Consider the following 72,089-nt stretch of genomic DNA (forward strand, 5'->3'; position numbering starts at 1 on the left):
ACACCAGCCGGTGCTGATACAGTCAGACAACATCACGGCGGTCGCCCATGTAAATCGTCAGGGCGGCACAAGAAGCAGGATGGCGATGGCAGAAGCCACAAGGATTCTCCGATGGGCGGAAAATCATGTGTTAGCACTGTCAGCAGTGTTCATTCCGGGAGTGGACAACTGGGAAGCAGACTTCCTCAGCAGGCACGACCTCCACCCGGGAGAGTGGGGACTTCATCCAGAAGTCTTCCAAATGATTGTACACCATTGGGAAAGGCCACAGGTGGACATGATGGCGTCCCGCCTCAACAAAAAGCTAAAAAGATATTGCGCCAGGTCAAGGGACCCTCAGGCGATAGCTGTGGACGCTCTAGTGACACCGTGGGTGTACCAGTCGGTTTATGTGTTCCCTCCTCTGCCTCTCATACCCAAGGTACTGAGAATAATAAGAAGGAGAGGAGTAAGAACTATACTTGTGGTTCCGGATTGGCCAAGAAGAGCTTGGTACCCAGAACTTCAAGAAATGATCTCAGAGGACCCATGGCCTCTGCCGCTCAGACAGGACCTGCTGCAGCAGGGACCCTGTCTGTTCCAAGACTTACCGCGACTGCGTTTGACGGCATGGTGGTTGAACGCCGGATCCTGAAGGAAAAGGGCATTCCGGAGGAAGTCATCCCTACGCTGATTAAAGCTAGGAAGGAGGTGATCGCAAACCATTATCACCGCATATGGCGAAAATATTTTGTGTGGTGTGAGGCCAGAAGGGCCCCAATGGATGAATTTCAGCTGGGTCGATTTCTGCACTTCCTACAGTCAGGGGTGACTATGGGCCTCAAATTAGGTTCCATTAAGGTCCAGATTTCGGCTCTGTCGAATTTTCTTCCAAAAAGAACTGGCTTCACTGCCTGAAGTTCAGACGTTTGTTAAAGGAGTGCTGCATATTCAGCCCCCTTTTGTGCCTCCAGTGGCACCTTGGGATCTCAACGTGGTGTTGGATTTCCTTAAGTCACATTGGTTTGAGCCACTTAAAACCGTGGAACTAAAATATCTCACGTGGAAAGTGGTCATGCTGTTGGCCTTGGCTTCGGCCAGGCGTGTGTCAGAATTGGTGGCTTTGTCATGTAAAAGCCCTTATCTGATTTTCCATATGGATAGGGCAGAATTGAGGACTCGTCCCCAATTTCTTCCTAAGGTGGTATCTGCTTTTCATTTGAACCAACCTATTGTGGTGCCTGCGGCTACTAAGGACTGGGAGGATTCCAAGTTGCTGGACGTAGTCAGGGCCCTGAAAATCTATGTTTCCAGGACGGCTGGAGTCAGGAAAACTGACTCGCTATTTATCCTGTATGCGCCCAACAAGCTGGGTGCTCCTGCTTCAAAGCAGTCTATTGCTCGCTGGATCTGTAGTACGATTCAACTTGCACATTCTGCGGCTGGACTGCCGCATCCTAAATCTGTAAAAGCCCATTCCACGAGGAAAGTGGGCTCTTCTTGGGCGGCTGCCCGAGGGGTCTCGGCTTTACAACTTTGCCGAGCTGCTACTTGGTCGGGTTCAAACACGTTTGCTAAGTTCTACAAGTTTGATACCCTGGCTGAGGAGGACCTTGCTTTTGCTCATTCGGTGCTGCAGAGTCATCCGCACTCTCCCGCCCGTTTGGGAGCTTTGGTATAATCCCCATGGTCCTTACGGAGTTCCCAGCATCCACTAGGACGTCAGAGAAAATAAGAATTTACTCACCGGTAATTCTATTTCTCGTAGTCCGTAGTGGATGCTGGGCGCCCATCCCAAGTGCGGATTGTCTGCAATACTTGTATATAGTTATTGCCTAACTAAAGGGTTATTGTTTAGAGCCATCTGTTGAGAGGCTCAGTTATTTTTCATACTGTTAACTGGGTATAGTATCACGAGTTATACGGTGTGATTGGTGTGGCTGGTATGAGTCTTACCCGGGATTCCAAAATCCTTTCCTTATTGTGTCAGCTCTTCCGGGCACAGTATCCTAACTGAGGTCTGGAGGAGGGGCATAGAGGGAGGAGCCAGTGCTCACCAGGTAGTCCTAAATCTTTCTTAGTTGCGCCCAGTCTCCTGCGGAGCCGCTATTTCCCATGGTCCTTACGGAGTTCCCAGCATCCACTACGGACTACGAGAAATAGAATTACCGGTGAGTAAATTCTTATTTATTGCAAGCATAACGGTTTCTATTAACACTGTATACTTGAAGAGAATCTAAAAAAACTGCTGTCGTGTGTGCTGGAAGGGGATCCGGTCAGGATGCCGACGGTCGAGGTCCCAGCAGTTGAAATACCAATTCCCTATGCTGTTCGGAATGCCAACGAAAGAATATGAGGAGGGGTAGCAATGTATGTGAAAAAAAAGCATAAATGCTACTTTAATGCAAAATATTGAAGACAAAACTGAGGCCCTTTGGGTAACCACAGAAACCGGGGAGAAGGACATTATTCGCATAGGGGTGATCTATAGACCACCAGGTCAGGGGCAGGATTTGGACAGGAACCTATTGTTGGACATCACTAAAATGGCTTTAAAGATAGAAGTCCTAATCATGGGAGACTAATTAACCTGATGTCAATTGGGAGGGGTCTTTTGGAAATTCAGCTACAAGTGGCAAATTTCTAAATTCCTTACAGGGAGCATCTCTCAAGCAATTGGTGAGGGAGCCCACTCGCAAAGACTCAATATTAGATTTAATTCTCACAAATGGTGACAGGCTATCAGACATATACAGTTGTGCTCATAAGTTTACATACCCTAGCAGAATTTGTGATTTTCTGGCCATTTGTCAGAGAATATGAATGATAACTCACAAACTTTCCTTTCACTCATGGTTAGTGGTTGGGTGAAGCCATTTATTGTCAAACAAATGTGTTTACTCTTTTTAAATCATAATGACAACAGAAACTACCCAAATGACCCTAATCAAAAGTTTACATACCCCAGTTCTTAATATCGTGTATTGACCCCTTTAACATCAATGACAGCTTGAAGTCTTTTGTGGTAGTTGTGGATGAGGCTCTTTATTTTCTCAGATGGTAAAGCTGCCCATTCTTCTTGGCAAAAAGCCTCCAGTTCCTGTAAATTCTTGGGTTGTCTTGCATGAACTGCACTTTTGAGATCTCCCCAGAGTGGCTCAATGATATTGAGGTCAGGAGACTGAGATGGCCACTCCAGAACCTTCACTTTATTCTGCTGTAGCCAATGACAGGTCGACTTGGCCTTGTGTTTTGGATCATTGTCATGTTGGAACGTCCAAGTACGTCCCATGCGCAGCTTCCAGGCTGATGAGTGCAAATTTTCCTCCAGTATTTTCTGATAACATGCTGCAGTCATCTTGCCATCAATTTTTACCAAGTTTCCAGTGCTTTTGTAGCTCACACATCCCCAAAACATCAGCGATCCACCTCCGTGTTTCACAGTAGGAATGGTGTACCTTTCATCATAGGCCTTGTTGACTCCTCTCCAAATGTAACGTTTATGGTTGTGGCCAAAAAGTTCAATTTTGGTCTCATCACTCCAAATGAATTTGTTCCAGAAGTTTTTAGGCTTGTCTCTGTGCTGTTTGGAGTATTTAAAGCGGGATGCTTTGTGGCACTTGCGTAGTAATGGCTTTCTTCTGGCGACTCGACCATGCAGCCCATTTTTCTTCAAATGCCTCCTTATTGTGCATCTTGAAACAACCACACCACTTTTTTTCAGGGAGTCCTGTATTTCAGCTGAAGTTATTTGTGGATTTTTCTTTGCATCCCGAACAATTTTCCTGGCAGTTGTGGCTGAAATGTTTGTTGGTCTACCTGACCGTGATTTGGTTTCCACAGAATCCCTCATTTTCCACTTCTTAATTAGAGTTTGAACACTGCTGATTGGCATTCTCAATTGCTTGAATATCTTTTTATATCCCTTTCCTGTTTTATACAGTTCAATTACCTTTTCCTGCAGATCCTTTGACAATTCTTTTGCTTTCCCCATGTCTCAGAATCCAGACACGTCAGTGCAGCACTGGATGAAAGATGCAAGGGTCTTTCAGGAGTCCAGAAACTCACTGACCTTTTATATACACACACTGATTACAAGCAAACAGATAACAGGTGAGGATGGTTACCTTTAGTAGCCATTCAAACCCGTTTGTGTCAACTTGTGTGCATGTTATCAGGCCAAAATCTCCAGGGTATGTAAACTTTTGATCAGGGTCATTTGGGTAGTTTCTGTTGTCATTATGATTTAAAAAGAGTAAACACAGTTGTTTGACAATAAATGGCTTCACCCAACAACTAACCATGAGTGAAAGAAAAGTTTGTGAGTTATCATTCATATTCTCTGACAAATGGCCAGAAAATCACAAATTCTGCTAGGGTATGTAAACTTATGAGCACAACTGTATGTGGGTGAGCACCTGGGATCCAGTGATCATCAAGCAGTATGGTTTAGTATAAAGACAGGATCCAACTCCTGTCAAACAAAAACAAAGGTGTTGGATTTTAGAAATGCTGACTTTGCAAAAATGGTGAGATGTTTAAGTGATTAATTGGAGGACTGGAGGGACTTGGAAGGGGTGCAGGAGAGGTGGGAAAACCTAAAAAGGGCAGTACTAAGGGCAACAGATCTTTGTATCAAAAGGCTTAGGAAAAACACCAGGAAAAGGAAGCCAGTGTGGTTCACAAAAGAAGTATCAACTAGTGTGAAAGCAAAAAAGATGGCTTTTAGGAAATACAAACAGACTCAAAATAATAACGACAAAGAGGTGTATCTTGACAGACGGAAGGATGTTAAGAAAGTGATCAGACATGCAAAGGCAGAAGCTGAGGAGAAAATGGCCCAGTCAGTAGATAAAGGGGGCAAAACTTTTTTTTAAATATATAAATGAAAGGAGAAAATCAAATGGAGGAATAATAAGACTTAAGACAGAGAGTGAGAATTTGGTGGAGGGAGACAAGGCAATAGCAGATCACCTAAATAAATATTTTTGCTCAGTATTTACTATAGAAGGAGAAGGGAAGGGGCCACAGTTAAGTTGTAAGGACATTCATAAAAAATAAGGTAGATGAAACTACATTTACAGAGGAGAAGGTCCTAACAGAACTTTCAAAACTAAAAGTGGATTAATCAACGGGGCCAGATGGAATACACCCAAGCAGGGGTGTATCTACCCATTGGCCAGGATGGCACTCGCCAGGGGCGCCAGGCAAAGAGGGGGTGCCGCCTGGCGGTTCCACCCGCAGCCAAAGGGTAGAAAAGTTGTACTGTCAGACAGTGACTGTACCTGGTGAGAGTCTGTTACTGGTGGAGCGGCAGCACCGCAGTTGTAATCAGACTCAAAATAAACTACAGCTCCCAGCAGCCGTTGTTTCTGGGAGCTCCCGACAGCAAGGGAGCCGCACCGGCAGTAACAGACTCTCACCAGGTACACAGCAATTGTTATATAGCACAGTGCTATAGATCTATTTGTTGTTGAAGATAATAAAAAAGTGTAAGTGTTTGGGAGAAGGGACTGTAGTACCTGGAACACTACACGATTTTCATGCACGTTAGATGTAAGTAGTAAGTAAGCGAAAACTTTAATTTGTTGAGTGTAATAAAGAAAATACAAATCTTACCTATTTCAAGGCCAGGTTCAAGGAAATGTATATCAGTTAATTGTATAATTGATCATTTTATCTTGGAAGTGATGGCACCCTGATGTTTTTTCTAACAGGAAGTACTTCTACCATCCAACTAATGGTGTTTGGTTAATGGCTGGGTCCATTTGAGGCTCATCTCACAGCATCTCATTAGCTTATTAGTTTGGCATCCCGGCAGTCGGAAAGCTGACGCCAGCCTCCCCGAAACTGCTCGGAATGCTGATGCTGGCATCCCAACATAGATAGCGATGCAGAATGCCAAATCCGAATCGAGTTGGTGCCAAATTCTCCACTGGCAAGCCGCGTGGGAGGGTTAGGGTTAGGCTGCGAGGGTGGGAGGGCTAGGGTTAGGCTGCAGGGAGGGAGATTAGGATGGGTGGGTTAGGGTTAGGCACCACTGAAGAGGCTGGGGGGGTGGGTTAGGGTCAGGCCAGGGTCGGACTGGCCCACAGGGGTACCAGGGAAACCACCGGTAGGCCCCACTGCCTGAGGGCCCACTCCTTCCTCTAGGGATCAGGTTCCAGACTGTGCACTTGTATTATACATGGTAGATATGTTGCATTACACTGCACTAAACTATTGTGTATTTCAAGCCTCTGTGGAGGCTGGTCACACCCCCTTTTTAGGCTGGCCACACCCCTAAGTATGGGCCCCTATTACTGCTTCACCCCGGTGGGCCCTTCATGCCCCAGTCCGACCCTGGGTCAGGCTGTGGGAAAGGTGGGTTAGGGGTAGGGGGGAGGGATGGTGTAACGTGAATGAGACATTACTGTGCGGTGTAATGTGAATGAGGAACACTATTGTATGGCATAATTTGAATTTGGGTACTATTGTGTCCACACCCTTCCCCCACAAGACCATGCCCCATTTCCAATACTCACAAGTTATTTCAAATGTGTGTAGGGGGTGGGGGGGTGCCAGCCCCTTACTTTGCCAGGGGCGCTTGGACCCCTAGATACACCCCTGCACCCAAGGATACTAAAAGAGCTAAAAGATGTGCTGGTGGCACCATTAACATAATTATTTAACCAGTCACTAAATACAGGTGCCATTCCAGAGGACTGGATAGGAGCAAATGTAGTTCCACTGTACAAAAGTTGAAGCAAGTAACTACAGAGCAGTAAGCCTTACATCAGTAGTAGGAAAAGTAATGGAAAAACTATTAAAAGAAAGAGTTGTGGAATATCTTAAATCAAACCATTTACACGATCCAAAACAGCATGGATTTACTGGTGGGAGATCATGCCAAACAAATCTAATTTACTTTTTTGACTCTGCGATGAAAATAATAGATCAAGGGGGAGCTGTAGATGTAGCATATCTAGACTTTAGTAAGGTATTTGACACTGTCCCACATCGCAGACTACTAAATAAACTTGAACGCGTGGGGGTGGATTATAAAACAGTTAAATGGATAAGAACCTGGTTGCAGGATAGAAAGCAGACAGTTGTAGTAAATGAAGTGCAATCTATGGAAAGAAATGTTACCAGTGGAGTACCCCAGGGATCTGTACTTGGACCAGTTCTCTTTAATATCTTAGGTGGTGACATTGCAAATGGTATTGAAGGGAAAGTATGCCTTTTGCAGATAACACAAAGATCTGCAACAGGGTAGACACACCGGGAGGGGTAAAACAAATGATTGATGACCTAGCTAGGCTTGAGAAATGGTCAAGAATGTGGCAACTACAGTTTAATGCAAAAAAATGCAAAATCATGCACTTGGGTCTCAAAAACCAAAGGCTAAATATAGTATCAAAGGCAGTATAATGGAAACTACTGAGGAGGAAAGGATTTAAGAGTCACTATTTCAAGTGACTTAAAGGCAGTAAAGAAATGCAATAAAGCAATGAGAAAGGCAAGTCAGATGCTTGGTTGCATAGCGAGAGGAATCAGTAGCAGGAAAAAAAGAAGTAATAATGCCACTGTATAGGTCATTGGTTCGGCCTCATCTGGAATACTGTGTCCAGTTCTGGAGACCATGTCTCCAGAAGGATATAAATAAATACATTAGAGAGTGTACAAAGAAGGGCAACTAAAATGGTGCATCACAAAACTTACCTGGAAAGGCTAAAAGATCTTAACATGTATAGTTTGGAGGAGAGAAGGGAAAGAGGGGACATGATAGAAACTTTCAAATATACCAAGTGTCTTAACAAAGTTCAGGAGGGAAACATTCTTCAAAGGAAGAGGAGCATTAGAACTCGAGGACATACACTGAGCGGTAGATGTATTAACCTGTAGAAGGCATAAGGAAGTTATAAACCAGTGATAAAGCAGTGTTAAGTGCAAGGTGATAATGCACCAGCCAATCAGCTCCTAACAGCTGATTGGCTGGTATGTTTATCACCTTGCATTTATCACTGGTTTATCACTTCCTTATGCCTTCTCCAGGTTAATACATCTGCCCCTGAAACTGGAGGGAGGCAGGTTCAGGGGAAATTTAAGGAAAAATTACTTCACAGAAAGGGTAGTGGAGTAGTGGAATAATCCCATCAGAGGTGGTAGAGGCTAAGACTGTAGAGCAATTTAAACATGCTTGGGGTAGGCATATGAATATCCTTACAAATAATTAATGTTCAAAAATGGTTGAGATTACTTAAAGGATATAAAAAGGGGCAGACTAGATGGGCCAAGTGGTTCTTATTTGCCGTCAAATTCTATGTTTCTATAACAGGAAGAGGCCATTTGTGGGTGGCAACTGACCGTTTCCAAGGTGTGACCGGGAAAAACGCAGACGGGACCCAGCGTTTTGAAGGAGGGTTTCTGACGTCAGCTCCGGCCCCAATCATCGCAGCGGCTGAGTAAGTCCTGGGCAGTGCAGAGACTGCACAAACTTATGTTTGTGCAGCTCAGCCAATGAATGCGATCGCACTACTGCAAAAAGGTAATACCCTCCCCCTGTAGGTGTCGACTACCTGATCGCAGGGATGCATAAAACGCACCCTAGCGATCAGGTCTGAATTAGGCTCTAAGGTTATAGCATCATCACCCACCAGGTGCTGGCGGGTTTGTTAAATTGAAACAAAGGGTCCTATGTGAGGTTGTATTTAGGTATAGTGGGGGTTATTCAGTATGAATTGCAGAGTCTACTAAAAAGCAGAATTTGCAATCCGTTCTTTCCCATGCCGGGGGCTGCCCAGCATGCAGAATGGCCCACCCAGCGGTTTCGATCGCAATTTAATTGTGGCCGCAGCAATTGTGAATGACCTCCTGCAGCCACAGCTATGCTGTGTATGCAAGTGGTCCGCCGCCATTTTCTTGATCAAAGCGACTGTGTGTGACATCACGCAGCCACCCCGAAAATGCAGCCAACCTGCCCCCGTTTTCGACGCACCGCCCCGTCATCGTTCCACGCCGCAAGTGCCTCTGCCTGTCAATCAGGCAGAGGCGTCCCCAGCTAATGCGATCAGATCACATTGGCTGCTAGCGCACGCTCAGGACGGAACCTGCATGTGCGCACTGCAACCACATCCAGGGTTACTGCGGTCGCATCAATTAGTGATGCAACTTGAATAACCCCCAGTGTTATTCAATAAGGCCATCAAGGATAGCTAGCGCCTAGATCAATGACACCATCTATTTGGAATAGTAACCTGTGGAGCGAGACACCAGACCCGAAGTGTACCAACAAGAATATTCAAAATTACGTTACTTGAAGCTTAAACTTAACATAATGGGCCCATTCAGTATTAGGGGCCCGGTGTAGCTGCCCCATTATCATCAAACTCTGAAAAACTGAGTTTGCCTACGGAAACCTATATCATCTTCAGATGGCATTGGTTCTCTGAGCCCCGCTCCTTCCTATCGGCCCACCGATAATTACTTTTTCCTTATTATACAATTTTTCCTCTAAAATAATTTTACCCGCTTCCTTGAAAGTCATGAAATGGGGGTTTGACTGTAATTTAGGGAATCTTAAGCAATAATGGTGATGAGTGTTGTCTCATATCATATTTATCATGCTTGCCGACATCCTAGAAGAGAGCAGCCAGACCGGGTCAGAAAGGGGGCGGGGTGGGGTTATGACATGTGGAGGGGGCGGAGCGGAGGTGGAGTGGGGGTGTGGTTACCACAATTGTGTAATTGTAGCCACTCTTCCTGCTCTGTAATTCCAATATTACCTGCATTATACTACAGGGGGCGTGGCTATGATTATGCGATTCAGTGAGAATCGCATCATTGACTGCCCAGACCATCACTTTATTCACTAAGTTGGCGGCCAGGAAGGGGGGTACCTTCAAAATTGGGAGACTTGCGTGATCTTTAAGGGGGCCGGGAGGGCAACCCTATTTTCGGGGAGCCTCCCGGCCATTCCGGGAAAGTAGGCAAGTATGATATTTATATCTCCCAACTGACCTGATTTTGGCGGGAGAGTCCTGTATTTCAGGCACTGTCCTGTCATCTCATCCACAGGCCGTAGTGTCTCATGGTGGTGGGGAATTTGGAGCCCCCCCCCTCACTCACTGCTCTACTTAGCAGAGCAGCAGTGAATATATGCTGTTGCCCTATAGAAGCCTATAGGCTTCTTTCCATGATCCCCCTTGAGAGGGATTCAATCGGATTCCTCCCAGCACCCCATGCGTTATCACTCGACGCTTATGCAGAAGGACTCACGGGTTCTAAACCTGGAAGTCCTTCTATCGCAAATAACAGCTCTTACTGGGAGAGCTGTCATTTGTGATTTTTTTTTCAAGCATATAGTGTTAATAAACGCTATTCACCAAGATCTTCAACAAATCGCTGGAGCTACAGAAAGTCCCTTCCTGCCTCAAAAGGTCTACTATCATCCCGGTCCCCAAGAAACCCTCTATCACGAACCTGAACGACTACAGGCCGATAGCACTGACGTCTGTGGTCATGAAAACGTTCGAGCGTCTGGTTTTGAATCACCTGAAAACTGTGACTGGCCCCCAACTGGACCCCCTGCAGTTCGCCTATCGATCGAATCGGTGTGTCGAGGATGCAGTCAACCTGGGCCTGCACTACATTCTACAGCACCTAGACATTCCCGGTACCGACGCGAGGGTCCTGTTTGTCGATTTCAGCTCGGCCTTCAATACAATCGTCCCCAGCATCCTCCACCCCAAATTACTTTGCCTAGGGGTCCCAGAAGCTACCTGTTCCTGGATAGTAGACTTCCTGACAGATAGGACACAGGTGGTGAAAGCGGGGGGAATTCACCTCTCAAGCGCGGTCCATTAGTACAGGGGCCCCTCAGGGCTGTGTCCTCTCACCCCTGCTCTTCTCCCTGTACACAAATGACTGTACCTCGGAGGGCAATCAGTAAAGATCATCAAATTTGCCGATGACACCACCGTCATCAGCCTCATCAAGGACAGGGACGAATCGGCCTATAGACGGGAAGTAGACCGGTTGGCCCAGTGATGCATCCACAACAACCTTGACCTCAACCCCCTCAAAACTGTCGAGATGATAGTGGACTTTAGGAAGAAGTCATCTAGTGCACCTCCTCTAACGATTGCTGGCGGTGTGGTATCGCTAGTGGACTCCTTCAAGTTTCTAGGGACCACAATCTCCCGGGGACCTTAAATGGGGGTCCAACGCTGATGCCACTGTTGGGAAAGCGCAGCAGAGGCTGTCCTTCCTCAGGCAACTAAGGAAGTTCAACATCCCACCGAAGCTTCTGCTCCTCTTCTACTCCGCGATTGTGGAGTCGGTACTGTGCTCCTCAATACTCGTATGGTACAGCTCTGGACAGATGCAGGCTCCAAAAGGTGGTCAGAACCGCAGAGAAGATCATCGTGGCCGACCTTCCCTCAGTCCATGACCTGTACCTGTCCAGAGCTAAAAAGCGGGCAATGAAGATAGTAAAAGACCAGCTACACCCTGGCCACAGCATGTTTAACTTGCTTCCTTCAGGCAGGCGCTACAGGGCCGTCCCTGCCAGGTCCACCAGAAGCCTCAAAAGTTTCTTTCCCCAAGCAGTCCGCCTGCTGAACTCCTGAACATTGACTGACTAGACGTACATGTAACTAACTTGTGTCCCTACGGTATACCTATCTGTGTGACTTTTTCATTGGTCCCCCCTTCCCCCCCACCTCCTTATCTGTTACCTACTTGGCTGTTGTATAGCAAACCGAAGACAAATTCCTAGTATACGCAAGTATACGTGGCCAATAAAGCTGATTCTGATTCTGTTATGCTTTCGAAGAATAGCAGGATGCATTGCATCAAGCATCCCGTCTTAGGTGAGATACACAATCCTTACAAAAATAGACAGAACCATGTACAAATAAAGGACCTGATTCAGCTTCAGTTGCAGAATGTGTTTACGTGTAGTCAAAGAGCGACTACAAAAAATGAATATAGAAACGATTGTGGTCCGCGCTGTGTCTAATTTAGCAGCTCAAATTAGAAGAGATACTTAGATAAAAAATGAATGAGCACTTGTGATTAAATAAAAATAAATGTGCATGGCACCTGTGAAAGAAATTTGGTTAATAACAATGTTTACAGCTCCTTTTGGAGCCGTTTTTTCTTGGACAGTCAGGAGTGGATCAGATGTAACTCTCCCTATCTTACCCTATTTCCACGGAGATGATGTTACTTCGTCCCTCCCGTGGCTCCACGTGTGTGTTTCCGTCACGCTTCCGCTGCGGGGAGCGGGGAACACTAGTTGGCGTGGAGTCTCCGATGTTGTAGCGCCGTTTACTGCTGCGTCCAGAGTAAGTTCTTGATGGCGTGATCGAGCAGGGGGTGCAGGTCTCCGGGATGGTTGATGTTCTGCCTGGCTGTCCAGGTCACGTCTCCAACGCGTTTCGTACACATTCAGTGCACTTTTTCAAGGATGAAGTGACTGTTCTCTTTGGTCCTGTTTTATAGTTAAAAAAAAACCTTTATTGTTCTGATTAGAAAACGTAAGTTCCAGTCCGGAAGTGTTAAAAACAGCAGGACTCACATGTTTTTATACACGTGTTGTCATTTGGTTTCTATAGGTGCCATATTTACTAAAAAAAAAATACAAAAAATATATAAAATAGTTAAGATTAATGAGTATGATGGTAAATTTTATAAAAATGCATTCAGCTCAATATCGATGTTCAAACCTCTCGGTTGAAGAGTTTTTAGTTCAAAGATCCATTTGCTTTCAGTCTTTTTGATTTCTGAAACAATGTCTCCTCCTCTCCAACTTCTTTTTACTTTTTGGATGACAATAAATTTTATTCCAGTTGGGTTTTTCTGATGTTTTTCCAAGAAATGGTTCGACAGACTGTGTGTGGTTAAGCCTCTCTTTAACCTAAAAACCTCAGTGCATATGCATGCAATATAACAGAGATATTCCTTTACTGCCTGCGGCTAGTAATTCAATAACAACCCTCCATATATGTTGTAATGTTAAGGAAACATCGTGTTTCATCAATTGTCAGTTAATTGTTTCAAACACATTGTAACAGTTTCTAATCTAAAGCATGTCGGCCATTACTGTCTGCAACAGTTGTGAGCCGCCCAAATTGTAACGGTCCCTGTGTGCTCTCTATATTAACAATTATTGTGTAATTAATTCTAGCACACTTGACCATTAAACGTTGTTAAATTCCTGCATAATAGTACCCTAACAGTGACAGTATTCTTATAACATATATTCATTGTACGAGCATGTTAGGCACAGTGATCAGTGAGCGGGCTTTGCGGCCCCGCTCTGAAACGCCGACGTGCACGTTTCGCAAATGCTTTAACGAGGCAAACCCGATTGCCTAATCCGGGATGCTTTTAACAAGGCATCCCTCCTATCACATTAAGACTTCCTGTCATGCGTTTCACGGGACCGCTGCGCGGACTCCGGTGAGCCGCATGACGTTTGCAGACTCATTCCCGTGGAGCGCATATCTGTTTCTTTGATCCTTTGGTAATCCTGTCGGGACATGAATTCAAATTGTGAATGACACTGCAATCTGTGATTCGGTAATCACAGTCCCTGTTAATATTCCCGGACCGAACTGTGGTTACTATTGCTCTGGGACAGTACCCATATTTATAGTTCAAATGGACACATATTTTGTGCATTCAGAATTATAACTATTAAGTGATTTATTCTGGACTGTGGTGGGTATTACTGGTGAACAAATGTGTAATACGACTGAACGTCTTGTGATTGCAAAAACTGTTTTGAAAAAAACTATTTTTTATTTCATTATTAATAAAAAATATTAATAAAAAATATTAAAAAATAATAATAAAGTGAAAAATAATAAATGATAGACTCCTCAGAGACCTAATTTAGTGACAAAAAATGATTAACATGAGATAGTGAATATTGTGACTGTGGTGTTAAAGTATATTGAGCAGAGGGGCTCATTTAATAGCCATTGGGAAGTGAAAGTGACGTGTTTTAAAACCAATCTGTGATGAATAAAAAGAATGAGTGAAAAAAAAAAATTGTGAAAAACAATGTGAAAAACAAGGGGGGGGTGGAAAAAGGGGGGGGGGGAGAGGAAAGTGTTGATGGAGAAAAGCAGTTTGGTGATCCCGGTTATATTAATAATTAATTAGGTGCAATGATACTCTATTCTTTATGACTCATTGATAAATTTGCTAATGGTGGGGATCTTCAGATCGTCGAATTCTTCACTGATGTATCAGGGAACTTAATTGATGATCCTTGACCTTATAAGGGGTTACATATTTAGTTCCATATAGCATTATCATCTTGAAGAAACTATATTGATAATCGGACTATTCAGAAAAGGGGAAAGGGATGTTCATCCACCTCAAAAACTCATTGGAGGAATTATAGATGCGGCCATGTTAATACCATCTTAATTATCCCCCTATGGATGTAAGCAGAATTGTGTATACATTAATACAATTTGGGGATTTCCTTAACAAATACATTTATATAATAAAAAATGTTGTCTGGTGCAGAAGACATCCCTTTCCCATATGTACTGGGATCAAAAACGAACATGCAATCTATATATTAAATGGGGTAATTCTTGGCAAATCAGTAATGGAGAAGGATTTTGGGGTGATCATTGATAGTAGACTTCGCAGTAGTGCCCAATGTCAAGATGCAGCAGTAAAGTCCAATAAGGTATTAGTGTAATCCTGCCACTGTATAAATCATTGGTGCGGCCGCATCTAGAATACTGTGTACAGTTCGGGGTACCTCGCTATAAAAAAGACATAGTAGAACTAAAAAAGGTTCAGAGAAGAGCTACAAAATTGATTAAAGGCTTAGAGTAATTGGATTATGAGGAAACGCTATTTAGGTTAGATATGTTTACACTAGAAAAAAGTAGAGATGAGCGGGTTCGGTTTTACTCGGTTTTACTCGGTTCTCAAAACGGCATCTAATTGGCTCACGGATGTCACGTGTTTTGGATAGCCAATAAGATTCGGTTTTGAGAACCGAGTAAAACCGAGTAAAACCGAATCCGCTCATCTCTAGAAAAAAGGCGTCAAAGAGGAGACATGATTAATATCTACAAATACATGCAGGGACAATATAAGGAACTTTCAGGCGATTTACTTATCGAGAGATCTGTACACAGGACACGTGGTCACCCTCTAAGGTTAGAGGAGAGGAAGTTTAACACCAACCATATGAAGGGTTTCTTCACAGTGCGGGCAGTAAAATTATGGAATTCACTGCCAGTGAAAGTTGTAATGCCTGAGTCAATTGAGGTGTTTAAGAAAGGGGTAGACACATTGTTAGCCGACAATAGCATCCAAGAATATAATCTGTAAAAAAGATGTAATACGGCTCTATAGGTTGCACTCGATGAACAATTGTTTTTTTTTCAACCTCAACAACTATGTTACTATGGGAACTATTTACTTGGATGGAGATAAATCCGACGGAGATAAAGTCCCAGCCAATCGGCTCCTAACTGCCATGTCACAGGCTGTGTCTGATAAATGACAGGAGCTGATTGGCTGGGACTTTACCTCTGTCGGATTTATCTCCATCCAAGGCTTAGTTAATAGACCCCTATGTTACTATGCAGACAAACAGTGGCAGTTGCTCAATCATTCCTGGAGATAACTTAGCTAACTTAGCTGGGAGCCACCCCTAGGATCTCCCATTAGCACCACAAGGAACAGCATGCCCTCCAAATGCTGCTTCCATTCAATGCCTTCTCACACATGCAGACAAACAGTGGCAGTTGCTCAATCATTCCTGGAGATAATTATATATAAGGTGCTAGAAAGGGGGAGGGGTCACAGACAAACAGCAGAAAGAGAGGGTGGGGGTGCTCCCCCCCCCACCCTGGTATCCCACCCAGCACACTAAAAGTTACCTGTAACCATATCTGAACTTACCTGGTAATAGAATTTCAGAGTAATTGGTCGCATGCATTTGCAAAGACATGTTTAGCTGCTGGCCACATCAAGGCTTCTCCGATATCCGCAGTTCTAACACTACATAATGGCAGTGCCCACATAGGGCCATGTGATTTGTCTACAGTAAGGTCTCATGATAAAGGCTCATACTAAAACGCATCCAGACAGAGGGCTAACTTACCTGGAAGCCACCCCTGGGTAAATTAGCCCTCTGTCTGGATGCATTTTAGTATGAGCCTTTATCATGAGGCCTTACTGTAGACAAATCACATGGCCTTATGTGGGCATGACCATTATGTAGTGTTAGGACTGCTGATATCAGAGCGGCCAGCAATTAAACATGTCTTAGCAAATGCATGCGATCAAGTTCTCTGAAATTCCATTACCAGATAGGTTCAGATATGGTTACAGGTCAATTTTAGTGTGCTGGGGGGATTGGGGGCGGAGGTGGGGGGAGGGGGTTGCACCCCCCTCCCTGTTTGCTGTTTGTTTGTGACCCATCCCCCTTTCTAGCACCTGATATATAATTAACTCCAGGAATGATTGAGCAACTGCCACTGTTTGTCTGCATGTGTGAGAAGGCATTAAATGGGAGCAGCATTTGGAAGGCATGCTGTTCCTTCTTGTGCTAATGGGAGATCCTGGGGGTGGCTCCCAGCCTTCTGTCTGGATGCGTTTTAGTATGAGCCTTTATCATGAGACCTTACTGTAGACAAATCACATGGCCCTATGTGGGCACTGCCATTATGTAGTGTTAGGACTGCTGATATCGAAGAAGCCTTGACGCGACCAGCAGCTAAACATGTCTTTGCAAACGCATGCAACCAATTTCTCTGAAATTCTATTACCAGATAGGTTCAGATATGGTTACAGGTAATTTCTAGTGTGCTGGAGGATACCAGGGTGAGGGGTGGGGGGGGGGAGTACCCTGCCCCCTGCCCCCCCCCCTCTCTGTCTGCTGTTTAGTATGTTACTATACTGGGGGTCGCCCAGAACAGGACATGGCCGCCCAGCATGCTAGTGGCGGCCAGCAATGCGATCGCAATTCAATTGTAATTGCATTGCTGAATAAAGGAAGCCCTCCTGCCTCCGCGGCCAGGCTGCGAAGACAGTCGACCCGCCCCTGTTTTCACCGCAACACTGCATCACCACCCCTGACCGATGTCAATCAGGCAAAGGCAGTTGCATTTCTGCATGCGTACTCGCACTGCGGCCCCTGTGTATGGGCACTTGATGGAAAATCATCACTATGCGATCACATTGTTGAAGAAAGGCCAAAATGAGTATAGAAAATGAAAAAGAAAATAAGACACAAGAACATAATTGTTTCCCCTTTACACGCTGACAAGGATATACACTCTACTGCATACCGATTGCTTATTTCATTTCATAGTGCTACAAAAATATACTAAGTCACGCTTAAAACTGTTGTTAATGAGCTAAGCGGTATTTCACAATAGATTTTCTTTATACTTCTTCAGCTCTATATAGCACAATGTGTACAACAGTACTCATGAGGTAATAGGTACTGAGGACAAGGCTCAGATGTTTGTGCACAATTAGTCACGGCACAGAATATAGAACCCTCTAGAAAATGACCACCACATATTACACAATGCGGAGGGGGGACCAGCTGTACTCAAATGTCATGAGCGTTTCCACAGCTGACACCAGTTGCTGAAAACAGACCATGGTCATAAATTCCCTATCAAGCCCTTGCACAGCTTAATATAGCTCTGGCCTCAGCTGGAGTGACTGTCGGCTGAATCCTAGGTGCTGTAGGGGCCTCTCAGAGCACAGGACACTTGTCCATAGCCGCCTGCTTCTCTGCTGCTCTGTGAGGACAGCACTAACCACCATGTCCCAACACAGCCAAGACTCAGATTCGGAGGAACTGTTTGCAGATATTGATGAAGATGAGATTTTGGCCAATCTGTCTCCGGAAGAGCTAAAAGAGCTCCAGAGTGAAATGGAGGTGCTGGCACCGGATCCCAAAGTACCTGTGGGAATGATACAAAAGGACCAGACAGAGAAACCTCCAACAGGACAGTTTGACCACAGATCCCTCATTGGATATCTACATTGGGAAAAGGAATCCAAGCGTATGTTGGAGGAAGAGAGGGTTCCTGTTACCCTTCTACCATCTGCGGTAAAGCTAAGATAAAACTGGTTTATGTACTATGGGGTTTATGTACTAAGGCAAATATAAAGGCTAGAGTGGCGCATTTTCATGATGTGCTCCCTATCTCTGTCACTCTGCGCATCCACCCAATGGTGGGAGTGGCCACATGAAGAGTTAGGGTGGAGCTAACGCACACATGCATGGTAATGGGACCTATGGCTACCATGTGGGCTGAGTGGGGCAGATTTACCAAACTTTCCAAAGAGGACAAATTGAGGTGTTGCCTAGCAACCAGATTCTAGTTATCGTTGTATAGAATGTACTAGATAAATGATAGCTATACTTAGGCTTACCATAATATCCCTTTAATTCGGGACACCTATGACCACACCTATGATTTACACAGGTCCTGTGGCTGATTAAAGACTGGTGAAATGCAGACTTGAATTTAGGGATATTGGTGGTCATTCCGAGTTGATCGCTCGCTAGCTGTTTTTAGCAGCCGTGCAAACGCTATGCCGCCTCCCACTGGGAGTGTATTTTAGCTTAGCAGAAGTGCAAACGAAAGGATCGCAGAGTGGCTACAAAATAATTTTGTGCAGTTTCAGAGTAACTTCAGACCTACTCAGCGCTTGCGATCACTTCAGACTGTTCAGTTCCTGTTTTGACGTCACGAACACGCCCTGCGTTCGCCCAACCACGCCTGCGTTTTTCCTGGCACGCCTGCGTTTTTTCAAACACTCCCTGAAAACGGTCAAGTTGACACCCAGAAACGCCCACTTCATGTCAATCACTCTGCGGCCAGTAGTGCGACTGAAAAGCTTTGCTAGACCTTGTGTGAAACTACATCGTTCGTTGTAATAGTATGATGCGCGTGCGCATTGCGCCACGTACGCATGCGCAAAAGTGCAGATTTTTTTGCCTGATCGCTGCGCAGCGAACGAAATCTGCTAGCGATCAACTCGGAATGACCCCCATTGTTTCCGGATTAAAGGGATATTATGGCAAACCTATAATCTGATTGATTTAGAATGATTGATAAATCTGCGTACTAAAGTACATACATACAGGGCCTGATTCTGAGGTTGGAGTAAGGCAAAAAAGAGCAAGAAACTTTGCACTCGGACACACCAGGGGGGTAATTCAGAGTTGATCGCAGCAGCAAGTTTGTTAGCAGTTGGGCAAAACCATGTGCACTGCAGGGGAGTGGGGGAGATATAACATGTGCAGAGAGAGTTAGATTTGGGTGGGTTATATTGTTTCTGTGCAGGGTAAATACTGGCTGCTTTATTTTTACACTGCAATTTAGATTTCAGTTTGAACACACCCCACCCAAATCTAACTCTCTCTGCACATGTTATATCTGCTCCCCTCCTGCAGTGCACATGGGGGGTCATTCCGAGTTGTTCGCTCGTTGCCAATTTTCGCTATATTGCGATTAGTCGCTTACTGCGCATGCGCAAGGTTCGCAGAGCGCATGCGCTTAGTTATTTTACACAAAAGTTAGGTATTTTACTCACGGCATAACAAGGTTTTTTCATTGTTCTGGTGATCGGAGTGTGATTGACAGGAAGTGGGTGTTTCTGGGCGGAAACTGGACGTTTTCTGGGAATGTGCGAAAAAACGCTGGTGTTTCTGGGAACAACGCGGGAGTGTCTGAAGAAACGGGGGAGTGTTTGGGCGAACGCTGGGTGTGTTTGTGACGTCAAACCAGGAACGAATCTGACTGAACTGGTCGCAATGGCTGAGTAAGTCTGGAGCTACTCAGAAACTGCTAAGAATTTTCTATTCGCAATTCTGCTAATCTTTTGTTCGCAATTTTGCTAAGCTAAGATTCACTCCCAGAGGGCGGTGGCCTAGCGTGTGCAAAGCTGCTAAAAGCAGCTAGCGAGCGAACAACTCGGAATGAGGGCCATGGTTTTGCCCAACTGCTTACAAATTTGCTGCTACGATTAACTCTGAAGTACCCCCCTGGTGTGCTGACTGATACCTTCAAAGTAACTTGCTATTTTTGGTTTTACTCCCCTATAGCAAAGCTGCATCATATGTAAGAAATGGCTCTTATTATAGCGTCAGTGATGGAGAACTGCAGTAGATCCCACAATATGGTACATATAGGGCCTAATTCAAGGTTAATTGCAAAAGCAAAATCTTCCTCTAATGGGCAAAACCATGTGTGCTGCAGGTGGTGAACATGTAACATGTGCAGAGAGAGTTAGATTTGGGTGGGTTATGTTGTTTATTTATTACCAGTTATTTATATAGCGCACACATATTCCGCAGCGCTTTACAGATAATATTTGGCCATTCACATCAGTCCCTGCCCCAGTGGAGCTTACAATCTATATTCCCTACCACATGTACACGCACACACATTCATGCTAGGGTTAATTTTGTTGGGAGCCAATTAACCTACCAGCATATATTTGGATTGGGGGAGGAAACCGGAGTACCCAGAGGAAACCCACGCAAGTACGGAAGAATATAACTCCACACAGTTAGGGCCATGGTGGTAATCAAACCCATACTGTGAGGCAGTATTACACCATACATATTATTTCTGTGCAGAGTAAATACTGGCTGCTTTATGTTTACACTGCAATTTACAGATGGCACCCCGTTCATTTGAATGGAGAGCATCTCCGTCCGCTCGCCCTGACAGGGACGCTCTGAATGGGAGCGGATCGCCTAGTCACGCCGGGAGTGCTCGTTTGCGATGGAGCCGCCTCAGATGAGCGCGGATCCATCTGTAGATTTCAGTTTGAACACACCCCACCCAAATCTAACTCTCTTTGCACATGTTATAGCTGCCCAAACCCCCCCCCCCCTCCCCTCTCCCCTGTACTGCACATGGTTTTGCCCATTAGAGGAAGATTCTGCTTTTGCAATCAACCTTGAATTAGGCCTATAATGGGAACGGGTTTATTGGGTTGACCCTATTTAGGTCGACACTCATTAGGTCGATCACTATTGGTCGACAGGCAGTAGGTTGACAACTGGAAAAGGCAGACATGGTTGGCAGGTTGACATGGAAAAAGGTCGACGTGCAGTTTTTTTTGTGTGTCGTTTTCTTCCTAAAGTGACCGGGAACTCCAATTAGTGCATGGTTCGAATGGCTCGCCATGCTTCAAGCAAGGCGAACAAGTTTACTATTCCCAATTGTAGTCCACGTAGATTGCAAAGTATGAAAAAGTAAAAAAAATGTAGAAATAATTCGTGAAAAACTTATATCGACTTTTTTCAGGTGTCGATCTATTGCATGTCAACCAATAGTGGTCGACCTAAGTGAGGACGACCTAAGGACCGTATCCCCTATAATGAAGAAACTTCTGCTGACACCAATTTGATACTTTTTGTGTGGGGAGAGATGCTTATGAACGTTGGAATTTGTATCCAGCAAAAACATGGATAGAATTTAGATGAAAAACTGACCCATGTCCTGGCGTTTTCTTTTACACATATGATGTCCCACTTGTATAAACGTCACTCAATAGGGCATATTTATTATGATTTGTGATCTGACCCCCAAATATTAAGAATCCTTAATATTGTATTTTGAAGTGTATCAATTTAAATTGCTGTAACATGTGCTCCGATAAGAGTCCGTCTCAGTGAGCAGGAAAAAGTAAAGTGATCGCGTACAGATGTAGCCACGCTCATCGCAGCTACATCTTACCACAATCGTGCTTTGTTAGGCACGACCACATCCACGTCTGGGGTGTGCGCCCCATTCGCATGAAGTGCAAGTAGCGCCATTTGTGCCCATATAGCACAGTTGTAGCCACGATGAGTGTGGCTACATCTGTATGTGATCACTTTATTTCCACCTATAGGCCCCCATGTAGCCACTGCGCGGCTTTCCAGTTGCGCATGCATAATGCAGAAAAAGCCACAATGCACAGTGGGACCTCCTGCAGCCACTGAAGAGGGATTGTAAGATCCCTCTCCGGCAGGGAAGCTCCATTGCAGTCAAAGGGCTAACACCATCTGTTAATTTGTTAATTGCCTTCTCCATAGGCACATGCAGGGGGGGGGGGGGGGTGTTTCTGGTTGCCCGGAACCCCCCCCCCCCTCCCCCCTTCTCTTGGCATTTGGCTCAAATTTTGACAATAGCAACGGTATATAATACGATTACAAGAGCTGCTGCCACATCATGCAAGTTAAGAGACAGAGCAGAACTGCTGCACGTGCCCAGTGGTAGCAGCTTCTTCTACCAAGTTTGCTGTGTGTGGATCTGAGCACTCAATCAGTGCACTGGACCAGAGAGTAGCTACCAGGAAGAAGAGACAGGAGCCCTATCATGAGGTGGAAGAATGTGTGCTTAGAAAGTGTAGTACTGGTTCCATTGTGTTGGCGTATTTATTTATTACAGTATGTTTAACCTTTTTCATGGCCACTTATCTTATTTATATTATTTCAATGTTTGATACAGTCTATAGACCGTCTATAGTGTTACATATTAATAGTGTATTCCATGTTCTGCAGAGTGGTAGATTGTGGATTACATCTGGAAACCCCCCCTCTAGAAATCCTGCGTTTGCCACTGCTGTGGGGACAGCTGCTGCAGGGGCTTTCTGTATTGTTACATTTAAGGGATACTTCATTTGCCCTTACACATGTGGAAACGGTTGTTCAGGTAAATTGGTTAAATCCAACAGATTTAATCAATGTGTCTGAACGACCATTTTTGTCTATTTTCCAGTGTTTGGGAGCAAATGATGACTGTGGGGCAGATTTATTAATCCTGGAGAAGTGATAAAGTGAAGGTGATAATGCACCAGCCAATCAGCTCCTAACTGTCATGTTACAAGCTGAGTTTGAAAAATGACAGCTAGGAGCTGCTTGGCTGATGTGTTATCACCTTCCACTTTATCTCTTCACCAGGCTTCATGAATCTCCCCCTGTATAATCATTCATGCAAACAGTAACACTCAGTGATGTGTCTGGTTCTCAGCAAATTGATGCCAATTTCTGATTTTCTATTTGTCAAATTGTCCAATTCCAAAGTGTTTTACATGTCACATAGCGAGAAACCATCCAACACATTGGCCCTCATTCCGAGTCGTTCGCTCTGTAAATTTCTTCGCATCGCAGCGTTTTTCTGCTTAGTACGCATGCGCAATGTTCGCACTGCGACTGCGCCAAGTAAATTTGCTATGAAGATAGGATTTTTACTCACGGCTTTTTCTTCGTTCTGGCGATCGTAATGTGATTGACAGGAAATGGGTGTTACTGGGCGGAAACACGGCGTTTTAGGGGCGTGTGGATAAAAACGCTACCGTTTCCGGAAAAAACGCAGGAGTGGCCGGAGAAACGGGGGAGTGTCTGGGCGAACGCTGGGTGTGTTTGTGACGTCAAACCAGGAACGACAAGCACTGAACTGATCGCAGATGCCGAGTAAGTCTGAAGCTACTCAGAAACTGCTACGAGGTGTGTAATCGCAATATTGCGAATACGTCGTTCGCAATTTTAAGATGCTAAGATTCACTCCCAGTAGGCGGCGGCTTAGCGTGAGCAAATCTGCTAAAATCGGCTTGCGAGCGAACAACTCGGAATGACCTCCATTGTTTTCTTGTATGGTGACTACTATGTATTTATGTGAGGGTTTTGGAGTACCCGCTTACACCCTAGCAGCAAATTCACCTACATTGCCCATATACAGTATACGCAACACACAGTAAAAATGTGCGATTCTCTGAATGTGTCAAATTAATAATTAATAAATAAACTAAGGGGTCTATTTACTAATCCTTGGATGGAGATAAAGTGGCTGGAGATAAAGTACCAGCCGATCGGCTCCTAACTGTCATTTTTCAAACACAGCCTGCGGCATGTCAGTTAGGAGCCGATTGGCTGGTACTTTACCTCCAGCGACTTTATCTCCATCCAAGGATTAGTAAATAGACCCCTAAAGGAGAATACAATAATTATTGATGTACCTAATGGATTACGCCCACCTCCAATGTTTGTCGATATGCGCCGTATATGTACTACACATGTACAGATATGGATCTGGGGGCGGGAAAGGTGCAGCGACAGCCAGAGTTCCAGGAAACGGAGCGCCAATCTTTGATCTGTGTAAGTTTGATTCGATTCTCATCATTAATTCTTATGTCATTTATCACCATTAGAGAACAACTGCCAGAGCGGAGAACGAGAAGTCAGATTGTCCGGCCGATAACGTAGCTGAACAAGCAACAGTAGAAGAGAGTAAGAAGGAAATATTGGAAGAAAATTGTGACTCGGACAGCTCGAAAGGAACAGGTGATGTACAAGAGGAGGTGGAAACAAAGCAAAGCTTGGAAACAGAAGAGGAGACAGAAAAAAAAGAAAATGGGGAAATCGATTTAGAAGATGAGATACAGCCAATAGCTCAACAGAACGGGGAGGTGACAGAGGTCGTAGAGAAGGAGACAGAGATAGAACAGGATAATAACAGCTCTTCAATCAATACCGACGTTCCAGATTCCACTGAAAAAACTGAAGACAAAAAGCCAGAAGAGAAGGTCTCCAAATTAAATATACCAAAGAAATTAGCGGTAGACTCTAGTTTCATTAAAATGACTGCCAGGCCTTCTGGCAATCAGACCAACTTGGACAGAACACTGCAGGCCATACGAGAAAACCGTCCAGACGTGACAGAAGTTAACTTAAACAACATTGAGAATATTCCAAAACAAATGCTGATTGACTTCATAAACTGCATGAAGAAAAACAAGCACGTAAAGACTTTCAGCATGGCAAATGTAGGAGCTGATGAGAACACCGCCTTCACCTTGGCCAACATGTTGCGAGAAAACAGAAGCATCATCACCTTAAACATCGAGTCCAACTTTATCACCGGCAAGGGGATTGTGGCCATCATACGGTGCCTGCAGTTTAACGAGCATTTGACCGAGTTGAGGTTCCACAATCAAAGACACATGTTGGGCCACCATGCTGAGATGGAGATCGCAAGGCTTCTGAAGGCTAATAACACGTTGCTGAAAATGGGCTACCATTTTGAGCTGCCTGGCCCGAGAATGGTTGTGACCAATTTGCTAACTAGAAATCTGGACAAGCAAAGGCAAAAAAGGAAAGAGGATCAAAAACAGCAGCAGGTCAAAGATCAAGAAGAGATTATGACAATGCTAGAGAATGGCCTGGAGTTTGGTATCCCTCCAGAACTTTGGGCAATGTTGAACCAACCCCCACCTCCACCTCCTACTAACTCCAGAATGCCAACAATCCCTGAGGAACCTAAAATCCCTGCAGTGCCACTCAGAAAGAGTAAACAGAATAAGCAGGCGCCTAGCTCACAGAACATTTCTAATCCCGAGCCTCCACCTTTCCAAGCAGTGAAGCTCAAAAAGTTTCAAAACAAGTCTGCAGCTCAAAAGTTAAGGGAAGAGGCAGATAGAACCAGCTTGCGGGATATGATACAATTGAAGAGAGCTACTCCCAAGTCAGGCACATCTCAGAGTTCAGAGCTGTCAGAGAAACCTAATCTGAAGGACGTAATAAAAACCCTGAAACCAGTGCCAAGAAGTCGCCCACCTCCTCGCGTTGACCTGACGCCAAGAGACGTGCTTTTAAAAGATATTCGGCAGAGTAACGTGGCCTATCTTAAAGCGGTGAGAATGTATTTATATAATGATATAATATACTTCTATAATCCAGCTGTATAAAACAAGTTCATACAGTTACATTGATCAAACCATGAAGGGTTATTTCCTTTTCAAAGTTATTTTACACTTTTAAACTAGAGCATGTAAGATAAGATAGACACATTGCTTTATATTTCTGGACACCTTCTGAGTTCTTCATCAGCACTATATATCATCTTGTTCATCATTGAACAAAACACAGGTAAGGCATGCTCTATGCATTGGATTCAACTAAATCTACAGAGCATTGATAGTCAATGGCATTGCCACTTTATGTAGCGGATAACAAACAGTCGCAATGTTCCCTCAGAATGCCAGCTGAGTAAGCCTCACCTTTCTCAGGTGGCCGTTGCAGGGCGACTTACAAGCCTTGTCCTCGCCAGTCCTCGCCAGTCCCAGAAGATGGGGGTGACATGCCCGCATCCCTCCCCACAAACACCTCTGCCTAGTGGCGTAAATTCGTTCCAGATGCCCAGAGGCAAGATAAATATTGGTGCCCCGCTATATTCAGATAAATATATGTATGTGTGCGTGCGTGTGTGTGTAGTGTTCTGATTTTTTTTTTGTATATACTGTATATATACATTTCATTGTTTTGTATTTTAAATCACACATTTCTTAGCAGTCATACCCAGGATTAGAACCCATGACCTGTTACACTGACAGCAAACACTTTACTGATGAAGCTGTTTGCTTCTGTATAGGAAACATGAGAATTCTAACTATATGTTATAATAATAAGTTACGTGTAATTCTCAGAGAAGTAACTTTATATATAGTTAGAATTCTCATATTTCCTATACAGGAGCAAATACTAGTTTGCAGGAATCTATGACCTGCAAACTGGATTTGTTCTAGGGAACAGGATTGCCACCTAGCAACAACAGGTGGGTTAGGCAGCAAGCCTCCCGAAATTGCTACAGTGGCTGGCGCGCCCGCTTAATTAGCTTTGTATGGATTATCGTAAGAGAAGAGCCACTCGTAGTGCATTGAAACCAGAGATGGTTTATTTAACTGAAACTGATAACGTTCCCCAAAATGAACAGAGGGGAGTGATAAAGGTTTAAACTGTATGCTAAAGGTAGTAGCGGAAACAAAGAATTAGAAACAGTTAGTATCAGCAGAACTTTAGGTATAAACGTCCAAGGCGGAAAGTAATCTACTTCTGTTCTTTATTGGCAGCTGCTTGCGGCTTCTTTTGGTCCATCAGTGCGCCTAAGGAACAACGAAAGGGAGAAAATTAGTATCTGAAATAGAGTTTTTTTAGAGGAAATAACAGCCCCAGCAACATTGGTGCAATCCCAAGGTGGGTTGGGTAGGAGCTGTTGCTAGGTGGCAATCCTGTTCCCTAGAACAAATCCAGTTTGCAGGTCATAGATTCCTGCAAACTAGTGTTTTGTTCTTCGGGAGGGTTGCCACCTAGCAACAGCAGGTGGGCAGACTACCACATACCTGGTGGTTGCTCTGAGGAACTCGAATTTTTGCGAGTCTGTTGGCCTCCAGTAGTGTTTTGCAAAAGTGTGTGTGAGCGGAGGACCATCTTGCAGCTAGCATGATGGACTGCAAAGGAATGCCTTTGGCAGCCACTCTTGTTGCGGCAGCTACCCGTAGGGAATGGCTTTTGAAGTGATATGTATCGATGACTGCTTCTTTCATGGAAGCCACTATCCACCCCCTAATAGTTGAGGGTCTAGCAGGTCAATATGGTTTTCTACAGGTGATAAAGAGTTGTGTTATGTTATCTCTTAATTGTTCTGTCTGGAAAGGTAGGTTGATAAGTAGGAGGCTATGCGCAGACTTGGGTCTTGAGGCTCTTGGATAATATCGAGCTCCACAATAGGGCTATTAAAGGAGGAGGTTTTAGTGTGTCCTTTGAGTATGATATGGTATCCCGTAGGTGTGAGTGAAAGCCATGGGTCTGAGATGTGTAAGACGGTGAGTTCAGCTCCTCTCACAGCTATAGCCAGAGCCAGTAATGATGCTAGTTTGCGAGATAATAGGCTGATATTAGTGTCTGTGTTCCAAGAGGACAGGAAAGAGAGAAATGGTTCTATGTCCCAGGTGTTTGAGTACTTTGGCAGTATGGACCTAGAGAGGTGAATGTCTCTGAGCAGACACAAGTATAATTTGTTCACTGTTAAGTTCGGGATTATGATGGCTAGAGCCGAGCCATATGACCTTATGGTAGCTGACGCTAGTCCCATTTGGTATTTAGAGGCTAGGAAATCTAGAGCTAGGTGAATTAGTGAGTTCTGGTTAGAGGTTATATGTTGAGATCGCCACGCATCAAATTCCTTAATTATTGCGCAATATCTGGCTCTTGTACGAGGTCTTAAGGATGCGTTAATCAGGGCTCTTGTTGGAGAGGCTAAAGAGAGGTCGGTTAACAACCCAGTGATATTGCCATCCACATGCACTGGGGAAGAGTCTCTAGTTTGTCCGGGGTTCCTTGGAAACACTCCCTGGATAGGCCCAGGGGAATTTTGGGGCCTATACGTAGTTGGTTGATCAAAGGGAACCATACCTTGGATGGCCAGACTGGGTATACTAACACTATGTGGGGTACCCGGTCTTCCCTGATTTTCTGGAGTACTTTCAGGAGAAGTGCCAGGGGGGGGGGGGGGGAGGCATACGGGTGAGGTAGATCTGTCCACGGAAAGGACATTGCATCAATCCTCCATACTCCTGTTGTCCATATACTGGACACAAATCGCTGGGTCTGAGCATTTGCAGTTCCCAAAGGTTTGGATTATTGTTAGAAAAACGTGGCTTTTTAGGGCCACAGAATCTAGGGAAAGTCTTTTGCGGGACAAGGAGTCTGCTAGCTCGTTTAACTGTCCCGGGATGTAGGACGCGAGAAGGATTATGCCCCTTTGTGTAGCCCAGTTCCAAATTTCTAAGGCTTCTCTGCATAGGGATATTGACTTGGTACCCCCCATTCTGTTTATGTATGACACTGCGGTCATGCATAGGTGAATGGAGGAGTCTTTTACGTGGGCGGGGACTAACACCTTTAGAGCTAGTTTTGCTGCACGTAGCTCTAGTATGTTGATGTGCAGTTGGGATTCTTCAGTTGACCAAGGGCCCCTGACTGCTTTCTCTCGAGAAAATCCTCCCCAACCTGTTAAAGACGCATCTGTGGTTATCGTCATGGAGGGTGGGGGGTCTAGGAGAGGGCGGGGAGGAGGAGTAGAGAAACTGTTCCAGTGAAACAGCTCTGTCTTCGCTCTTCTGGAGAGAAAAATTGTATCTTTCCAGGTATAGTAGGCGTGAATTAGTGTTCTTAGTAAGCCCTGCAGTTCCCTGCATAGTAGAGGTACATGTCGAAAACCTTGGGACATTGCGATTATTTTCCCAATAATTGTTGCTAAATAGTGTAGAGATAATCTGTATTTTGTAGAAGTTTTTTGTATATACGTTTTTGTGTCTAACCATTTCTCCGACGGAACTGCTAGGGAGAAAGAATGGGTATCCAGATTGAACCCCAGGAACGTTAATGTCTTGGTTGGGGTAAGTACGGATTTTGGGGTATTTATAGTGTAGCACAAGTCTTCTAATAAGGAGAGGGCTATTTCTCTGTGCTTCGTAATGGTATCGAGGTCTGGGTGTACCAGCAGTATGTCGTCTAGGTACACAATGCACAGAATGCTCTGCTGGCGCAGGTGAGCGACAACAGCTTTCATAGCCGTGTGAATGTATAGGGTGCACATGGAAGTCCAAATACCATGACAGTCCACTGGTATAAATTGTGTTTCCAAGAGAACCTGAGGAAACGCCTGTGGTTGGGGTGAACTGATATAGAATGGAAAGCTTCTTTGAGGTCTATTTTTATGCAGAAGCAGTCCCTTGTGAGTATATATGGGCCCTCATTCCGAGTTGATCGCTCACTAGCTGCTTTTAGCAGCTTTGCACACGCTAAGCCGCCGCCTACTGGGAGTGAATCTTAGCTTATCAAAATTGCGAACGAAAGATTAGCAGAATTGCGATTACACACCTCTTAGCAGTTTCAGAGTAGCTCCAGACTTACTCGGCATCTGCGATCAGTTCAGTGCTTGTCGTTCCTGGTTTGACGTCACAAACACACCCAGCGTTCGCCCAGACACTACCCCGTTTCTCCAGGCACTCCCGCGTTTTTCCCAGAATAGGTAGCGTTTTTTCACACACTCCCATAAAACGGACAGTTTCCGCCCAAAAACACCCACTTCCTGTCAATCACATTACGATTACCAGAACGAAGAAAAAACCTCGAAATGCCGTGAGTAAAATACGTAATTGCATAGCAAATTTACTTGGCGCAGTCGTACTGCGGACATTGCGCATGCGCATTAGCGACTAATCGCTCCGTTGCGAAAAAAAATTACAGAGCGAACAACTCTGAATGACCACCATGGTTTTGCCCAACTGCTAATAAATTTGCTGCTGCGATCAACTCTGAATTACCCCCATGTGCACTGCAGGTGGGGCAGATGTAACATGTGCACAGAGAGTTAGATTTGGGTGGGTTATTTTGTTTCTGTGCAGGGTAAATACTGGCTGCTTTATTTTTACACTGCAATTTAGGTTTCAGTTTGAACACACCCCGCCCAAATCTGACTCTCTCTGCACATGTTACATCTGCCCCTTCCCCCTCAGTGCAACGTGGTTTTGCCCAACTGCTAACAAATTTGCTGCTGCGATCAACTCTGAATTAGGCCCATTGGCCCTCATTCCGAGTTGTTCGCTTGCTAGCTACTTTTAGCAGAAATGCAAACACAAAGCCGCCTACCCTCTGGGAGTGTATCTTAGCATAGCAGAATTGCTAACGAAAGATTAGCAATTCTGCTATTATTAGCAGAATTGCTAACGAAAGCAATTTTCTTGCAGTTTCTGAGTAGCTCCAGACCTACTCCTAGATTGCGATCACCTCAGTCCGTTTAGTTCCTGGTTTGATGTCACAAACACGCCCAGCGTCCGACCAGCCACTCCCCCGTTTGTCCAGCCACTCCTGCGTTTTTACCTGGCACGCCTGCGTTTTTTAGCACACTCCCTAAAAACAGCCAGTTTCCGCCCAGAAACACCTACCTCCTGTCAATCAGCAGAGCGATTGAAAAGCTTTGTTCGCCTGTGAGTAAAATAGCATGGTTTTGTGTAAATTTGTTCAGCGCGTGCGCCCTGCTGTGCATACGCATGCGCAGAACTGCCGGATTTTAGCCTATTAGCAATTCTGCAAAAATTAGCAGCGAGCGAACAACTCGGAATGAGGGCCGTTGTCTCTCTCCAAGATTTGATAAATCTGCCCCTTTGTGTTGAATTGTCTTATTGTACATCATGACTGCAGACAGGCATCGTATTGGGCATTACTAAAACTGTTGGCCATTTTTGATGGACATTATATTGGTCATCTTCTTGTGCATTGCCACTACTTATGTGTGTTATATACTGGGAGTACCGGTAGAACTAAAGGACGCCTTACTTGGCACTCATTTTTATTTTATATATGTTAATTGTAAGAACGGAAAGTCAAACCATTGTATTTCCTTAATGATCAGAAACAGAATTTCAGACTCTTATTTTTGTTATTTAAACAACTATAAGTTAGAAAGTGCGCTCTCGTAGTCACACCCACAGGCTCGCTGCCAATTGCTAAACTCTCCCATGTCTGATGAGGGGCATGCACTGTGCAATTGGGTATGGGTCATTAGGTCGACAAGACTTAGGTTGACGTGTACTAGGTCAACATGGAAAAAGGTCGACATGAGTTTTTTGACTTTTTTTGCTGTCGTTTTCTTCGTAAAGTGACGGGGAACCCCAATTAGTGCACCGTGTCTCCTCGCATGGTGAGCGAGCTTCGGGCAAGGTGCCTCGCTCCGTTACCGCTGCGCTCGGTACAGGTTATCATTCCAAATCGTAGTCCACGTGGATCGTAAAGTATGAAAAAGTTAAAAAAAATATGAAATGTTTTTTTTTTTAAACTCATGTTGACCTTTTTCCATGTCGACCTCATGACCATGTCGACCTAATGAATGCCGACCAATAGTGTTCGACCTAATGACCGTATTCGGTGCAATTATAAGGGGGTCCAGTCCATAATTGGCTGATAATTACACAGTGTATATCCGAAACATCTTCCAGCATGTCCGACAGATGCAATAATCTGTGCTCGGATATCAGCAGCACCTTACAGTCTATTGGCTCTGCAGACAGACTGCAGAGCAAAGGGGGTAATACAGACTGGATTGCTGCAGCGGCAGCGATCGCTGTCTGAGGCCCTTTGTGGAGTGCGCCCGCGCACCCCGGATAGGCCCAGTGAGATACTAACAGCTGATTGACAGGGGCGGGACAGGGTGCTGTCCGGACAACACAAGTGTTTTTGGACCATTGCGGGGGTAGGCCGAGGTGGCTGCATGACGTCACACGCAGCCGCTGCGACACGGCGAGTAGCCGCCTGCCAGAGCATCTAGGGTGCGCAGCAGCTGCGCTGGCAGGGAGCTACTCAGCCTGACATGCGGGGCGGACATGCTGGGCATGTCCGCCCCGCATGTCGGGCTGTCCGCCCCCGCATGTCAGAGAAACTGATCGTAGATGTGCTATATCAGCTCTGAATGACCCCCCCAGACTCCCTGCTCACTGCCTTAGTGTAAATATGCGTGTGCACTTTTTCTGCTGCCTGTGGTACATTACATATCTTTAGTACACAGGTTCTCAAACTCGGTCCTCAGGACCCCACACAGTGCATGTTTTGCAGGTCTCCTCATATATACATAAAAGGAGAAATAGAGTAGTCCACAAGCGCTACTAAAAATGAAAGATTAGATAGTTCAAATTCCAAATTCTTCCGAGCAATATCCCTATAGGGGTAGTGATTTCTACAAAGTTTCTAGGACTCTTCGTTCCAACAAAGGATCGCACCTCTACACTGACCTCCACACCATGTGAGATGTACATCAAAAGGTTTCTTTATAACATCATTCGTATCGTTCCCTTTTATTTCCACTGGACATCATCTTATCCCATACAAACCACACTCACCTCCGGTAAGTCCCCTGCGCTTCTGGGAGTGAATCTTAGCAGCAAATTTATTAGCAGTTGGGCCAAACCATGTGCACTGCGTGGAGGGGGCAGATGTAACATGTGCAGAGAGAGTTAGATTTGGACGGGTTATTTTGTTTCTGTGCAGTGTAAATACTGGCTGCTTTATTTTTGGGTCTGGGACTCAGGGTCGACAGCAAAAAGGTCGACACACCTTAGGTCGACGCCAATTGGTTGACACACCTGAGGTCGACATTGACAAAAGTCGACATGGACAAATGGTCGACAGGAACAAGGCCGACATGGAAAAAGGTCGACATGAGTTTTTTATGTTTTTTTGGTGTCGTTTTCTTCGTAGAGTGACCGGGAACCCCAATTAGTGCACCGCGTCCCCTCGCATGACTCGCTTCGCTCGCCATGCTTCAGGCATGGTGCCTTCGCTCCGCTACCGCTTTGCTCGGCACAGGTTACCGTTCCAATCGTAGTCCACGTGGATCGTTAAGTATGAAAAGGTTCCAAGAAAGAAAAAAATCCTGAAAAACTCATGTCGACCTTTTTCCATGTCGACCTTGTTCCTGTCGACCTTTTGTCCACGTCGACCTTTTGTCCATTGCGACCTAAGGTGTGTCGACCAATTGGCGTCGACCTAAGGTGTGTCGACCTTTTTTGCTGTCGACCTGAAGTCCGGATACCTTTATTTTTACACTGCAATTTAGATTTCAGTTTGAACACACCCCAGTTCTGACCTGATCGCAGTGCTGCAAAAGACGCTAGCGGGCGATCCGGTCTGAATGACCCCCAATGTCTGGACAATGTAAACAATGTGTAGAAAGTGAACGGACAATCTATACAACATGTGATATTCCGATTGGATTCTGTACAATGCTTGGCCTGTTGTGAGGCAAATTAGTGAGTAGTATGTTCTATTAAAGCAACTTGTTCTGTATTTACAGTGCCTGTAATGTTGTATCAGGGTTAGTTTGTCCCACAGGGGTGCATTGCTGTTATTAATCTGGTACATTATCATGCATGGGGTGTGTATCGCGTGACCGGCGCTTAGATTCTGGACAGCTGTCGGGTGCTGCTCTATCTCCTCTCCCGGTCTCTACTCTCTGTGTTGTGCTGTCGTCCCTGCGAATGACATGTCATGGTGACACACTCAGGGAGAGGAGCAGTCCTGAATGATGAGGGCTTGCAGCGGGCGGAGAGTGCACTGAAGAATACTGTAGATGGTGAGTTGCTCCTGGGGAGGGTAGGTGGAGGTCTGGTTGTGGTTGCGCCCAGGGCCGGTTCGAATGCCCTCGGCGCCCCGGGCAGGGAATGGGGGCATGGCTTACTACAGGGGGCGTGGTCAGTCACGCCCCCTGTACAGCAGAAGCGCCGCTTAAATGCCGAGCGGTGCGGGATGACGTCATCGCGCACCGCACAGCAAAAGGTCCTCTCCGCGAAGGGAAACTAGACGCGTAGTGTCTAGTTCCCTTCGCGGAGAGGACCTTTGCTGTGCGGTGCGCGATGACGTCATCGCGCACCGCTCAGTAATGGTCCTCTTTGCGAAGGGAAACTAGACGCTACGCGTCTAGTTCCCTTCACGGGACCAGAGCCGCAGGAGCCGGGGGGACACAGCGGGCAGCGGAGGGCACAGCAGTGGCGGATCTTACCATGGTGCGGCGCCCTCCGGATGGCGCCAGCGCCCTCCGGAAGGCGGCGCCCCGGGCAAAAGTACTGCTTGCCCGTGGCAAGATCCGCTACTGGTTGCGCCGGCCGGTGGTAGCAGCAGCAGGTGGTCCTGTACAGCATACTGCAGGTCTCTTCCCTCCTATCCTGCTCCCTGACTATTGTAGTAGCTTTTGTATTTGTATGTGTATACAGAGCGGTCTTAACAGCAGTGTAGGCCCCTGGGCACAGCAATGCACTGGGGCCCCTACACATCCTCCAGCGGTAGGAGTGGGGGGTGCTATCAGCGGCAGCTTTCATGTCCTGCGGGTGGTAGGGGGTGTTCTATCTTCCGCTCAGCATGTAGGACCTGGAGAAATAATTTCTGATGATTACTCCTTTACTGCACAGATGGGGCAGGAAGGAGAACACTAAACTGTAGAAGGGGGCATTGGGCTGAATGAAGGGGCCCCGGTACATGACTTCCAGGATAGTAGGGGATGTTTAATACGCAGGGGAGGGGTGTATAGTGGACTGGGCTTAATATTTATAATTTTCTGGTGGGAGGGCAGCTTGGTTTACTGCAGATATCTCCGGTTCCTGGAAATAGATTTCTTAGCTTTAATGGAATTAAAAAAACGAGAGAGTCCCACCTTTCAGGAGGTACTGGGGACATGGGAATCAGAGTTCAGGAGCTAGAGCAATCCACCAACGAAAGTATAAAACTGGATACCAGGCGTGTGGAGCTGGAGCAGGGTCCAGCTGCTGGGAGGCTGATATCTCTGGTTCTGGGCTGAGTAGAGACTGCCAGTGTCCACCAAAAGCGGAGAGTCACAGATTTTGGAGTTTACCCTCAGAAAAACTCTAAAGGTGCATACACACACACTGGGCGTTTTTGCCCAGCGTGTATGCACAGCGATGATCGCTGACATCGCTGGGCTGAAAAGTGCTCAGTGCATAAACACTGAGCACTTTTCCCCCCTGACCAGCCACTATGGAAAGCCGCTCACCCCGCCGTTCATCTACTGGTAATACCAGTAGATGAACGGCGGCTTAGAGCGATGAAGTGGGAGCACGCATCAGCGTTCACCGTTCATCGCTTGTCCATACACACTGGGCGGCTTTGAGCTGACAGCAGCTCAAAACACCAAAAGTGAGCTGCTTTCAGCTCAAAATCGCCCAGTGTGTATGGGTCTTAAGTCAGACAGAACCCGAGATATCTGGCTGGGAAGAGCAATTAACAGGCTTGGATGGGGACAACTGCTTTGAAGTCAGATATCTCCGGTTCCACAGGGCCGATTTTCAAAAATCTGGTACCCCTTGTTAAAGCTGATTAACTTACAGGACAGAAAAGCTATACCTTTTACACTAAAATTTGAGCCACTGCGGCCGCTGGATGTAATCCTTAACCTTCGTACTTTTTACCCAGTTAGCGTACTGTTAGGCGCCGGGGTCCGCTCGTCGGTGCGGCCCGGCGCCTAGCAACCAGGGACGCCGTACGCGTACAGCCGCCGGCTCCCTGGCAACGCTAGACGCCGGGCGCACTGAGCCGCACGGACCCTAGCAACAGGGACGCCACTGGCGGACCGCGTTCCCCGTTGCTGGGTCCAGTTAAAATGATTGTGCACCTGTTTCCTGGCCGTGCAGCAAGGCAGCTGCACGGCATTTATGTAATCAGCCCTGTCAGCAGCTGATTGGAGGACTCCTGTTTATATGCACTCCCAGGGCTTCTCACAGACGCCGGTAATAGCTTCCTGCATGCTGTCCTTGTTTGCTGAGAGTCTGTTTCCAGTCTTGCTGTATCCGGTCGTTCCAGTCTTCAGTAGTCCTGTACTCGGAAGTTGTCATCTTGTTCCTGGAGTCCTGACTGATCACCGTTTAACATCCAGTGGTGTTCGTGAGTCGCGGCTTTGCCGTGTGTTGCGGCTTGGCCGCTTTACCATTTATTATTTTTGTTTTGGAGCATTTTGCGGAGGGTTCCGCTTCCACAGGTCCACTCTGGTATCCGGCGGTGCTGGGTAGGAGTATTGGACAAGTGGATTTTTGGTTGTCCTTTTCCCTGGCGGTTTTTCCGCACATACTTTAGGTCTTTGCTAGTTAGCTTGTTGCCCCTGGTCTGTTGTCAGTCAGAGGTCCTCTTGTTATCATCCTGCCTCGGATTTCCCTTTGTCTCTCATTAAGACCGGGGGGCACCGGAGTTGGGCAGACATAATCCGCCCTTCAAACGTGGCTGCCATGGGCTCAAGAAACCATAGTCTCGCAAGGGATCTCCGATAGCACGGGCGAGACAATAGAGTTAGGGCGCCAGGGGCAACTAGTCTTTCCTGCTCCCGTTACCAGCATTCCATTCCAGCGCTCTGGTCATTGTCGTTAGATCTCCTCTGGTCAGGAGTGCTGGAATCATAACATTATTACCGGCCACACCAAAACTTAAAATTAAACGGGGTTTAATTTTTTTCTCATTCAGTTTTGTAAGAGTTTATCGGCCTCATGAATCCAACAGGTTTAGGGCCAAATCCTGGTCAGCTCTTAGTCGGCCAGATTCAAGAACTTACTCAGATGGTTCAGGATCTTTCCCTTCGGGTGAAGTCGCAGGAAGATCTTTTGCGAACTTCCCCGAAGGTAGTCCCTGAACCAAAGATGCATTTGCCTGACCGTTTTTCTGGTGATAGGAAAGAGTTTTTTAATTTTAAAGAATCCTGTAAACTTTATTTTCATTTAAGACCGATCTCCTCGGGTACTGAATCTCAGCGGGTTGGGATTATTATTTCTTTGCTCCAGGGGGATCCTCAGACCTGGGCACTTGGTTTGAAAGCAGAGGATCCGGCCTTGTTGTCAGTAGACGCCTTTTTTGGGTCTTTAGGGCTATTGTGTGATGACCCTGATAGAGAGGCATCCGCTGAAGGTCAGTTGCGCGCTCTCAGACAGGGTAGGAATCCTGCAGAGGTTTATTGTATGGAGTTTCGCCGTTGGTCGAACCACTGTGGCTGGAATGACCCAGCCCTGCGCAGTCAGTTTCGCCTCGGCTTATCAGAGTCTATAAAAGACAGTCTCCTTCAGTATCCCGCTCCTGAGACTCTCGATAAACTCATGGAGCTTTCTATTAAGATTGATCGTCGTCTCAGAGAGCGGAGGGCTGAAAAAGGAGCTCCTGTCAGGTCAACTCCATGTGTATATTCCATTCCTGAGGACGTAGAGGAGCCCATGCAGATGGGTCTCTCCCGGCTGTCTCCTGAGGAAAGAGCCAGAAGGCAAAACTCTGGTCTTTGTTTGTACTGTGGGGGTAAGGGACATTTTGCTCGTAATTGTCCGAACAAGTCGGGAAACGCCTCGACCAGGTGAATTGGGAGGGGGTTCACCTAGGTCTGCAGCTTATCTCCTCGAATAACTCCCTTTTAGTCCCAGCTAAAGTTTCCTTTGGCAGCCTCAGTTCTTCGGTGTCGGCTTTTGTTGACAGTGGAGCTGCAGGAAACTTTATGGATTTAACTTGGGCTAAGGCCTTAGGCATTCCTCAGTTATCTTTGGGTAGGTGTGTCACCATGCATGGCTTAGATGGGAGTCCACTGTCCAATGGGGTTATTTCCCTCTGTACACCCCCTGTACTACTTACGGTAGGAGCTCTTCATTCTGAAAAAATCGAGTTCTTCCTTACCCATTGCCCAGCAGTTCCAGTGGTTCTGGGTCACCCTTGGCTGGCCTTTCATAATCCCACCATTGATTGGCGGTGATAAGGAATGTATTACGTTTCCAGTCAGAATAGCAGCTGCCATTCCTGAACTCATTCCCGTGGAATACCAAGAGTTTGCCGATGTGTTCTCCAAGGGCAATGCAGACATTCTGCCTCCACATCGGCCTAATGATTGTGCTATTGAGCTAATTCCTGGTGCCGCATTGCCAAAGGGAAGGTTATATGCTTTATCCGGGCCAGAAACTGCGGCCATGAATGATTATGTTAAGGAGAGCCTAGGGAAAGGATTTATTAGGCCATCAAAATCTCCTTTAAGTGCAGGCTTCTTCTTTGTGGAGAAAAAGGATGGCTCGCTTAGACCTTGCATTGACTTTAGAGCCCTGAATAAAATCTCAGTTAAAAATACTTATCCTCTGCCGCTGATTTCTGTCCTCTTTGATCAGCTGCGTTCGGCTGTGATTTTTTCTAAAATTGACCTAAGAGGAGCGTATAACCTCATCCGAATCAAGTCTGGAGATGAGTGAAAGACGGCCTTCAGTACTCAGTCGAGTCACTACGAATACCTGGTGATGCCGTTCGGCTTGTCTAACGCTCCAGCAGTTTTCCAGGACCTCATTAACGATGTGCTCCGTGACTTCCTAGTGAAATTCGTGGTCGTTTACTTAGACGACATCCTGATTTATTCTGACTCAATTGAACAACATGTTACCCAGGTGCGTCAGGTTCTTCAAAAGTTACGTGAGAATCATCTATATGCCAAGCTGGAGAAATGTGAGTTTCATGTCACGGAAGTATCTTTTTTAGGGTACATTATTTCCCCTCGGGGATTTTTCATGGAACCTAAGAAGCTCCAGGCCATCCTTAGTTGGGCGCAACCCACCAATTTAAAAGCAATTCAGCGCTTTTTAGGGTTTGCGAATTATTATAGGAGGTTCATTCATTCTTTTTCCGACCTGGTTGCTCCCATTGTGGCTCTGACAAAGAAAGGAGCGGTTCCTACCAACTGGTCGCGTGAAGCTGAGTTGTCCTTTCGGGCCCTGAAACAAGCTTTTGTCTCGGCTCCAGTCCTCAGACATCCCAATCCAGAATTGCCCTTCATTGTGGAGGTTGATGCCTCGGAGGTTGGAGTGGGGGCTATCCTATCTCAAAAGGATCCGGAGTCTCTGGAACTACATCCTTGTGCCTTTATGTCCAGGAAATTCTCCTCCGCTGAATCCAACTATGACGTTGGTAACCGGGAGTTACTGGCAATAAAATGGGCTTTCGAGGAGTGGAGGCATTGGCTGGAGGGAGCAACACATACTATTACAGTTTTGACTGACCATAAAAACCTGCAATACATCGAATCAGCTAAGCGGCTGAATGCCCGGCAGGCTCGTTGGGCTTTATTCTTTACTCGTTTCAAATTTATTATCACTTTCAGGCCAGGTTCCAAGAATACCAAGGCGGATGCCCTGTCACGCAGTTTTCTTCCAGTTCACAATAACAGTCCTGTTACTCCCATACTTCCATCTTCAGTCATTTGGGCAGGCCTCACACAAGATTTATTTACCCAGTTAAAACAGCTTCAACACCAAGCTCCTGGAAATACTCCTGCTGGTCGTCTTTACGTCCCTGAGTTTTTGAGAGCTACTGTTTTGACTGAGTTCCATGATAACAAAATTTCCAGGCATCCGGGGATCTCTAAGACTTTGGAGTTAGTCTCCCGCTCAGTATGGTGGCCTGGTCTTTCTAAAGACGTTAAGGAGTTTGTTTTTTCATGTCAGGTTTGTGCACAGCATAAGGTTCCCCGTTCCTTGCCTATCGGGCAACTTATGCCCTTAAATGTCCCCCTCAGGCCATGGTCTCATATTTCCATGGATTTTGTGGTAGACCTTCCCCTTTCAGCAGGATTCCGAGTCATATGGGTGGTAGTGGACCGTTTTAGCAAGATGGCTCATTTCATTGCTCTTCCCCGACTGCCATCTGCCCAAGGATTGGCAGTTTTGTTTCTCCGCCATGTTTTCAGACTTCATGGGTTGCCCACTGATATTGTTTCTGATCGGGGTCCACAATTCATTGCACAATTCTGGAAGTGTTTTTGTGCTTCATTAAAGATGAAATTGTCATTAACATCCGGTTACCACCCCCAATCCAACGGGCAAACCGAGCGAGTTAACCAATCATTGAAACAGTATTTGCGTTTGTACTCAGCCAAACTCCAGAATGATTGGTCTGAGTTTCTTCCATTGGCGGAGTTTGCTTACAATAATTCTTGTCATTCCTCCACTAATGTGTCTCCATTCTTTTCAGTTTTTGGTTTTCACCCCAGAGCTAATTCTTTTTTTCAACATTTCTCAGTTTCCTTGCTAACCTTAACCTCCCATCTCAGAGCCATTTGGAAAAAAGTGCACCTTGCTCTCAGAAAAACGGCCTTTCGAGAGAAATTTTTTTCTGACAGGCTCCGACGTCCTTGCACTTTTAAGGTGGGAGATAGGGTATGGTTGTCGACTCGTAACATTAGACTTCGACAATCCTCGGCTAGATTGGGACCCAAATTTATTGGACCATTTCATATTATTAAAAAAGTCAACCCAGTTGCTTTCCGGTTACGTTTACCAAGATCTCTCCGGATTGGAAATACGTTTCATTGCTCCCTGTTGAAACCATACGTTTCTTCCAGTAGATTTCCTCGGAAGATCTCTCAGGGAAGATCTCCAGTGGATGTACAGGGAGAACAGGAGTTCCTGGTGGAGAAGGTTCTCGATTCCAAATTGTCCCGGGGCAGGCTTTATTTTCTGGTTCACTGGAGAGGCTATGGTCCAGAGGAAAGGTCTTGGGTCCTGGATAAGGATCTTCATGCCCCGAGGCTCAAGAGGGCATTTTTTCGGGAATTTCCTCGGAAGCCTGGCTTTAGGGGTTCCTTGACCCCTCCTCAAGGGGGGGGGGGTACTGTTAGGCGCCGGGGTCCGCTCGTCGGTGCGGCCTGGCGCCTAGCAACCAGGGATGCCGTACGCGTACAGCCGCCGGCTCCCTGGCAACGCTAGACGCCGGGCGCACTGAGCCGCACGGACCCTAGCAACAGGGACGCCACTGGCGGACCGCGTTCCCCGCTGATGGGTCCAGTTAAAATGATTGTGCACCTGTTTCCTGGCCGTGCGGCAAGGCAGCTGCACGGCATTTATGTAATCAGCCCTGTCAGCAGCTGATTGGAGGACTCCTGTTTATATGCACTCCCAGGGCTTCTCACAGACGCCGGTAATAGCTTCCTGCATGCTGTCCTTGTTTGCTGAGAGTCTGTTTCCAGTCTTGCTGTATCCGGTCGTTCCAGTCTTCAGTAGTCCTGTACTCGGAAGTTGTCATCTTGTTCCTGGAGTCCTGACTGATCACCGTTTAACATCCAGTGGTGTTCGTGAGTCGCGGCTTTGCCGTGTGTTGCGGCTTGGCCGCTTTACCATTTATTATTTGTGTTTTGGAGCATTTTGCGGAGGGTTCCGCTTCCACAGGTCCACTCTGGTATCCGGCGGTGCTGGGTAGGAATATTGGACAAGTGGATTTTTGGTTGTCCTTTTCCCTGGCGGTTTTTCCGCACATAGGCCCTCATTCCGAGTCGTTCGCTCTGTAAATTTCATCGCATCGCAGCGATTTTCCGCTTAGTGCGCATGCGCAATGTCCGCACTGCGACTGCGCCAAGTAAATTTGCTATGAAGATAGTATTTTTACTCACGGCTTTTTCATCGCTCCGGCGATCGTAGTGTGATTGACAGGAAATGGGTGTTACTGGGCGGAAACAGGCCGTTTTATGGGCGTGTGGGAAAAAACGCTACCGTTTCCGGAAAAAACGCAGGAGTGGCCGGAGAAACGGGGGAGTGTCTGGGCGAACGCTGGGTGTGTTTGTGACGTCAAACCAGGAACGACAAGCACTGAACTGATCGCAGATGCCGAGTAAGTCAGAAGCTACTCTGAAACTGCTAAGAAGTTTGTAATCGCAATATTGCGAATACATCGTTCGCAATTTTAAGATGCTAAGATACACTCCCAGTATGCGGCGGCTTAGCGTGAGCAACTCTGCTAAAATCGCCTTGCGAGCGAACAACTCGGAATGAGGGCCATACTTCAGGTCTTTGCTAGTTAGCTTGTTGCCCCTGGCCTGTTGTCAGTCAGAGGTCCTCTTGTTATCATCCTGCCTCGGATTTCCCTTTGTCTCTCATTAAGACCGGGGGGCACCGGAGTTGGGCAGACATAATCCGCCCTTCAAACGTGGCTGCCATGGGCTCAAGAAACCATAGTCTCGCAAGGGATCTCCGATAGCACGGGTGAGACAATAGAGTTAGGGCGCCAGGGGCAACTAGTCTTTCCTGCTCCCGTTACCAGCATTCCATTCCAGCGCTCTGGTCATTGTCATTAGATCTCCTCTGGTCAGGAGTGCTGGAATCATAACACGTACACAGGCCCATACCGTGTACGCACTTTGCGTACACACGCGGCACGGACGTACAAAGCACACACTTTACGTACACATACTCCGACACGCTGTAAGCACAATGCAGCTACACGTGTGGCTGAAATACACTTTAAACCTTAGCAGGAAAAGGGACACGACACCAATTGTATTTAAAATATGTTGGGATCTGACCCACCAGCAGTTATTTACTAAAAGGGGGTTACAATAGTAATACAATCACAATAAGCGATACAGGCTACAATCAATGATACATAAGTTTGTTTCGCCAGCGCCACCCGGTCCTCAGTCAATCAAGATAGATGACCTTCAGACAATGTGTCTGACCACCCAGGCAGCTTGACTTTTATACATTTGTTCAAATCCTGATACAATAGAAACTGTAAACTCTTCACATATAGGTCAAAGGGCTGGTCATTTACAGTACAGGAGGGGTCATAGGTTGGTTTGAATAGGTGGGCGATGCCTGGTCCAGGTGTACTTGCAGTTGGTCTCCACTGGGTTCCCGCCGAATATCAGGAGTACAGTAAATACAGTTAATATTAATATTCTGTTCCTGCGCATATCTATGCGCAGGAGCGTGCTATCTTCTGCAAACTGCTACTGGAATATTGCTCTTAAAATAACTTATAGCTGGATACCAAACACCACCTCATAACCTAATGCTGTCCCCTTATATCCTGTAAAGGTGAATCCCTTTGTTGTTATACATTTCAAGCAAGTATAAATCGCTGGTGTGGTACATGTGGGCTATGTGTAAATTGTGCACTATGTGGATTAAGTATGAAATATGTCTTTGTGGCTTTTCCATGCGAATACAAATGCTACCGTAATTACTCATACGACGCGCTAATACGCACCACCACGTGCGCGGTTATACGCAACCTGCAAGTATGTGCGCGCACGGCAGAATAAGTACGTGATGTGTATGGCTGTAATATTTTCGATTTCGACACCCTGGAAAGAGGGGACCCACAGCTATCAGCCTAGGGCTCTTTTACTCCTGGGGCCCTTGGGCAAGAGCCCATTGAGCCCATGCGAAAAGACAGCCCTGTGTGTATATGTGCATTGGTGTATTTGTATGTGTATATGTGTATTGGTGCAGGGCTGAAACTAGGTGTGGGCAGATGATGCTTCGCACACAGCGCATTTGACGCTGTGGGCGCACCATCCGCATCCCCCCTGATTGGCCCCGCATCCCCCCTGATTGGCCACCGCCAGCTGCAGCGCTGCCTGCCAGACGCATATCTGTTGTCCGCTGATATATATTATAGCCGCTGGACAGACTATCTTTGTCTCACCCGTCCCCTGTGCTGCAGCTCTGCCCCGCTCCTCCACCTCCTCCTTGGCTGGTGCAGCAGCGCAGTGTCCCTACATTTTACAGGCGGGGCCAGAGACATACCTCCTCCTGGTAGGGAGCCACGCAGGGGATGCCGGGAGGATGGAGTGGCAGCAGCTCCAGCAATAGCAGTAGCTCTGATCCCATTGTGTACCGCGGCTTCAGCCGTCACTATTAAAGTTCTTCATCTATTGGGGGTATTCAATACATGTCGGATCCTCTCCAGTCAATTTGCGGGCAAATCAGACTGGTTTTGCCCATTTTCGACAATGCCATGCCGACTCTTTTTAAAGTCGGATTGACATTGGCCGCAAATCCGACAAAACACCATGGCTAATCCGCCGATCCACGTGTTTTCCGGCAAGTCGAAATTGTCAACAAGTCGGAAAAAACGGCAGCCCCATTGAATAGGTCGAATCCTGATTCGACCACAAAAAGTTGGAAACTGCCATCTTTACGACTAGACGGCAATTCCGACTCCCATTGAATAGACCCTTATGTTGCCATCAGAGTTTTGCATACATGGTACTGTACCGTTGGCAGGAAACTGATGGTTTGAAACTGTGGTTCACAAACTTTTCTGAATCATGGTGCCCTAGAGTATCAGAATATTTTTCACAGCACCCCTAGGCCATGAGTTTCTTATTGAAAATTTTTGAAAGAAATACTAAATTAAGTAAATTGTGTTTATATGTCATCCTTAAGTTCAATTGTGGGGTGATGTAAGGGACACGATTTGCTTCTGTTTGTCCACATATTTTATAATTGACAGCCAACAGCTTTTTACATTGACCATAAATAATTTGAATTGGTCCTGGACCACCAATCAAAGGCACCCCTGCAAGTGTCCCGAGGCACCCCAGGGTGCCACAGCACACAGTTTGAGCCACTGGTTTAAAATATTGATGGACCTCCCTGCAGTTAGTTATTGGACAGCGGCAGCCAAATCGGGAAATAGGCTAAGTGATGTGACAGGGAGGGGTGGGGCCATGGGCTGAGATAAAAAAAACAACCATCAGCTGAGACCTGCCATCATTGGCAACTATGACCATGCCTACTCCATTTTATATTCTGTGTGTGAACAGAAAGGTTGTCTGTGGGATGTTCATTACGACAGACAGCGTCCCCTTTTTACACATTACGGCAGACAGCGTCCCCTTTTTACACATTACGGCAGACAGCATCCCCTCTTTACACATTACAGCAGACAGCATCCCCCTTTTTACACATTACGGCAGACCGCGTCCCCCTTTTTACACATTAAGGCATACAGACAGAATAGATAGATAGATAGAACAGATATACTTACTGTCTCCGCTGGCTCACAGGCTCCTCTGTGCTGGCAGATCCCAGGCAGGGGAGAAGGAGGAGGAGGGATCCGCAACAGCGCTATGTAATTGGTGGTGGCGCTGCTGCAGCTGTCCCTCTCCTTCACTATAGGCTGTGTGGGGATGTTGTGGATGGGTGAAGGGTTCCGGAGGTGCTGTGGGATGGGAAGGGACGGGAGTGCCGGGGGTGGGGTAGGGGACCGCAGGCACCATGGGTAGGGTAGGGGCAAGTACGGGTGGTGGGGCGGATGGGAAAGGAGGTCCGGAGGTGGTGGAGGGGCAGGTGCGGGGGTGCCATTGGTGGGGGAGGGGTGGGGGAGGGGGGGACCGCGGATAGAGGAGGGTGTCTGCAGATGCTGCGGGTGGAGGGGGGGTGAATGGTGGAGGGGGCCTGGAGGTGCTGTGGGTGGTGAAGGGGCAGAGGAGTGGGAGCCGCGGGTGGTGAAGGGGGTCTGGAGGCACAGCATGTGGGGGAGGGGTGGAGTGCCGCATGTGGTGGAGGGGAAGGTGCGGAGGTGTGGTGCATTGGGGAGAGGTCTGGAGGCGCTGCGGGTACTGTACATGCCATAAAAGGTAGTTGTAGGGTATGCAGTAACAGGGCCAGGACAGGGGTGACAGGATCAGAACAGGGTTGACGGGGCCAGGACAGGGGTGACGGGGCCAGGACAGGGATGACGGGGCCAGGACAGAGGCGACGAGGCCAGGACAGAAATGACAGGGACAGGATAGGGGTGATAGGGCCAGGGTAGGGGCGGCAGGACCAGGACAGGGGTGACGGGGCCAGTATAGGGTTGACAGGGCAAGCACAGGGGTGACAGGGCCAGGATAGGGGTAACAGGGCCAGCATAAGGGTGACAGGGCCATGATAAGGGTGAAAGGGCCAGGATAAGGGTGGCAGGGCAAGGCCAGGGGTGACAGGGACATGACAGAACACAGGGCACGGGAGAGATTGGTATTAGGGACAAAACAGTGGTGACAGACAGATGTGTCTTACCGGAGTCACTGCTGCTGGCTGCTGCTGTTCCACTCCAACCTGTTGGGATCTGCTGCTGCTGGAGACTTGGCATGGCTGACTCTCTTAGGCTGTAGTCCTGCTTCCTCTGCCCGTCCGCATCCCTCCCCCCCTCCTCCGTCACACACCGCAGACCTCGCGCAGCTGCCGGGCACTGTGGTAAGGTGAGACTGGAAATGACTGGTTAGCTCCCAGGAGATGCTGCGGCTGGAGGGAGGAGGGGGTCATAGCATGCACGTGGCGCGAACCTCGCGGCTGCCGGGCACAGTGGTAAGGGGAGACTGGGAGTGACTGGTTAGCTCCCAGGAGATGCTGCGGCTGGAGGGAGGAGTGGGTCGGAGCCTGCAAGCAGCTCGGAATTCTGCAGCGCTACCCGCCAGCTAAAGTGTGTGAATGAGCTGGGCGCACCTGACTGCGGGTGGCAGCGCTGCAGCTAGCGGTGGGGTTGCCGGGGCTGGAGATAACAGAGGCAGTATGGAACCTGCACAGCGGCAGGTGCCCCACAAAACTGCAGCTAAGAAGCGTGGAGTGTGCCAGAAAGTGATGCTCCTCCGCGCCAGAGAGACCCTGCTGAGTATGCCGATGTGGGGGGTCAAGCACACAGTGAGCCGGTGCCCGTCTGTCTGTATGACATACCCCTCACACACCCCCATACCTCCCAAATGTCCCGATTTTCGGGGGACATTCCCATTTTTGGGGTCTGTCCCGCTGTCCCACCCGCGGGTCGCAGTGTCCCGCGGTGGGGGGGGGGGGCAGTTGGAAAGCTCCTGTACTCGCTGTTCTGCTTAGCAGAGCAGCGGTGAATAGTGGAGACAGAGGGAGAGGGGGCATCAGGGGGTACGGATTAAGGGGGGGTTCCAGCAGCAGAGCTGGATTAAGGGGGGGCAGGGGGTACGTACCGTTGGCCCCACAGTTTTAGGGGCCCCCCCGGCTGGAGTAGCTCTGTCCCAGCTCTGAAGTCCCCCCCCCCCTCCTGCCAGCAACAACGGCAGCATTGTGCTACAGTCAGCACACGCTGCTGCATATTGGCAGGTCTGTGGTGTTGCAGGGAGGCAGCAGTCTCCCTGCTTTCTTCTCCCTGTGCGGGTGTGTAGGGGGGAGCGACCACCTCCTCTGGATTTAGCCCTAGCTGAGGGGCCAAAATTCCATTAAAAAAATTAATTTCAATCCGAATTTGCATAAGGGGGCGTGGCAGCGCGTCCCGCGATTAGGCCACGCCCCCAACCCCACAGCAGGCACAGCAATGAGATAGGGCTCCCCTGTCTCAAGTGCCCTGGGCCCCCTGGACTCATAATCAGCCCCTGGGGGCATGCCAGCAGCTCACAGAGCGCTGGGCATGCCCCCTCACTGACGAAAACGGGGGCCCTCCCATGAAGCGACGCCCCCTTTTCGCTGAGTGTGTGTCCCTCCTTCTGCCTGAAGAAAGCTCCTGCAGAAAGCTGGGAGGTCTGCACCCCTGCCTGTGCCATGCCCATACCATCTGCTTCTGCTCCTAGTCTCCTGTAGATTTGGCCAGATCTGTGACTCATTTGACTAACTCCGCCCAGTGTTGTGACTCCGCCCAGCGTTAGCAAATGAATCACAAAGTCACAGATCTGGGCTATTATATAGGAGATATGTATGTGTATATATATATAGAGAGAGTGAGAGAGAGAGAGAGACACACACATTGGGGTCATTCCGAGTTGATTGCACGTAGCAACTTTTTGCTGCTCGTGTGATCAACTTGACGCCGCTTATGGGGGAGTGTATGTTAGCATAGTAGGGCTGCGATCGCTTGTGCAGCCCTGCTATGCTAAAAAAGTTTCCTGCAAAACAAGACCAGGGTCAGACTTACTAACCCTGTCCGACGGATCCAGCGACGAAGGTCCCGGAATTGACTTCAGACATCCGCCCTCCAAACGCCTGGACACGTCTGCGTTTAGCTCACCACGTCTGGAAAACGGTCAGTTGACGCCCTGGAACGCCACCCGCCTGTCAATCTTCTTGCGATTGCCGTTGCAATCACTTTTTCTGCTGGCGGCAACGACACCCATGCGCAATGCGGCCGCCGCGCCTGCGCAGTTGTGACCCGTTCGCACTGCTGTGACAAATTGCAGTGTGCGAACGGGTCGGAATGACGCCCATTATACGTAGTGGCACTCAAAGGACTTTTCAACTAAATGTAGATATAAGCAGCAAGCACCTTAAATAATATCAACGTTTCAGTTTTATTAATTAAAACTTTCACCAAGATAGTCCTGATGAAAGTTTTAATAAAAAAACTGAAAAGTTGATGATTTAAGGTGCTTGATGCTTATATCTACATTTAATTGAAAAGTCCTTTGAGTGCTGCTACGTATAGTCAACAAAAAACAGTGAGAGGATAGATCAAAGGCAATAACAAAGCAAATAAATTGTGATATACGTCACATGTTAGGGTGTCCTTTCGGATGATCACTCTTTGAATTGTCTCATGATATCCAGATATCAAACATGAAAAAAAGAGAGATAGTACACATATATGGGTGGTATTGCTTTAAACACTAATTGAACAGCCTATAAGTGTCCAGAAAAGGAAAGCCTAAAGTGCCGGACCCAATTTGATAGTAGATGAGGATAGCAGTGCCGTAACTAGCCATTTTAGCGCTGTGTGCAAGAAACGACAGTGGCGCCCCCCCCCCCCCCATGCAAGACAGGGGCAGGGCGCGCCGCAGGCGCGCAAAAAAATTATAGGGGCGTGGCTTCACAGGGAAGGGGCGTGGCCACAAAATAACAGCAATTCATACTACGGTGCACAGTAGTCTACATTATTCAAATTACGCTGCACAGTAGCGCCACTACACCAGGTAGAGACCCTTTTATACATTACAGCAGACAGCGTCCCCCTTTTTACACATTGCGGCAGCAAGGCCCCCTCTTTACACATTGCGGCAGCCAGGCCCCTTTTTTACACATTGCGGCAGCCAGACCCCCTTTTTATACATTGTGGCAGCCAGTCCCCCTTTTTAGACATTGCGGCAGCCAGACCCCCTTTTTATACATTGTGGCAGCCAGGACCCCTTTTTACACATTGCGGCAGCCAGGACCCCTTTTTACACATTGCGGCAGCCAGGCCCCCTTTTTACACATTGCGGCAGCCAGACCCCCTTTTTATACATTGCGGCAGCCAGGACCCCATTTTACACATTGCGGCAGACGGTGTCCCCCTGAGAGAGAGAGAGAGAGAGAGAGAGAGAGAGAGAGAGAGACATACTTACCTTCTCCCCGCTGACAGGCTCCTCGTGCAGCTCCCTCTCAGTGCAGGCTGCGTGAGGTGAGAAGGAGGAGGAGGGAGGGGGGATTGCAGCCGCAGCAGCGCTATTTGATTGGTAGTAAGCGCCGCTGCAGCATCCCCCTCTCCTTCTGTATTGGTTGCCTGGCGCTGCTATGGATGCTGGGATGGAGGAACCGCATCCCAGCATCCATAGCAGCGCCGGGCAGCCAATACAGAAGGAGAGGGGGATGCAGCAGCGGTGCTTACTACCAATCAAATAGCGCTGCTGCGGCTCCCTGCTCCCCCTCCCTCCTCCTCCTTCTCTCCGCTGCTCGGCGCTGGTCTCTTCCCCTCCACAGCGCGGCGCACACAGAGGCGGCATGTAATGAGTCAATTTGACTCATTACATGCCGTTGGCCGTTGCGCCCCCAGGGCAACTGCGCTGTGTGCCAAGCCCCCTTGGCACACACGTAGTTATGGCCCTGGAGGATAGTATCTCGCCACCGCTCCACCGATATTTGTGGACGTACCGAAACTCACATCAAAATGGATAAGAACAAGTGTATAAAGGTATCTTTTAATGCTGTATCCCACGTGATATAAGGCAGAAAGGAAGCTACTCCAAATAACGTACCCCACTCACTTTGGAGGGGGATTGTTCACGAATATCGGTGGAGCGGTGGCGAGATACTATCCTCATCTACTATCAAATTGGGTCCGGCACTTTAGGCTTTCCTTTTCTGGACACTTATAGGCTGTTCAATTAGTGTTTAAAGCAATACCACCCATATATGTGTACTATCTCTCTATTTTTCATGTTTGATATCTGGATATCATGAGACAATTCAAAGAGTGATCATCCGAAAGGACACCCTAACATGTGACGTATATCACAATTTATTTGCTTTGTTATCGCCTTTGATCTATCCTCTCACTGTTTTTTGTTGATTATTGTTTTGATCTGTTATTTGGACGGATCCGTTGAGGATCTAGATTGGGCTGATAACCTTTTGCGCCAGGAATTTACACTACTGTGTTTTTATTGTGCTGCTACGTATAGTGTCCATATACCTGTCCACTGCCATTGTCTCAAGAAGTCACTGAGGCCAATATATACTGCAATTGGGATTGAGTGGCGGCATATAAATATATATATATATATATATATATATATATATATATATATAATATACATGCACATGCGCATATGAAGAGATTGTGTGGGACCGCATGAGGGGTAAGTTATACCCCCCTCCTCACCTGCTCCAGCTGTGGGGTAACTATTAGGACTCAGTGAAGCCAACTGCAGGGGACCCACGTGGTGAGGCTGGAGACATTTGAGACCCCAGAGGAGACTTTATGAAACGGGACTCACTGACCCACGAGGGGACTGCTGGCGAGATGAGCAGCGCTAGCCGGGTCTCCTGTCAGGGAACGGAGCTTCACTTTATGAGAGGGCACACTGTAAAGAAGGGAGCCGCGCTGCTGCGGAGGTCCAGGCAGTACAAAACCTGGTGGCAGTGTGGAGAAGTCACTCTGAAGCAGCTGCTGAGGGAGGATACCTGCTGGTGGCGCCTCCCTGAGCCTGCCGGGGAACTGTCAAAGGAGACTGAGAGGCAGCGCCAGGGTCTTGGAGGCAGTGCCTGCGGTCGATTGTGTGGGACAGCATGAGGGGGCCCCTAAAGTGTGGGGGCCCCAGGACGGTCGCCCCTATCGTCCCTCCTTTAATCTGGCCCTGCACATGTTGCATCTGCCCCAACTGCAGTGCAACATGGTTTTGCCCATTATTGTGCTTTTTTGGTTTGCTAACAAATCTGAATAAGGCCTTATGTCTTTTTAATACATTATTTTCTTGATCTCCTTTATATTGCATAGAATGCCCATATTCTTTACGTTGAATGCACCATATGAATTAATTTGCATTCCTGGATTTTAAAGGGTGCATGTGATATAACCCATTTGGTTGTTAGAAGTTGCCTATTCTATCCTCCATCTGATTTGTGTCTCTTTTGAGACAAATTATACTGTATTACATAATAACACTTTCCCCTTGAAAATCCGTTTTGTCTGTTTCTCCAAAGTCTACTTAAACTTTAGCCAAAATACTGGGGCAGGATAATAATCATTTCTAAACATATTCTAATAAAAAGTAGCAACATTATATTAAACAACATAAATGCCAATTGTATAATAATGCAAAACTTTATTAACACCAGAACAAAACCACATACATAATATTGTTATCATTGGGGGTAAATCCAAGTTGATCGCAGCAGGATTTTTGATAGCAATTGGGCAAAACCATGTGCACTGCAGGGGAGGCAGATATAACATGTGCAAAAAGAGTTAGATTTGGGTGGGTTATTTTATTTCTGTGCAGGGTAAATACTGACTGCTTTATTTTTACACTGCAAATTAGATTGCAGATTGAACACACCCCACCCAAATCTAACTCTCTCTGCACATGTTATATCTGCCTCCCCTGCAGTGCACATGGTTTTGCCCAATTGCTATCAAAAATCCTGCTGCGATCAACTTGGAATTACCCCCATTGTGTGAAAACCTAAAATGACTGAGTCTGAATTCTTGTTTTATACAGGTTCCGCTACCCAAAGAACTGGAGTCACCCCAGAACTGAGTATCAGAAGCTCTTTACATATAGACTGTCCAAATATTGCTTCCAGTGATCATCTGAAAACAATAGGGGAGAATATAGTTAGTTGTATGGGATCAACACAGCACATGAAAGAGAAGAATGATTTGTATGAATTTTTAACACGGTATCTGTAACCAACCTATTCAGTGAAAGAGCACAAAAGAGACATGTAGGGGTTAGGGAGGCCATACTGGGATCGGCGGGATCCTGGGATTTAGGACAAAAATCGGCCGGGATTCAATCTGGCGGCCCTTTGTGTTTTTAAAGCCAGGCAGTGTTGAGCGTCCCCAGGAGACTCAGACGCTGCCCAGCTCCCCCTGCGCAGCGTGACGTGAAGTCAGAGGTCACGCTGTGCAGTCAACCACCCGCCATCACCCGCCGCCGAGCCCGAAGGAAGTGTCCCATCCGCCTGCCCCCATAGTATGGTGAGATTTGTGGGTGGGGCGGGGCAGGTGGGGAGAGGTGGGGCGGATGGGCAGACACACAGGAAAAAAGCCAATCCCGGGTATCCTGGGAATCTCAGGATTTACCATTTTTCAATCTTGATACCCGGGATTGAAAAAATGGCCCAGGATTGGCTACCCTAGTGGAGTGGGGGTATATTTATTAAAAGTCAATTTTGGGTCTATTTAAAATTGACCAGAATAGAACCACCCTCAACTGATCCAAAAATTTACTCAAAGTAGACAAAATTATACAAAAGCATTCCTATTGGCCAACACGTCCCATGCACTGTATTACCCACAAACACCTTCATTCCTGGGCTACTTTACATATCCACAATATTTTAAACCATGATTTATGCATCCAGAGTCCCCCACATAATTCTCTCCCATGTTTTTCCCATCATATTGAGGTTTCAGAAAATTCCACATGAATTAAAAATCAAATTTCTGATGGTTCTATTGAAAATGGTGATTTTTGGTTGATTTTTGGTTCTATTGAGGGTCTATTTTCAAATCGACTCTTAGTAAATGACATTTTCCTACTGATGTCTATAGAGAAGTAATGTTGGTCCATTTGTAATTTTATTTGTGTGTGAAGTTGGATTTCTGGAGATTGAGTCGGTTTTTACTTTAGTAATACCTGATTGTCCAATGCACCAACAAATCATCTTAAAATGGACTGAAGCAGAAAATTAACCATTAGTAACTATACCCCATAGTGTGTATTCTGTAATGCATAGGATGGCATTATATGCAGTGGTGCCAGTAAAAAGATACCAAACCATTTGGGTGACCACAGATGCTTTTTGGACGAGGCCACTGTCATCCTGAAAGACACCCACCTCCAAAATTTGGCTTCACAGCTCATGATAACAGCAGTCATAGGTAAACCATAGCACTGCCAGGAGATATATAACACAACTGTGTGGAGGTGGAGGGGATATTAGTTTATAGAACAGGATCAAAGGTCATCCACACACATGGTGGCAGCCATTTTGTGGGCTCAGCTTATAGTATTAGAAGTGCAGAATATGAATTTTCTAGGAATCAGTGACACCATATGGCAGAATTGATAGGTTGCGCTCTCATAATATGGATTTGACCCATCAAGTGCCTCAATCATCTCATTGCTTTCCAGTGATAGGCTTCATTCCTATGAAAATGGCTTAATTCCACAAAATGGCTGCTTCCGTGTGCATAGGCAATGGTTGCACTAAAGTTCTGTCACAGTATAGGAAGTTTTGTGATACAATGATATTCCTTCTGTAATGGAACTATCAACATATAACATACTGTATTCCAACGGCAGATATATGGGTGCATTTGGCATGGATAGCAGGAAAATCCAATTGAGGCCATGTAATTTTCTCTCAGCACAAACCTCATGCACATCATGAATTAGTGAGGAAAACTTTTATTACAACATATTTGAAGCAGTTACAGATAACATCAACTATTTGGTACCGAGCACCGCTGATCCGCAACATCTGGAATTAAGGGAAATCTGACAAGAACGAGATACCTGGATATTTGGGAAGTGAATAATGTATTCAAGTCTGAACAGATGTTTGTTTTTTTTCCTTTTTAAAAGTGGTTGTGAACTAAGAAGATGTCTGAGTGATCACCGTATTAGTTACCATTTATACATGAATACAGAATTTTGTTAAATGCAGATGGCAACGAATGTAATAAAATATACTTTTTTTGCTTTACTGAAACAAACACAAATCAGTCCCCAAGTCAACAAGCAAACTTGTACAGCGCATGCATTACCCAGAATAAACACACAGAGGCGCTGTTACTATACAGACGCACAGTATCAGATATGTTGTGGAAAAGAGATGGAAGTACATGGGTAGTGACTATGGTAGCCAGTCCCGGGATCGGCGGGATCCCGGGATTTAGGGCCAAAAATGGCCGGGATTCAATCCCGGGATTGCGAGCTCCAATCCCGGGGATTGAGAGATCAGTGTTGAGCATCCACAGGATGCTCAGACGCTGCCCGGCTTCCTTCTTCCGGCTCAACAGCTCAGCGTGAGAGGTCACGCTGCACCGTCATCTGCTGTAGGGATCTGCCAGGAGAGATCAGAGGTTGTTCCCCACCCGCTCGCCCCCGGTATATGGTGAGTTATGTGTGCGGGGTGGGGTGGGGCGAGGGGGCGGCCACATAGCTAAAAGCCAATCCCGGGATTGGCCATTTTTCAATCCCGATGCCTGGGATTGAAAAAATGGCCCAGGGTTGGCTTCCCTAGTAGTGACTAAAAATACAGGCAAAAATTGTCCATTTAATGGGCGTGTAATGGGAGTGTCAGTGAAAGTGGCTGCGCACGCAGACTCGGTGCCACAGGATAAGAGGCCATTGTCAGATGGAGAAACTGTAGAATGCAAGTTTCCATGGTGCGACTGATGGTGGCATCTGAAGATACACCAGTCAGTATTACTGCGTGTACTGTCAGTCCTGGCACATTCTGCAGCATGGATGTACACAAGGGAAGGAGATTATGGGGGAGATGTACTAAGCCTTGAAAAGTGATAAAGTGGAGCGAGAAAGTACCAGCCAATCAGCTCTTAACTGTCATGTTACAGGCTGTTTTAAAAATGACAGGAGCTGACTGGTTGGCAGTTTCTTTCTCTCAACTTTATCACTCTCCACGGCTTAGTACATCTCCCTCTATATCTGCGTTTGCATAAAGTCACAGACCAGCAACCTCCTGCTGTGTGTCCTTCTACGTCCAGCTCTAGTTCAGGCCCTTTGGGGTCTATGGGGTCTATTTACTAAGCCTTGGATGGAGAAAAAGTCGCTGGAGATAAAATACCAGCCAATCAGCTCCTAACTGTCATTTTTCAAACACAGCCTGTGACATGGCAGCTAGGAGCTGATTGGCTGGTACTTTATCTCTGTTCACTTGATTTCTCTCCAAGGCTTTAGTGTATAGACCTTTATGGTAGTGTTTGAAGGGGGATGCGGTCAAGATCCCGCCGGACGGGATCCTGACGGTCGGAATCCTGATACCGGGATCCCGACCGGGACAATCACGACATATTCTCCCTCTGTGGGTGTCCATGACACCCATAGAGAAAGAATAAATTAGTGTGCAGAGCGTAGCGAGGCACCGTGCCCACAGCGTGGCGAGCGCAGCAGGCCCGCAAAGGGCTGCGTTCCGCTCGCCTCCCTGTTGGGATTGTGCCGGTTGGGATCCCGGTCTAGGTATTCCGACCGCCGGGATCTCATCCGGCGGGATCTCCTACTGATCCCTTTGAAGGAGGTATACGTTTCAGGAGTAGAATAATTCTGAGGAGACTATCTCTACCCCCCATAGGACAGACACAGATGGCCTCAGCACCTCACCATGCACTTAGCATTAGTAATTGTGTGCGTGATCTTCATAGAATACAATTGGTGGATGTTCTCAGTATAAGAATCCCTGGTTATGTGATAGACCTCACTGCCTACGTAAGAGTGATGCCTCCTACTTAAAGATAAACTGAGTCCCCTGCCAACTCTGTAGGTACCTCAGCATAGATGAGATTACAAAGTAAAGGGGACACGGAACACCCCTGGCGAGTGCCACTATTGTTTCATCCATTAGACAAGTGAGTCATAACAAAATGTGATGCGGTCACTGAAACCTCCCCCAAGTGTCTGCAATGTAATATGCCATAGAGTTACAGCCACGCCACTGAGCCAAATGCATTCTGTGCATCTAGACATGGGCCTGTATTTACTAAAAATCCGAGTTTGGCCGATTTGTCTTTTTTTTTTCTAAGTCCCAATCCAGGAATTCACTAAGCAGAAAACTCGGCAGTGTCTGCTCTATTCGTAATGGTTTGATTGGCAAAGTTCTGAAATACGAATGAATAGACCATCGGTCAAACGCGGCTGTTATTTCATACAATACGGGTATTCACTATTCATTCGTATTTGGGTGTTAGTTTCTGAGTGCTCAACTGCGGGTGTATTTTTTTTTCGATTCGTTAAAAAAAGCAGCAAAAAAATAGACCTGCTTTTTCCAGTCGAGTTTGGATAACCATGCACGGATCAGTGAGATCTGTGCATGGTTATCTATGGGAAAGGGTCTGTTTAGTGTAAAAACAGAATAGAAAAATTGCATTGGGTCCCCCCTCCTAAGCATAACCAGCCTCGGGCTCTTTGAGCCGGTCCTGGTTGAAAAAATATGGGGGGAAAAATTACAGGGGTTCCCCATATTTAATCAACCAGCACCGGGCTCTGCGCCTAGTCCTGGTTCCAAAAATACGGGGGACAAAAAGCGTAGGGGTCCCCCGTATTTTTTAAACCAGCACCGGGCTCCACTAGCCAGGTACATAATGCCACAGCCGGGGGACACTTTTATAGTGGTCCCTGCGGCCCTGGCATTACATACCCAACTAGTCACCCCTGGCCGGGGTACCCTGGAGGAATGGGAAGCCCTTAAATCAAGGTGTGTCCCCCTCCAGCCACCCGAGGTCCAGGGGTGAAGCCAGAGGCTGTCCCCCCATCCAAGGGCGGCGGATGGAGGGCTGATAGCCATGTGTAAAAAATGTGAATATTGTTTTTAGTAGCAGTACTACAAGTCCCAGCAAGCCTCCCCCGCAAGCTGGTACTTGGAGAACCACAAGTACCAGCATGCGGTGGAAAACCTGGCCCGCTGATACCTGTAGTACTACTACTAAAAAAATACCCCCTAAAAAACAGTACACACACACCGTGAAAGTATAAGTTTATTACATACATGCACACCTCCATACATATATACTTACCTATGTTCCCACGAGGCTCGGTCCTCTTCTCCATGTAGAATCCTTGGGGGACCTGTGAAAAAAATTATACTCACATAATCCAGTGTAGATTCTGTCCTTTGTATAATCCACGTACTTGGCAAAACAAAAAAGCGGAAACCCGACCACGCACTGAAAGGGGTCCCATGTTTACACGATTGCCAGGACCCCCCCTGACTCCTTTCAAAGAGGGTCCCTTCAGCCAATCAGGGAGCGTCACGTCGTGCCACTCTCCTGATTGGCTGTGTGCTCCTGTAGTGTCTGTGAGGCAGCACACGGCAGAGATACAATGTAGCGCCTATGCGCTCCATTGTAGCCAATGGTGGGAACTTTGCGGTCAGCGGTTGACCGAAAGTAACCGTACCGCTGACCGCAAAGTTCCCACTTACCTTTTTAAGGTACACAATGAAACCCTGCACGGATCTCACAGATCCGGCCGGGATTCCTTATGTTTTGTCAGGCAGTGTTTTACTCATCACTCCCGTAAAAACACTGCCTGACATTACGAATCACATCGACATCGGAAAATAGGAATTGTGAAAAGTCGGCAGCTTAGTGAATGACCGTATCAGGATTCAAAAAGTTGCAGTAAAATGCACCCGATACCATTCGAGTTCAAACTCCCTTCAAAACGTCCAAAACACGAATCTTTGTAAATATACCCCATGGAGTCTATTTTCTGAGCTTGGATGGAGATGAAGTAGATGGAGATAAAGTACGAACCAATCATTCCTAGCTGCCATGTCCCAGGCTGTGTTTGAAAAGTAAAAGTTAGGAGCTGATTGGCTGGTACTTTATCACCGTCCACTTTATCTCCATCCATATTGCTGATGATGGCCCTATTTCCTGCCACAAAGCCAAGCTGATAATCCGTTATGAGCGATGAGCGCATCGGCTTCCATCTATCAGCCATCATTTAAGCCAGTAGCTTGAAGACTGACCTAAGGATGGTAATAGCACTGTAAGGGGAAGCAGGAGGAGGAGACGGTGTAGCGGATGGCCTCAATGTTGGTAATAAAGTAGATGGGGAACTATAGGGCAGTTATGGAGTAGTGTAATGGGAGAGCAGGACACAGAGGTGGGACCTGTAGGTAGCAAAGAGGCAGTGTGGGTTGGAGGATTGTTTATCATGAGATGGGGCTGCAGGGCTGTCTTTACAGCATTGTAGGCCCAGGACAAAGTAATAATACACTGGGACCCCTACCTGCCCATTGCTGAGGGGACCTGATGACGCGATTCCTGCTGAAATATATATATATATATATATATATATATATACACACAGTACCTGTGTTCTCAGAACTATAAAGCAGGGGTGGGGCCACGATGATACGATTGGACAGCCCTCCTGTGTGCCAGCCACGCCCCCTATGAGCCGACCAGGCTGCCCCCTCCCGGAGACCCGGAGGAGGGGGTAGCCAAGTCAATAAGCATGGTCCAGCTGGCGGGAGTGTATGTGGCGGCAGAGATAGTGGCGAGAGTGATAAGCAGAGGTGAGGACGGCTTCTGTTCCTAGGCGATAGAGCTCTCTGCTAAACAGTGACATCACTGATCACTAGGACAGAGATTCTGTAGTTACCTTCTTGCTGGGTGCAGTAGTTCCACAGCCACTGTGTTTGGAAAGCAAAAATACCAGCATACAATACACGCAAATAAAGCATTTTAGTGCAACAATAAAACCTACCATATCTGGCAGATACAGTAACATCTAAGAAGAAATGATTACTAGATAATAGTTGGGGATGCCGCACCCACTACTGCCAGGGAGGGAAACATAGGTGTAAAAAACCACTAGGGGCTAGAGCAGTGGTTCTCATACTGCGTGCCGTGGCACCCTGGAGTGCCTCAGTACACTTGCAGGGTTGCCACGGATTGGTGGGCCAGGACCAATTCAATTTATTTATGGTCAATGTAATAGACAAAAACCAGTGCTGGTGGCTGCCAATAATAAAATATGTGGCCAAACAGAAGCCAATCTCAACCCTCAACACATAAGTGAACTCAAACATGATATATAAAAAACAAATATACTTAATTTAATATTTATTTTTAAATTTCTCAATATGAAACGTCTGGCCTAGTGGTGCCGTGAAAGACATTCTGATACTCTAGGGTGCCATGATTCAGAAAAGTTTGGGAACCACTGGTCTAGGGTATCAGAATTTTTTTCACGGCACCCCTAGGCCAAACGTTTCTTATTGAGAAGTTCAGATTTAAAAAAAAAAAAAATTAAGTAAATTGTGTTTATAAATTATGTCATCCTTAGGCCCATATAGACGGGCCGATGCGGGAGAGATGTGTGCTGAGCGGGGGGAGGCACTCATTTCACCCAGCGGGTGAAATGAGCGACCCGCTAGATTGGCCAATCTAGCACCAGCGATGCGTGGAGCTGCGCATCGCTATTGCTGTAGGGGGTACACACGGAGCGATAATGCTCAAATTCTAAGCAATCCAGTCAGATTGCTTAGAATATCGCTCCGTGAGTACCCCCCTTTAGGCTCAGTTATGTGGTGAGGGACAGGATTCACTTCTGTTTGTCCACACAGGGCAATACTCAATTAGTGTAGAAATTTTCGACAAGGCGGAAAGACGGCACTTTCCGCCAGTAATCTGCACTTTTCGACACTTCATTATTCAATTAAGAGTTCCCGTTTTCCATCCTATCGAAAATGCAGAAATATCTAAAAACACATGGATGAGCGGAATCTCAGCTCATCCATGTGTTTTTGACCCCTGCCGCGGACGAAAATGGTTCCGATTTCGACCATTCATTTTCGCCCATAAGAGACGACGAAAATGAATGGTCGGAATCAGTGGGGAAATGGGCGGAAACGGCCCGCAATAGAATAGTGAAGTGTCGGAGAGATCCAACACTAATTGAATATACCCCATAGTTTTTTGGCTGGAGGACACAAGCACTGGTTTGGTCTATTACACTGGCCATCATTTTAATTGGTCCTGGACCACCAACCCAGGGCACCCCTGCAAGTACTCCAAGGCACCCCAGGGTGCCTAGGCACACAGTTTGAGAAGCACTGGGCTCAGTGGTGAAAGTATGGTGGTACGGCCTGGTACGGCGTACCATTAAGAAATTAGTAGCTGGTACACCGTACCATTGACCACCTTACTGCATTTTTTTTTAAGCCTGCACCACTGATTCACTCAGAATCGGAGGTGCAGCTCGGTGGCGTTACAGCACAACCAGCACCAGCAGCAGTATTTCTCCCTGGCTTCTGCCAAGGCTGCCGTGCCGCGACGCTGACCACATGGCATTGCGCTCTCCATGGAGAAGGGAACTCACCACAGCCCAACAAACTATGAACTGGTCCAGGCGGAGTGTGAGCAGACAATGAGAGGTGGCGGCGGAGTCAGGCCGAGATGGATTATACTGCCGCGGTTGCCCACCCTCTGTGTGTAAGTACTAACGCTGCTGCCTGCTCATGTGTGCTATCCCTCAAAGGCCCCCAGGCTACAGTGGGTCTATAAAATCAATCATGTACCCTTCCCCCAAGGCCCCATTGAGTCTCCTTGCACCCACCCAGCAACCCCAGTTTGTGTCACCATGCACCAACCCCCCCCTCTCCCATAGGGCTTACGGTCATTAGGTTGACAAGTATTAGGTCGACCACTATTTGTCGACATGCATTAGGTCAACATGGTCACTAGGTTGACATGAACAAGATCAACGTGGAAAAAGGTCAACATGAGTTTTCCCATATTTTGAACTTTTTCATACTTTACGATCCACGCGGACTACAATTGGGAACGGTAACCTTGCTGAGCGCAGCAAGGCACCTTGCCCGAAGTCTGCTCGCCATGCGAAGGGACAGTGCATTAATTGGGGTTCCCCGTCACTTTACGAAGAAATGACACCAAAAAAAGTAAAAAAAACTCATGTCGACCTAATAATAATTTTATTTATATAGCGCTCTTTCTCCAATAAGACTCAAGGTGCTTAACAGATACATAGCATAATATAGTACAGAAACAATGGAGTACAGAAAAGCTTTTCATAAAATACAGAAGCATGTAGATACTAAAGGGACATTATTGAAATGCTTGAGTTAGAAGGAAAGTCTTGAGTCTACTTTTGAAGGATTCTATAGTTGGGGCCTCTCGCACTGTGCGGGGAAGCGAGTTCCATAGAGTCAGAGCCGCATGACTAAATGCTTGACCCCCAGATGAATTACGGGAGATACTAGGTACTGCTAAAAGTCCTTCATCTACAGATCGCAGTAATCGAGTGGGGCAGTATGGGATCAGAAGCTGCTTCAGGTACCTTGGGCCCTGGTCATGTAGTGCTTTGAAACTCAGTAAGCTAATCTTGAAGATGATTCGCCATCTTACAGGCAGCCAGTGAAGGGAGTATAGTATGGGTGTTATGTGGGTAGAACGGGGCTGGTCGGTTAACAGCCTGGCAGCAGTGTTTTGCACCAGCTGTAAGCGGTGCAATTCTTTTGCTGGGAGATCAAGGTAGAGGGCATTACAGTAGTCTAATCGAGATGATACAAATGCATGGATGACTTTTGGCAGATCATCTGAGGGAATTAAGTGCTTGATTCTGGCTATGTTCCTCAGGTGAAAGAATGAGGATTTGATTGTGGCTGATATCTGATGTTTAAGTGTCAAGCCACCATCCAGGATAACGCCAAGATTCCGCACATGATCAGTGGTTTGTAATTCTGAATCCCCGAGTGTAAATCCAGTTGGTTGGCTATGCTGCAGTCTTGTCCTTTGATGTTGCGGCCCTATCATAAGGACCTCCGTTTTATCCGGGTTCAGTCGCAGCCAACTGGCACTCATCCACTCCTGTAGCTCAGCTAGACAGCCATATAGGGTTGCTATTGGGTTATCAGCGCCCGGAGCAAAGGACAAGTACAGTTGTGTATCATCTGCATAGCAGTGGTAGACTAGCCCATGGAGCCTGATTATTTCACCCAGCGGGAGCATGTACACTGCAAAAAGAATGGGGTATAGTATGGAACCTTGTGGGACACCACATGGCAATGGCACTGGTGGTGATGAGTATAATCCAGACGATACTCTCTGTGACCTGCCTGTGAGAAATTATTTGAACCAGCTTAGGACTGTGCCATCCAGTCCACAAAAATGTATCAGTCGCTCAATCAGAAGCTCATGGTCCACGGTATCAAATGCTGCAGAGAGATCCAGAAGGATTAATATTGAACAGTCACCTCTGTCTCTTGCCATCAGAAGAAGATCATTTAACACACACACCAGGGCTGTTTCAGTGCTATGTCTTCTCCTGACTCCTAATGACCATGTCAACCTAATGCATGTCCACCAATAGTGGTCAACCTAATGACCATGTTGACCTAATGACCCATACCCTCTCATAGTATGTGTGTCACCATGCACCACCCACTCCCCCAGCATGTGTGCCACCATGCAACAACTCCCCCTGTATGTCAGTGACCATGCACCCACTCCCCCCCTCAGTACGTGTCACTATGCACCCCCCAGTATGTGTGTCACCCTGCATCCCCCCACAATCCCAGTATCAGTGTCACCATGCATCCACTCACCCCCCCCCCCCCCCCCCCACAAACCAGTATGGGTGTCACAATGCACCCCACACTACCCCAGTATGCGTCACCATGCAAAACCCCCTCCTCCCCCCCCCCCCCAGTATCTGTGTCACCATCAGTGCTGCAAGTATGGCGCTGTACTGCATACCGGTAAGAAATTGACAGACGGTACGCATTACCGGCGGCCCGACCGCCATGCTTGCAGCCTCTGCTGTGTGAGGGGATGACAGCACATTGCCTCTCCTGCCCCTCAATGCTCAGTTAAGTCCGGTCTCCGGTGGTAGCTGCAGCTTGAATCTCAAATGAGGCGTCAGTTCATTAGCCAATCAGAGCTGTGGGGCATATCTGCATCTGGAACTGTGGGGCATTTGTGCATCTGGCACTGTGGGGCATATCTGTACCTGGCACTGTGGGGCATATCTGTACCTGGCACTGTAGGAGCATATCTGGTACTGCTGGGGGCATATATTTATCTGGCAAGGTGGAGGCATATCTGGCATTGAGGGGACATACAGTATGTGTATCTGGCACTGTGGTGGCATATGTGTATTAGCCCCCCATATGTGTATCACACCCCCATTTCCACTGGCCACACTCATTTTTTGGCATGCGCACACAGTACCACTAAGAATTTTGTTCTACTTGCACCACTGACTGGGCTAGCCTGATAGTACAGTATATGCTGGCCAGTTATTTATATACAGGACCTGATCACTAGGGAGCTAAAAAAGAGGATTTTAATTACATTACCTACCGGTAAAAAATTTTCTCGTAGTCCATAAGGGATACTGGGAACACTGATTACGATGGGGTTTAAAGGAGCCAGTGCACTTTAAATTCCTGAAACAGGGTATGCTGGCTCCTCCCCACTATGCCCTCCCTCAAAGGTCAGTCTAGGAAAACTGTGCCCGAAGGAGAAGGACATACCTGGGAGAAGGAAACATGACAAGACACGAGTGGTGAGAGTAACCAACCAGCACACAGCAACAACAAACTAGAAACCGCTAGTGAAACCGGAAAACAGCAACAGCTGATAACAACTTCACACAAGAACAATAACTTGCAGGAAAGGTGAAGCACAGATGCGGGCGCCCAGTATCCATTATAGACTATGAGAAAAGGATTTACCGGTAGGTAATTAAAATCTTCTTTTCTCTATTATCCATAAGGGATACTGGGAACACTGATTATGATGGGGACATTCCAAAGCTCCCAGAATAGGTGGGAACGTGCTGAGATGCCCGCAACACCGTATGTCCGAACTGGACATCCTCCGGGCCCAGGGTATCAAACCTGTAGAACTTGACAAACGTGTTTGTCCACGACCAGATAGCGGCCCGGCATAATTGCAAGGCCAAGACACCACAGGCAGCCGCCCAGGAAGAACCCACATACCAGGTCGAGTGGGCCTTGACAGACATAGGAAAAGTCAAGGCCGCCGAAGCATAGGCCTATTGAATACCAAACCTAATCCAACAGGCAATGGATTGCTTGGAAGCAGGAAAACCTTTCTTGCGAGCGTCATAGAGGACAAATAAAGAATCCGATTTTCAGACAGTCGCCGTCCTCTTAACGTAAATCCTCAGGGCTTGCACCACATCCAAGGACTCAGGAAGAGAGGCAGTGTCTGAAGCCGCTGGAACCACAATAGATTGATTCAGGTGGCATGCAGAGACCACCTTCATCAGAAACTGCTGACGAGTTTTGATCTCTGCCCTGTCCGCATGAAAGACCAGGTAGGGACTCCTACAGGACAAAGCACCCAGTTCTGAAACCCGACTAGCGGAAGCCGAGGCCAAGAGCATCACCGTCTTCCACATGAGTAATTTGTCCTCTGCCGACATCAGAGGCTCAAACCAAGAGGACTGTAGGAATTTCAGAACCATGTTGAGATCTCAAGGAGCTGTGGGCGGCACAAAGGGAGGCTGAATATGCAGGACACCCTGCAGGAACGTCTCTACCTCAAGCAGAGCAGCCAATTTATTCTGGAAGAAGATTGACAAGGCCGAGATCTGAACCTTTATGGAGCCCAACCGTAGGCCCATATCCACGCCAGCTTATAGGAAACACAAAAAGCCCACTCTCCTGGGTGGATGTTGTGACAATTTAGGAAGTCTGCCTCCCAGTGGTCCACTCCTGGAATAAAAATGACTGACACCGCCCTTGCATTCCTTTTGACCCAAAGGAGAATCTTGGATACTTCCCGCATGCAGGCCCTGCTCTTTGTTTCTCCTTGTCAATTGACGTATGCCACAGCCGTGGCATTGTCTGATTGAACTTGAATGGCTTGACCTCGGAGCAAATGAGCTCCCTGCAGCAGAGCATTGTATATCGCTCGGAGTTCTAGTATGTTTATAGGAAGGCAGGCCTCAAGTTCCGACCACCTGCACTTGAACTGTGCCCCTTGGGTAACAGCGCCCCAGCCCCGAAGGTTGGCGTACGTGGTCACGAGCACCCAGTCCTGGACCCCGAAGCTCCTCCTCGCCAATAGTTTGGAGGGCTGTTACCACCACAGAAGAGAGATCCTGGCCTGTGGTGACAGACAGATGACCTGGTGCATGTGCAAATGTGAACCCAACCACTTGTTCAGGAGGGCCAGTTGGAAGGTCCTTGCATAAAATACCATCTTTCCCAGCAGATGGGTGCAAAGATGTACCGAGACCCTGTGTGGTTGGAGAACCGCTCGAACCAGCTCCTGAAGCGCCTTAGCCTTGTCTGCAGGAAGAAAGACTCTTTGAGCCACACTGTCCAGGACCATCCCCAGGAACATGAGGCGTTGGGTCAGCACCAGGTGGGATTTCTCAAAGTTCAGAATCCAACCGTGGCGCGACAACAAAAACATCGTACGGCAGATGCTGTCCAGCAGGAGTTCCTTTGATCTTGCTTTTATAAGCAGAACGTCCAGGTAAGGGACAATGTTCACCCCCTGAATCCTGAGTTGTAACATCATCTTCGCCATTACCTTGGTGAAAACCCTTGGGGCTGTGGATAAGCTGAAGGGTAGTACCTGGAACTGGTAGTGTACCTCCATCAGAGCAAACCTGAGGTACACCTGATGAGGCGGCCATATTGGGACATGGAGGTAGGCGTCTTTTTTGTCCAGAGAGACCAAGAATTCCTCCTCCTCCAGACCTGAGATCACCGCTCTCAGAGACTCCATTTTGAACCAGAAAACCCTCAGATATGGGTTTAACGATTTGAGGTCCAAAATGGGTCTCACTGAACCATCCGGCTTTGTTACCACAAAAAGGCTGGAATAGTATCCTTTGCCCCGTTGCTGAAGTGGTACAGGAACAATGGGGGTCATTCTGAGTTGATCGCTAGCTGCCGTTGTTCGCTGCATAGCGATCAGTGAAAAAAAGTAATATGCGCATGTGTATGCACCGCAATGCGCACACGCGATGTATGGGTACAAAGAGCATTGTGGTTTTGCACAGGTTCTAGCGAAGCTTTCAGTCGCACAGCCGATCGCAAGGAGATTGACAGTAAGAGGGCATTTCTGGGTGTCAACTGACTGTTTTCTGGGAGTGTTTGGAAAAAAGCAGGCGTGGCCGGGCATTTGCTGGGCGGGTGTCTGACGTCATTACCGTGTTACTCGTCGCAGCAATCATAGCACAGGATAAGTTTTGCACAAAATGTGTTTGCAGGCGCACTGCTGCACAGGCATTCGCACTCCTGCAAAGCGGGGTCCCCAGTTGTCACTCACCACTCTGACAACCTTCAGGCACTGTACTGGGGGTGTGCGGCATGCTGCGGTTGTGTGTGCGAGAAAGCAATGCATGCAGTACACTGACCCTCAGGACCGTTATCCTGTCAGCAGGATCTGACTCAGCACCATCCAGGAGGCCAGTGTCGGTTTCCCCCCAGTGTCCCTCGGTGCAGGTAAGCTGTTGCCCAAACATCTTACCTGAGATAGCAAACATAAAATAAACTGAAGAAAACTCTCTGGAGCTCCAGAGCCTGCATCCTCTGCTGAGGGCACATTTTTCTAAACTGAGCTGTGAGGGAGGGCATAGAGGGGAGGAGCCAGCATACCCTGCTGAAGAAATTTAAAGTGCACCGGCTCCTTTAGACCCCATGTATACCGCATCGTAATCAGTGTTCCCAGTATCCCTTATGGACTACGAGAAAAGGATTTACCGGTAGGTAATTAAAATCCTCTTTTTTAGCTCCCTAGTGGTCAGATCCTGTATATAAAGAACTAGCCAGCATATACTGTACTATCAGGCTAGTAACAGTTCTTCTAGCCCAGTCAGTGGTGTCCATCTATACCCCATCGTAATCAGTGTTCCCAGTATCCCTTATGGATGATAGAGAAATAATAATAATTTTAAAAAAAGTCCTTTCAGTGAAGTGCTGGGCTGGCTGGCTGGCTGGCTGGCTGGCTCTCCTCCATATGCAGGACCTTACCACCAGAGGGGGCTAACATTTGAGGTAGCAATGTACAATACTAACTGCAGTCAACCCACCAATTCCAAACGTTTCTCACATGCATGATAATTGGTGCATATAATGTATATGTAATATACTGTATATGTGAGCATGTAAAGAGATTACACAACCTAATTATCTGCAAATACAGCACTGGTGTGAGTTAGCGCAGCAACAGACAGTTTACATCAGCCTAAACTTGCTCTAAACTACTCGCAACCATATGGGGCTGTGTGCAAAAAATGAGCAATTCCAGGCTGAGAGCTCGCCGTGATGGGTGCAAGATGCGGAGCTGTTGCTGGCATTTTAAGGCCACGGCAACTTGCACCCTTCACAGCTAATTGGATTGCTCCCACCATTATTTTTTACTTTATTGAGCACAAAGAAACACGTAGAATTTGTGTCAGCATGCCACTGCTATAATAATTTGGAATTTGTGAATATCAGGCAGAGTGACAGAAGCCTGAGATTTTATCCCCGTTACTTCCCAGGTTAGCAAAACGCATGCAAGGTGAGAGGACACCAATAAGTCTCAGTTATAAATGAAAACAATATAATTAATCAAAGAAAGAGACACTTCCATAGTAACATACTGGCAGGCACTTTACACACACTTCCCAATTTCAAAGACCTGATATTAATTTGTATAAGCTGAAAGGAAGGGACTTGTGTTTCCATTAGAAGTAGGCAGCCAGTGCTCTCAGATTGTAGTGGAACAATCCTCAGCCCCAAGCTGGCGTTGCAGTCCAGCATTTGTAGTTCCACACCCACTGGAGAGCCGTGGGTGTCAGATGCCGCCTCTGCATATGGTACAGACATCACAGGAAATGCTGTTACATTTGAGGGATAAAGTCTGACCTCTGTAAATCATTAACTTTTCAAAATGTCTGTGGAGGGTAAATCCATCATGGCAGCCGGTTACACACACAGACTCGCAGCCCTGACCACATCATCTAGCTCGGGCAGAGAGGGAGAATTCTGATAATTACTATGGTCGTCCTCACTACATGGCCTTTGTCATAGCGCATCTAAGCTTGGATTACTGCTACACATTGTCAGTACAAATAAGTCTGTGGGGCAGATTTACTAAAGTAAATAGTACATCTGTGATGTGTCACACTGGCGTGCTGTAAACTAGTGTCCATTAAGCTCTCTGGTAGATCTATGTAAGGGATACATTCTGGACATCAACAACTGTTAAGTCGACAAGCTGGAGATATGCAGGAGTATGTCGGCAGTATATGAATAGGATACTTATACTGCTGACATCGTTAAAATGCAGCTTAAAGCATTCTAACTTTGTTGGCATGTTATCCACATAGTCCAACCTACCTCCTGCTTGCCCACATAATGATTGCCAACCTAGCGTATGTATTCACTAGGTAACCGTGGGTACCAGTTATGGATTCAGGGTGGTACTTGGATCAGAAGCAACACGATAAGCAGTGTTACACCGCCGCACAATACAGAGCTCTGACAGCGAGGGGAGGCCATTGCTGTAACAGGAGTTCCACAACTGCCCGCATACTACATCCGCCTACAACCTCTGTCATCTCAAACCATGCAAGCAGGGCATTCATAAACCGTCAGAGGAACATCAGCACGGGAAACACCACAGGCGTCTCACTGGCGTCCATGTGTATGACTAAGAACACTTGCCCTCACTTGGATGAATTTTAATAGCACAAACTGATACCAACATTTCCAATATCACTGGGATAATAGCAATGTCATATGATGGTAGAGTTAGCAACATGTCAAGGTGTTGTGGATCTACATCCTTACACCTGTAGTTCCACAGCAGCTGGACAGGTAGCTTATAATTCCTTTAAAATAGAGGAGAGAAAATAGGATTTTAATACATACCCGTAAATCCTTTTCTCCTAGTCCGTAGAGGATGCTGGGGACTCCAAAAGGACCATGGGGTATAGACGGGATCCGCAGGAGACATGGGCACACTATAAGACTCTCACTGGGTGTGAACTGGCTCCTCCCTCTATGCCCCTCCTCCAGACCTCAGTTATAGGAACTGTGCCCAGGGGAGATGAACATTTTGAGGAAAAGGATTTTTGTTAAACTAAGGGTGAGATACATACCAGCTCACACCACAACACACCGCACAACTGGAATAGCATGAATACCAGATAACAGTATGAACGAAAAAAACAGCAACAAGCTGAACATAACTGATACACAACCATCGTGTAACCGAAAACAACCAACAATACAACTGCAAGTAGCAGTCCGCACTGGGATGGGCGCCCAGCATCCTCTACGAACTAGGAGAAAAGGATTTACCGGTAGGTATTAAAATCCTATTTTCTCTTACGTCCTAGAGGATGCTGGGGACTCCAAAAGGACCATAGGGTCTATACCAAAGCTCCAGACCGGGCGGGAGAGTGCGGACGACTCTGCAGCACCGATTGAGCAAACATGAGGTCCTCCTCAGCCAGGTTATCAAACTTATAGAATTTAGCAGAAGTGTTTGTACCCGACCACGTAGATGCTCAGCAAAGTTGAAGTGCCGAGACCCCTCGGGCAGCCGCCCAAAATGAGCCCACCTTCCTGGTAGAATGGGCCTTTACGGACTTCGGCAATGGCAACCCAGCCTAAGAATGAGCGTGCTGAATCGTATTACAAATCCAACGTGCAATAGTCTGCTTGGAAGCAGGATTTCCAATCTTGTTGGAAGCATACAGGACAAACAAAGCCTCTGTTTTCCTAACAAGAGCCTTTCAGGCGACATAAATTTTCAAAGTTCTTACGACATCAAGAGATTTGGGGACTGCCACAGCATCCGTAGCCACAGGTACCACGATAGGTTGATTTATGTGAAACAAAGAAACCACCTTCGGCAGAAATTGTTGACAAGTCCACAATTCCGCTCTGTCCACATGGAAAATCAAATATGGGCCCTTGTGAGACAAAGCCACCAATTCTGACACTCGTCTGGCAGACGCCAAGGCCAAAAGCATGACCACTTTCCAAGTGAGAAACTTTAACTCACCCTTTCGCGAAGGTTCAAACAAGCGAGACATAAGAAACTGTAACAGCACTTTAAGATCCCACAGTGCCACGAATGGAGGATGCATATGCAGCACTCCCTTCACGAAAGTCTGAACCTCAGGAAGGGCGACCAATTCTTTCTGAAAGAAAATAGATAAAGCTGAAATCTGCACTTTGATGGAACTCAATTTCAGGCCTGCATCCACTCCTGCCTGCAAAAAATGGAGAAAACGACCCAAGGGAAACTCCTCCGCAGGAGCTGTTTTGGTTTCACACCACGACACGTATTTTCTCCAAATACAGTGATAATGTTTTGCCGTGACCTCCTTTCTAGCCCTAAGGAGAGTGGTGATGACTTCCCCAGGAATACCTTTACGAGCTAGGATTTGGCGTTCAACCTCCACGCCGTCAAACGCAGCCGCGTTAAGTCCGGAAACACGCATGGCCCCTGCCGTAACAGGTCCTCTCTGAGAGGAAGCGGCCAAGGTTCTTCTATGAGCAATTCCTGAAGATCCGGATACCAGGCCCTCCATAGCCAATCTGGAATGACGAGTACTGCCGGAACCCTTGTTCGTCTTATGACCCTCAACACTTTTGGAATGAGAGGAAGTGGAGGGAACACATACCGACCAAAACACCCACGGAGTTACCAGGGAGTCCACTGCACTGGCTTGGGGGTCCCTTGACCTGGAATAATACCTCGGAAGCTTCTTGTTGAGGCGAGATACCATCATGTCTATTTGAGGAATTCCCCAACGCCTTGTCACTTCTGCAAATACCTCGCGATGAAGAGCCCACTCTCCCGGATGGAGATCGTGTCTGCGGAGGAAGTCTGCTTCCCAGTTGTCCATGGCCGGAAGGAAGACTGCTGACAGAACGCTCACGTGCTTTTCCGCCCAGCGGAGAACTCGTGGCCTCTGCCATCGCCGCTCTGCTCTTTGTTCCGCCCTGGCGGTTTACGTACGCCACCGCTGTTACGTTGTCCGACTGAATCAGGACAGGTAGACCTTGAAGAAGGTGTTGCGCTTGCAGAAGGCTCTTAACTCCAGAACGTTTATGGGGAGACAAGTTTCCTGGCTTAACAATTTTCCCTGGAAACTTCTTCCTTGTGTGACTGCACCCCAGCCTCGGAGACTTGCATCTGTGGTCAGCAGGACCCAATCCTGGATTCCGAACCTGCGCCCCTGCCACCACAGGAGAGAAATTCTGGTTCTGGAAGATGGACTTATTTTCCGGTCATATGCAGGTGAGATCCAGACCATTTGTTCAGCAGATCCCACTGAAACACCCAGGCATGAAACCTGTCAAACAGAATGGCTTTGTAAGCCGCAACCATCTTCCCTAGCACTCGAGTGCATTGATGAATCGACACTCTTGATGGTTTCAGAATTTCCTTGACTATGGTCTAGATTTCCGCTTTTTCCGCCAGAAGAAACTCTCTGTAGTTCCGTGTCTAGGATCATGCCCAAGAAGGGCAGCCGAGTTGTCGGAATCAACTGAGACTCTGGCAAATTTAGAATCCACCCATGATGTTGCAGAACAGTCAGGGAGAGTTCCACATTTCTTAGCAACTGCTCTTTTGATCTCGCCTTTATCAGGAGATCGTCCAAGTACGGAATAATTGTGACAACCTGCTTGCGTAGGAGTACCATCATTTCCGCCATCACCTTGGTGAAGACCCTCGGGGCCGTGGAAAGCCTAAAAGGCAACGTCTGAAATTGGTAATGAGAATCCTGCACCGCAAACCTTAGGAAGATCTGATGAGGAGGATATATCGGGACGTGTAAGTAGTCATCTTTTATGTCGACTGATGCCATAAAATC

The 72,089-nt window shown here is 47.1% G+C and overlaps 1 protein-coding gene across 1 annotated transcript; it reads left to right on the plus strand.

The window, feature by feature from the left end:
• Positions 1-17,655: 17,655 nt before the first annotated feature.
• LMOD3 (leiomodin 3) lies at positions 17,656-54,216 on the plus strand. Its single transcript, XM_063941064.1, has 3 exons — positions 17,656-18,079; positions 24,184-25,665; positions 52,002-54,216. The coding sequence occupies exons 1-3, from the start codon at positions 17,789-17,791 to the stop codon at positions 52,038-52,040; spliced, it is 1,812 nt and encodes a 603-aa protein (XP_063797134.1). The 5' UTR covers positions 17,656-17,788; the 3' UTR covers positions 52,041-54,216.
• The last annotated feature ends 17,873 nt before the right edge of the window (positions 54,217-72,089 follow it).

Source organism: Pseudophryne corroboree, chromosome 9 (genome assembly GCF_028390025.1).
Source record: "Pseudophryne corroboree isolate aPseCor3 chromosome 9, aPseCor3.hap2, whole genome shotgun sequence".
NCBI lineage: Eukaryota > Metazoa > Chordata > Amphibia > Anura > Myobatrachidae > Pseudophryne > Pseudophryne corroboree.

Coding starts and splice junctions, on each gene's coding strand:
- LMOD3 (XM_063941064.1), top strand. CDS start 17,789: ATGTCCCAACACAGCCAAGACTCAGATTCGGAGGAACTGTTTGCAGAT. Junction 18,080..24,183: donor TTACCCTTCTACCATCTGCG/GTAAAGCTAAGA, acceptor TATCACCATTAG/AGAACAACTGCCAGAGCGGA. Junction 25,666..52,001: donor ACGTGGCCTATCTTAAAGCG/GTGAGAATGTAT, acceptor TGTTTTATACAG/GTTCCGCTACCCAAAGAACT.